Genomic DNA, 72,089 nt, shown 5'->3' with positions numbered 1-72,089 from the left:
TAGACCCTGTGAGCCTCTTTGATGGCCTCTAAGTAACAAAATAGGGCTGAACAGTTTTCTGGAGCTTTTTCCCCATCACGCTAGCAAAAATCGCAAACGCCTGTAACCAGTTTGCAAACGTCAGAGGAATAAGCCGATACATCCTCTTCTCCTCCTCATTTTTGCTTTCATCCAGTTTAACGTGATTTGAATGAAATTGTTCTAGTGGGAGCAGAGACATTTTTCCACATACTTGACCTTACAGATTTTTTTTGGGTACTTCTGCTTTATGGTGTGCACCGAGAGGTCCCTTGAACCATACATATAATTTGCATTTTGCCGAGTCAGCTAACTGCACATTTGCCATGTCCTTGTCCCCCTCTTTTGCTGTCACAGCGAAATCGCTCCTGTGGTGTCCTTTTGCGTGCCCGTGACGACCACCGACGGCGCTCTTGGAGGGGCAGAAATGCCACCAGTAGGCATCTCTGTGTCCTGAGGGGGGCCCACGGCATCACTGGCGGGGTGTCCCTCGACGCCCCTGCTTCCAATTGGCGCAATAAGTCCCTCAGACAGTCCCAGAGAACCCCACGAGCCATCCGGAATCTGACTTCCCTACCTGTTCTTGGGACCCCTGTTCTCCAGCCCCAGCCCCTCCCAGCATAACAGGAAAAGACAAAGCAGGAATAGTACACTCACCAGGCTGCACTGGGCAGGATGCCCCTCAAGCCGCTGTTCCAGACACCCCCGCCACATCCAGGGTCTCTTCTTCCAGCGCCTGCTCTTCAGAGCTGCTGGCCTCCCCCTCCAAGCAGACTGATGCCTGCCGCCATCCTCACCTCCACTCTGGCAGTACTCTGGGCAGCTTTCCCAGACCCCGACATGGGCCTGGGGGCATGCACTCCTGAGTGATGGGCTCCACAGGCCTCGGAGCCTGTAACATGAAGTGACCATGCACCTGCATGATGAGGGCTGCTGGCTGCACCAGTTGACAGGCCATGCCCGCTGTGGAAACTCTCCCCCGCCGGGCTGACATGCCGACCGGCCCATTGCCAGCAGTGCCAGCCACCCGAACCTGTGACCGAATGACAGAGGAGGGGACAGGTGTTGCAGTATGGTGAGTGTCCCCTCCCCTTGTGGGCTCCGCCTTGGACGGGGATTCCTCCCAGGGACACTACTTGCAGAAGCAGTCTTTTATCTAGCAGGTGGGCCTAAAGGGTCCCTACCGGGGCTCCCAATGCAGCAGTGAGCCCTAGGGGTATGTTCTGGGCTGAGGCGCTCCAGGGCTGAGACCTCCGAGCCCATGTGGTAGCAGGCCCTGGCTGAGGGGGGTCCTGCTTCACCCCTTGTAGTGACGCTACTACCTGACTCTGGACCCACTCAGGGCCATGTACTGCAACTGCAGCTCTGTGCTGGTGTAAAATCTGCTCCAACTCAATACTTTTTCCCTCTCTACAGGCAAAATCGCAGAATATGGCCAGACAGACATAACTTCTATGATTTCCAGACTGCAAGTGATGCCCCTTCACTCCTCAACTACTATCTTATCTGCTTCTCCCCATCACCCTGTCTTCTCGTCCAATAAGGTAAGTCCTTACCATTCATCCCCAACCCCTAATTTAACTCACTACTGCCTGGTTTTCCTTCCACCCTGTCATGTATGCTCTTCCCTTATCACTTTATTCAAGCTCCGTGCATGTCTTGAAGAACCATCTTAAGCCATAAATCACAAAACAGAACTGTATTGCAAAGCGGCTGCATTCCAAACAAGAGGCTCAGTCCCGATTCCATTCACTTTTGACACCATATTTCAAGTATAGAAATGAAGACACTGCAAGCTGACTCTGAGGAGTCATGTTGAACTGTATAATTACATCCAGGTCAAAGATAAGAACAGAAAACAGGAAAACACCACTTGCTTATCGGACCAATTCTGTGGTATGATCATTGTTTACATATGCGTGCAGGACTTGCGTATGAGTTTGCATTTTGCATGAAGGGACAGGGCCGCTTTACATTTTTTAAAATTTATTTTATTCCAAACTTTTTTTTTTACACCGCCTTTAATTTTTTTTGTGTAGCAATGTGGACTACAATTGCAAAGTACAGTGATCCTCTGGAATTTCTATGTATCGCATGTCCCTCTAGTGCCCAGTGTTACTAACTGACATCATATTTGTGAGCCAAACCAAAGGGATTGTGGGGATAGTAGTCCCTCAGAATGGCAATTGCTCTGCATGACTATACACCTGACTACATATCCCAGGGATCTTTGCTACCATCAGGGAGATTGCTGGAGGGAGCTATAAAAGAAACCAGAGACCCCACACTCTCTTCCTGCTCGGCCTGCTGCGTGACTGACCTCTCCATGCATGGAGAGCGAGGTCACGGCCTACCACGCAGGGTACAACATTCCAACCTGGATCAGAAGGGCCTAACACTGCTTGCTGTTCATCAGACATCTATCCAGCACCACCTCGGTCAGCCAACAATCCGTGCTTCAAGCCTCGCACTGGGAGATTGTCACAGTGGATCCGCTGCGTCGCTCCGGAAGCTGCTGTCCAGAAGGCATTGAATCGGCCTGGTCATTGTTGAGAGGACAATTGCACACTTTTGGAAACCCTTTCTTACTATTTCATTGGGACACTGTGTACAGACTGCTCCCCCCCCCCCCTCTCTTTCTACACGGATATGAGCCAGCTAGTCGATAGCTTAGTGTAGAATGGGTCTGGAAATGCCAACCAGAGCTATCGAAGACTCAGGTTTTTCTCAGGGCAGTTGCCAACTCCTGTGGGGGAAGATGAATTTGAAACCTGGATGAGTCAGGCCCTTCAGGCCATGGAAGAGTGGATTGTTTCAAAGGCTGTGAAATGGCAACGACTTAGTGAAAGCCTTCAAGGCCCGGCGGCTGATATGATCCATAATCTGAGGCAGTGCATGAAAACTTATGTTGCCATGGACTACATAGATGCTCTGTATGCTGTGTTTGGGAGGGTAGAAACTACCGCAGACCTGATGTACAAATTAAACCACACTCACCAACAAAAGGGAGAGAGTCTGTCCAAATACATATCTCGAGTAGACAGAAAGATGCATCAAATTATCCTCAAGAGGGGTATTGACTAGGAATGAGCTGAACACCCCCCCTGTTCGGTTCGCACCAGAACTTGCAAACAGGCAGAAAATTCTATTTCTACTTGCGAACAGGCAAAATTTCTATTAATGAATTGCCGGTCCGACAATACACATAAAAGTTAATTGATAAAAACGGCATGGGAATTCCCCACAGGGGAACCCCAAACCAAAATTTAAAAAAAAAATGACGTGGGGGTCCCCTAAATTCCATACCAGGCCCTTCTGGTCTGGTATGGATTTTAAGGGGAACCCGGCGCCAACATTTTTTTAAAAAATGGTGTGGGGTCCCCCCAAAAATCCATACCAGACCCTTATCCGAGCACGCAACCTGGCAGGCCGCAGGAAAAGAGGGGGGGACGAGAGAGCACCCCCCCTCCTGAACCATACCAGGCCACATGCCCTCAACATTGGGAGGGTGCTTTGGGGTAGCCCCCCAAAACACCTTGTCCCCATGTTGATGGGGACAAGGGCCTCATCCCCACAACCCTTGGTTGTGGGGGTCTGCGGGCGGGGGGCTTATTGGAATTTGGAAGCCCCCTATAAGAAGGGGACCCCCAGATCCCGGCCCTCCCCCCTGTGTGAAATACAATACTGTGTGAAGGTACAAAAGTGCCCCTACCATTTCACAAAAAAACTGTCAAAAGTGTTAAAAATGACAAGAGACAGTTTTTGACAATTCCTTTATTTAAATGCTCCTTCTTTTTAATTTTGGCGTGGGGTCCCCCTCAAAATCTATACCAGACCCTTCAGGTCTGGTACATAGATGCTCTGTATGCTGTGTTTGGAGGGTAGAAACTACCGCAGACCTGATGTACAAATTAAACCACACTTACCAACAAAAGGGAGAGAGTCTGTCCAAATACATATCTCGAGTAGACAGAAAGATGCATCAAATTATCCTCAAGAGGGGTATTGACTAGGGATGAGCCGAACACCCCCCTGTTCGGTTCGCACCAGAACTTGCGAACAGGCAAAAAATTCGTTCGAACACGCAAACACCGTTAAAGTCTATGGGACACGAACCTGAATAATCAAAAGTGCTAATTTTAAAGGCTTATATGCAAGTTATTGTCATAAAAAGTGTTTGGGGACCTGGGTCCTGCCCCAGGGGACATGGATCAATGCAAAAAAAAGTTTTAAAAACAGTCCTTTTTTTCAGGAGCAGTGATTTTAATAATGCTTAAAGTGAAACAATAAAAGTGTAATATTCCTTTAAATTTCGTACCTGGGGGGTGTCCATAGTATGCCTGTAAAGGGGCGTATGTTTCCCGTGTTTAGAACAGTCTGACAGCAAAATGACATTTCAAAGGAAAAAAAGTCATTTAAAACTACTCGCGGCTATTAATGAATTGCCGGTCCGACAATACACATAAAAGTTCATTGATAAAAACGGCATGGGAATTCCCCACAGGGGAACCCCAAACCAAAATTTAAAAAAAAAATGATGTGAGGTCCCCTAAATTCCATACCAGGCCCTTCAGGTCTGGTATGGATATTAAGGGGAACCCTGGCCAAAATTTAAAAAAAAAATGGCGTGGGGTCCCCCTCAAAATCTATACCAGACCCTTCAGGTCTGGTATGGATTTTAAGGGGGACCCCGCGCCAAAATTAAAAAGAAGGAGCATTTAAATAAAGGAATTGTCAAAAACTGTCTCTTGTCATTTTTAACATTTTTGACAGTTTTTTTGTGAAATGGTAGGGGTACTTTTGTACCCCCTTACCATTTCACACAGGGGGGAGGGCCGGGATCTGGGGGTCCCCTTCTTAAAGGGGGCTTCCAAATTCCGATAAGCCCCCCGCCCGCAGACCCCCACAACCAAGGGTTGTGGGGATGAGACCCTTGTCCCCATCAACATGGGGACAAGGTGTTTTGGGGGGCTACCCCAAAGCACCCTCCCAATGTTGAGGGCATGTGGCCTGGTATGGTTCAGGAGGGGGGGGTGCTCTCTCGTCCCCCCTCTTTTCCTGCAGCCTGCCAGGTTGCGTGCTCGGATAAGGGTCTGGTATGGATTTTTGGGGGGACCCCACGCCATTTTTAAAAAAAATTTTGGTGCTGGGTTCCCCTTAAAATCCATATCAGACCTGAAGGGTCTGGTATAGATTTTGAGGGGGACCCCACGCAATTTTTTTTTTAAATTTTGGCCGGGGTTCCCCTTAATATCCATACCAGACCTGAAGGGCCTGGTATGAAATTTAGGGGGACCCCCCACAGCATTTTTTTTTTTTAATTTATTTCGGGGTTCCCCTGTGGGGAATTCCCATGCCGTTTTTATTAATGAACTTTTATGTGTATTGTCGGACCGGCAATTCATTAATAGCCGCGAGTAGTTTTAAATGACTTTTTTTCCTTTGAAATGTCATTTTGCTGTCAGACTGTTCTAAACACGGGAAACATGCGCCCCTTTACAGGCATACTATAGACACCCCCCAGGTACGAAATTTAAAGGAATATTACACTTTTATTGTTTCACATTAAGCATTATTAAAATCACTGCTCCCGAAAAAACGTCCGTTTTTAAAACTTTTTTTTTGCATTGATCCTTGTCCCCTGGGGCAGGACCCAGGTCCCCAAACACTTTTTATGACAATAACTTGCATACAAGCCTTTAAAATTAGCACTTCTGATTTCTCCCATAGACTTTTAAAGGGTGTTCCGCGGCTTTCGAATTTGCCGCGAACACCCCAAATTGTTCGCTGTTCGGCAAACATGCGAACAGCCAATGTTCGAGTCGAACATGAGTTCGACTCGAACTCGAAGCTCGTCCCTAGTATTGACCCCAAAGATGTTGACCAAGCTCGCCTAGACTGGGTTTTGCAAGGGGCCTGGCCAAACCATCCTATTGTGTTAAAGTTGCTACTGAAGAGAACCCAGGTGGTGCTCATGTACCCTGCATTGATAGGAGAAGTACATGAGGAGAAGGCTCTATTAGAAGAGAAAAACCAAAGATCGAGAGAATGGGGCCCTATTGCTGGCAACAGAGAGAAAGTGGTGGCTCGAGCTGTTCATGCGAAAATGGGTTTCTCGGATGAGGATAGTGGAACTGAGTCTGAACCGCTGGGATTGGCCATTTTTGACATTACCAAGCCAGTAACTGAACTCGGGGCAACCGAACTGATGGCCCAGGTAGCTCAGGCACAAACCCAGATGTATCATACTCTGATGCGAGTAATGGAGACTCAAGCAAAGGTTCAAGAACAAGGAACTCGTCAATGGGAGCAAAATCTGTATCAAGGGCGAGAAAAGAGATGTTACGGGTGTGGAGAGGTTGAACACTTCTGAGCTGAGTGCCCCAAGACTGGCATCAGCCCTCAATTACTGAAGTTCTGAAAGCCTTACAAAAATTACTCTTCCCAAAGCCGGCGGAAACTTCAGGGGACCTCAGTGAAGGAGCTAGTTATGAGTTCCGAGGGAAGTGCTCCAAAACCAAGAAAAGATATAAGAAGAAAAAGGGACACAAGTCACCTGCTGCCCCTTCCCCTTTCTCACCCAGAAAAACAGAAACAAAATCCTCAGGAAAGGGAAGACAAGGACAGGAAATCACTGCACACCTTACTGAGCGAGTAGTTAGACCAACTCCACTGCCTCCAAAGAGCATGTCATAAACTATAGAGTCACTTGCGGGAAACCTGCCGAAGAACTTAGTGGGGCCCTCCCCTATAGTCTCGGTACAAGTAGAGGGTATCTGTACTCAAGTCCTACTGGATACTGGAGCTCAGGTGATGTTGCTGTATCGAGACTTTTACCACAAGTACTTGAAGCACATCCCTTTGTGCAAACTCAAGGAGTTGGAAATTTGGGGCATAGGGACTCAGAAGTGCCCATATGACGGATACATACCCATCAAGATCACCTTTGATACTGCAGTGGCGGTAAAACCAGAGACTTTCGATACGCTGGATGTTGTTTGCCCTCGACCTCCTGGGGCAGGCCAAAATTCCTTGATAGGCACTAACACCAACCCTGTGAGGAGACTACTCATTCCACTGGTCTTAGAGGGTGCCCCAGTAGGGAAGATTCATCCTCAGCTGAGGCAGGCATTCCAGCGAGTGTTGCAGGAGAATAAGGCATCCGCGGAAGGGGTAGGAAGACTGTGGCGATTGGACACCCATGAAAGGGTGTTGCAGCCTGGGGAAAGGGCCTGTCTGAAAGCCATGGTCAAGCTGTCATGGGACCAGCCGGGTCCTTACGTGGTGGTGTAAGCTGACTCAACAGAGGAGGAGGTTGGAATAGAACTTGTCCCGGATATCATACCCACTAGGCATTACTGAGAAGTGGGGGGGAGGGGGCGAATTCCTGTCAGTGTAAGGAATGTCACCGGTCACCCAATCAGCCTAGAGCCCTGGATTGTGATTGGAAAAGGAAGTGCTGCCACCACAGTGGCGGGGGATGAGCTAGTTCAGAAGGAGGATGGAAGAGGGACTACTGTCCACTGCCCAAATCTGCCCTCCAGATGGGAGGAGAGGATCAAAAAAATGGACTTTGTAGACACCAATCGTAAAATTAGATAAGAATATTTTATTATACAAAGAAATACAAAAATCAAACAACATAAACATTTAAAAAAGCATTGCAATACAACGCAAAATAGTAACTATTGCCCTCTCACATTTGAATAAGGGATATATAGGGATCCCCCCTCCTCCCTGTTTTCCCCCTTTCTTTCCCTTCTTTTTCCTTGTTCCTTTCTCCTGTCTTCTTCTTATTCTCTTTTGGTAATTGGGACTTTTCACTCCATTATGGATCCAGGCTTTACACATTTAAAAAAGGCCTTACCAGACACGTCCCCGCATGTGATTGTTTGTCACCATATGCTTGTTGGTTGACTGATCCACCGGTTGGCTCCCCTATGCTGTTCATTAATACTAACTGAAACGCGATTAACAAGACTCTAAGTGAATATTAATATTATGTATTATCTTGGTGTGTGTCGTTTTTCTCTCTCTCCCTAATATAGGTGACTTAAATTGCTCCTGAAGAAGCATTCATTTGCGAAACATGTAGAGCTCTTTTAGTATGTCGTCTCTCATATTGAACAGAGGGTTATGATTTCCCTCCCTGGTTTGAGAGTTATCCCTTTATATCCCTTATTCAAATGTGAGAGAGCAATAGTTACTATTTTGCGTTGTATTGCAATGCTTTTTTAAATGTTTGTGTTGTTTAATTTTTGTATTTCTTTGTATAATAAAATATTCTTATCTAATTTTACGATTGGTGCCTACAAAGTCCATTTTTTCACTCTCTTGGGTACAGTTTTGACATTTGTAGATTTAGGACGTTGGCACTGCTCTACCTATTGAGTCTCCACAGTCCATCCTGTGGTGAGACTTGGTACTCCTGTTCATGCTTTAGGAGAGGATCAAAGTTCATATAGCCCGATGGGAGAAGTTGTTTTCCAAGAATGGCTTTGATGTGGGCTGTGCCAGGAGTGTTCAGCATCAGTTCGGCTAACTGAAGATAAGCCTTTTTGTGAAAGGGCCTGGTGAATTCCCTTGTGTGATCTAGAGGATCTTTGAGAAAAGCTGGCTGAACTGAAGAGGTCAGGGGTCATTAAGGAGTCCAGAAGCCCTTATGCGTCCCCGATTGTGGTAGTGAGAAAGAAGAATGGGTCCCTTCGGATGTGCACTAACTACCGAACCTTGAACCGAAGGACTATCCCAGATCAGTACACAAAACCCCCGCAAATAAGAGGCCCTGCAATGCTTATCAGGGGCTAAATGGTTCAGTGTGCTGGATCTAAAGAGTGGATACTACCAGATATCCATGCATCCAGATGACTGAGAGAAGAGGGCTTTCATCAGCCCTCTAGGGTTTTTCGAGTTTGACCAAATGCCACAAGGATTAACAGGGGCTCCTGCCACTTTCCAGAGATTGATGGAGAACACTGTTGGTTATATGAACTTGGTAGAAGTGCTAGTGTATCTTGATCTCGTGTTCGGCAAAACGTTGGAGGAGCACGAAACACAAAGCTCGGTTGGAGAAAGTTTTCCGACTACACACAGAGGGGCTGAAGCTGTCGCTAGTGAAGTGCCAGTTCTACCAGAAGGGGGCATGTAGTGTCAGCTGAGGGAATAGCTACTGACCCTCAGAAGTTGGAGGCTGTTACTTCCTGGCCTTGCCTGAACACCGTCACTGAGATGAGGTCATTTTTGGGTTTTCTTACTTTAGAAGATTTGTGAAGAACTTCTCACAGATTGCCCGGCCATTGAACGAGCTGCTTCCTGAAGAGGAGAGCGATGATGAAGAATTAACTCTTGATTGGTTGTGGGTTTCTCCTTTGGAAGACAATCCCATCACCACTGGGACCGAGGAAAAAGACAGTCAGGAGACACTCTTTAGGAGGAAGACATGTCCCCCATTATAGGAAATTGAAACACCAGAACTTCACTTACCAAGGGGAGACGAGGAAGTCAAGATGGAATCCAATGAAGTATCTAGTGTGATAGAGACTCCCACTCCCCCTACTAGTACAGCAGAGAGAGAGACTGTTCCTGAACTAGAGCCTGAACCAGAACCTGATCCAGAGCCTGATTCAGAGTCTGAACCTGGATCCAGATGTAGTTTCTGGGGGAACAGAACGGGGACCAGAGCCACTGGAAAAGATCTACTCCAGGTTGAGACGGAAGCTATGCCCTCCAAAAAGACTGACGTATGATACATTTGGAGAAAATTCTGACAAACTTATACCACTCAATGTTCCAGTCAAGCACTTGCCTCCTTTATTGAACCTTTAGTAAAGGATGACCTTGATCCACCTCCTGACACTACTGGGTGGGCCACTAACTTGTTATTGGCCTGTCACAAAATGAATATGACTTCGCTTGATAATGTATATAATTTACTGTTAGAAGATCCTTCTTTGGGTCAGTTGTTGACTGTTGCAACTTCTGTTTTGTCAGATGATTAATCCTCCATTTGCTTATGATACACTAAGGTGATCCCACAGGTTGTGTTCTGTCTTCAGGGACCAAAGTGGGGGGAGGATGTAGCAGTATGGACTACAGTTGCAAAGTACAGTGATCCTCCAGGATTTCTATGTATCGCATGTCCCTCTAGTGGCCATCGTTACTGACATCATATTTGTGAGCCAAACCAAAGGGATTGTGGGGATAGTAGTCCCTCAGAATGGCAATTGCTCTGAATGACTATACACCTGACTACATATCCCAGGAATCTTTGCTATCATCAGGGAGATTGCTGGGGGAGCTATAAAAGAAGTCAGAGACCCGCCCCACTCTCTCTTACTCCTGGGCGATGGACCTCTCCATGCATAGAGAGCGAGGTCGCGGCCTGCCACACGCTGTTCAACATTCCAACCCGTATCAGAAGGGCCTAACATTGCATGCTGTTCGTCAGACATACATCCAGCACCACCGCGGTCATCCGACAATCCGTGCTTCAAGCCTCGCGCCGGGAGATCATCACAGTGGATCCACTGCACGAGCGTCGCTCTGGAAGCTGCTCTCCAGAAGGCATTGAATTGGCCTGGTTGTTGGTGAGAGGGCAATTGCCCACTTTTGCAAACCCTTCCTTACTATTTCATTGGAACATTGTGTACAGACAGCTTTACCTTGGCAATACGTTACTGCAAAAAAATGAGAGAAAATATTCAGCGCTGACACACAAGGACACAGCTAAAAGTAAACTGTTAGCTGGCACTCAAGGTTAATTCAAACAATACCTCAAATAGACAGCATAATAAAACAGTACTGCACAATTCATAAATGTCCATTAAAATGCATAAATATGTAAATATCAAAAAAAGTCACAACTGGTACATGTGGAGACAGCGTAAATCACTAATGAGTGCGGTGACACACAAAATTGATGAAAGATCCGGTGACTGTGATCCTTCCACCACAAATACAGATGGCCTCTCACCTCCAAAATTCAACCTGAAACAGGTCACAAAGCAAGACACAGATCACCAGGCAAACACATCCCAAATCTCAACTCCGGTTGCCATCCTCAGATCCACACTCACTGAGATAGTCAATCATGTATATATAAAATAGAACAAAGCGATCTATAGCTCTCCGTTTAACATGTTTATTAATAATAAAAGAAATAACAAATGTGCACTTACATTACCACTTCAGCCCCGGAAGAATTTACCCCCTTCCTGACCAGAGCACTTTTTGCGATTCGGCACTGCGTCGCTTTAACGGACAATTGCACGGTCGTGCGACATGGCTCTCAAACAAAATTGACGTCCTTTTTTTCCCACAAATAGAGCTTTCTTTTGGTGGTATTTGATCATCTCTGCGATTTTTATTTTTTGCGCTATAAACAAAATAAGAGCGACAATTTTGAAAAAAAAACGCATTATTTTTTACTTTTTGCTATAATAAATATCCCCCAAAAATATATAAAAAAACATTTTTTTTCCTCAGTTTAGGCCGATACGTATTCTTCTACATATTTTTGGTAAAAAAAAAAAATAGCAATAAGCGTTTATTGATTGGTTTGCGCAAAAGTTATAGCATTTACAAAATAGGGGATAGTTTTATGGCATTTTTATTAATAATTTTTTTTTTACTAGTTTTGGCGGCGATCATCGATTTTTATTGTGACTGCGACATTATAGTGGACACATCGGACATTTTTGACACATTTTTGGGACCATTGTCATTTATACAGCGATCAGTGCTATAAAAATGCATTGATTCCTGTGTAAATGACACTGGCAGTGAAGGGGTTAACCACTAGGGGGCGGGGAGGGGATAAATCAGTACTAGGGAGGTGTTTCTAACTGTAGGGGGGTTGGGCTGTGTGTGTCAGTACACTGATCTCTGCTCCCGATGACAGGGAGCAGAGATCGAGTGACACTGTCACTAGGCAGAACGGGGAGATGCTGTTTACATCAGCATCTCCCCATCCCTGCTCTCCGTGAGATGATCGCGGGTATCCCAGCGGCGATCGAGCGGCGCGCACGCAATGACATGGCGGGAAATTCAAATGGACGTACCTGTACGCCCATTTGCCCAGCTGTGCCATTCTTCCGACGTACATTGGCGTGCGCTGGTCGGGAAGCGGTTAAGCTGCACTCAGATCCAAGTGCGGGCACATAAGCATGTAGTATTATCTAACCACCGAGATGGCCGCGGGTGACGTCATGCATGACACCTGACCCCCGTACGCGTTACGTCCGTAGGCGGGACTTCCTCAGCGCGAGGCAGGAATTGGCCTGGTCATTGGTGAGAGGGCAATTGCCCACTTTTGCAAACCCTTCCTTACTATTTCATTGGGACACTGTGTACAGACAGCTTTACCTTGGCAATACGTTACTGCACCTAATTTTGAACACTGTACCTAGACATCTTTAGCTTCTGCAATTTTTCAAGAAATTCCTTTGCTTGTTACTACACCTTATTGGATATAGTTAATGAGCTCTGACTGCCAGTGAAGACCATCAGGCCTGAAACGGGGACATTGATGTCATTACGGCCTAAAGGCCCTTCATACCATTTCTATTAGGCATGATCTCTCATTAGGATTAAAGGTTAATAGGCCGGCCTGGGTTCCACCTTTAGAAGTTTGCCAGTATAAATACTTAAAGCAGAGTTCCACCCAATTTTGAGAGGTGGTCTTAAACAAAAGACCACATGTGCTTGTCCCAGAAGACAAGCTGGCCATTCACAAAGCGCCGCGCGACTCGCGCATGCGCAGTCAGAAACCAGCAGTGAAGCCGCAAGGCTCCACTGCCGGTTTCCCTTAGTTGGAATGGCGGTGCCATCCCAATCCGATGAACGTATCGGCCTCTGGGGGGCCGACATCGCGGGCTCCCTGGACAGGTAAGTGTCTTTATTAAAAGTCAACAGCTACAGTGTTTGCAGCTGCTGACTTTAAAAAAAAAAAAAACATTTTGGCTGGAACACCGCTCTTAACCTTTGCTTATCCTTTCAGGTTCAAGAAGTATTCTACTGTACATATGTGTATATAATATAATGTTTATCTACAAATTATCTTGCCTTGTGTTATTCTAGAGGGATTCCTCTGCTGAGCTAGGACGGTTAACCAAAGCTCAGTAGATCTGTGAATTGTTCCAGTAAAAGTTAATAGAATATATGAATAGGAAGAGGATGATGGGATTTTTAGGGTGCCAGGAATGAACCAAGAACAAACCGACATCAGGATATCACCATACAGTAACCATATTGTAGATGAACAGCAGTATTTTCTTGCTCTACATGTTTCACCATACAATGGCTTCCTCAAGAGATAAGTACTGCAAGTATGGTCACTATGAATTAAAAACAGTATATTAGAGATATACAAAATTGATGTATATAAATATAACATCTCAATACAAACAGTATACAGATCAGAAAATACTCAAAAAGCAAGGTGGAACCAAAAAGCCAAATTCCGCATAACCCTACCTGATATAATAAATATCCTATCAATAAAGGTTAGCGGCTAGAGGAGATATCTGGTACACCACAGAGTACCATCTGGTACACCACAGAGGGGGAAATAGGAACTCCGATGGCAATAGGCCTGTGAACATGGGAAGATATCATTTAATAGACTATAAAAACACTTTTTGCTTTATTAACTTAAGGTGGTGCAAAGATGTCTTAACCCAGAGTGTCAGATGGGTTGGAATGTTCACAAGGTCATGAGGGTGCAAATGAGCAGGTAAATCCAAGCAGTCCTCAAGGGGGTCGTGCTATATTTGTATTAACTTGTATTAACTCGGGTATATCAGCTGGGGTTTGACCGGGAAATCACTCTTCAATCCTTCACCATGAGAGAGACACTGCATCACTGGTTTCACATTGTTCTTTAAACATGTAAGGTAGGCAGGAGTGCTTTGTGAATCAACTCACACTTTTTTCTCATTTCCTGTTTAGGGTAATTTTATTTATTTTTATAATATATATACAGTGGGGCAAAAAAGTATTTAGTCAGCCACCAATTGTGCAAGTTCTCCCACTTAAAAAGATGAGAGAAGCCTGTAATTGTCATCATAGGTATACCTCAACTATGAGAGACAAAATGTGGAAACAAATCCAGACAATCACATTGTCTGATTTTTGAAAGAATTTATTTGCAAATTATGGTAAAAAATAAGTATTTGGTCAATATCAAAAGTTCATCTCAATACTTTGTTATATATCCTTTGCTGGCAATGACAGAGGTCAAACATTTTCTGTAAGTCTTCACAAGGTTGTCACACACTGTTGCTGCTATGTTGGCCCATTCCTCCATGCAGATCTCCTCTAGAGCAGTGAGGTTTTGGGGCTGTCGCTGTCCCTTTGCAGAAAAACAGCCCCAAAGCATGATGTTGCCACCCCCATGCTTCACAGTAGGTATGGTGTTCTTTGGTTGCAACTCAGCACTCTCTCTCCTCCAAACACGACGAGTTATGTTTCCACCAAACAGTTTTGGTTTCATCTGAGCATACGACATTCTCCCAATCCTCTTCTGGATCATCCAAATGCTCTCTCTAGCAAACCACAGACGGGCCCGGATATGTACTGGCTTAAGCAGGGGGACACGTCTGGCACTGCAGGATCTGAGTCCCTGGGAGCGTAGTGTGTTACTGATGGTAGCCTTTGTTACGTTGGTCCCAGCTCTCTGCAGTTCATTCACTAGGTCCCCCCGTGTGGTTCTGTTTTTTTGCTCACCGTTCTTGTGATCATTTTGACCCCACGGGGTGAGATCTTGCGTGGAGCCCCAGATCGAGGGAGATTATCAGTGGTCTTGTATGTCTTCCATTTTCTAATTATTGCTCCCACAGTTGATTTCTTCACACCAAGCTGCTTGCCTATTGCAGATTCAGTCTTCCCAGCCTGGTGCAGGTCTACAATATTGTTTCTGGTGTCCTTCGACAGCTCTTTGGTCTTCACCATAGTGGAGTTTGGAGTGTGACTGTTTGAGGTTGTGGACAGGTGTCTTTTATACTGATAACATGTTCAAACAGGTGCCATTAATACAGGTAATGAGTGGAGGACAGAGGAGCCTCTTAAAGAAGAAGATACAGGTCTGGGAGAGCCAGAAATCTTGCTTGTTTGTAGCTGACCAAATACTTATTTTCCACCATAATTTGCAAATAATATTTCAAAAATCAGACAATGTGATTGGATGTGTTTCCACATTTTGTCTCTCATAGTTGAGGTATACCTATGATGACAATTACAGGCCTCTCTCATCTTTTTAAGTGGGAGAACTTGCACAATTGGTGGCTGACTAAATACTTTTTTTCCCCACTGTATATATATGTTCACACCAACACAACACACATCTTTACGATAACCTTTTTTAATTTTTTCATTCACATACACTTTTGTTCAATTTTTTTTCCACTTTTTCACTATTTATTAATTTCACACCCCACTCACCATACAATCATTATCTTCCAGATTGGTGGGGATTGTTATTAGATCATCTATCCTCTCTGGGATTGCATTGGGATGACCTGGCCTGCCTACGAGCTGACCCCCTGACTTGGTTTGGGTTTCCTACCTCAGCCCTGGGCCGGGCATTTGATGGGGACCCCCTCTCCCACACCCTCCGTCCTCACATGAGCCAGTTCAGTTCTTGGGCTGATCTGTAAGTATTAGTATTAGTATATCTAAACACTCTACTACTAGGGAATTTTTTTGTATTGTTCAGAAAGTTTTCCCTCCCTCATTTTTATGAAGGGTTTATTATATTTATATATCTGATTTTTCTGTACTTACAGTGAATGAATGTTTGAATCCATACTCCTGATGAGTGAACGTGATTCATGAAACGCGTAGAGTTTTTCTATTCATGTGATGCCAAGACAGTTTGGCTTTTATACAGCATGTACAGTACTCATCTATGTATATGTACAATATGGATCATCATTGTATACAGTGTATGTGTTCATGGTATATTTTTACCAATATGTCAGCCTTTGTATATGGTAATGCTTATGTTTTGAAAACATTATCATGTATTTCTAGACCACGGAATTGCCTTTGATAAAATAAAGGCTTTATCATATATTTACTCCATACACTCATTTTTGCAGCAATAAGCCTCATTTAAAGTCCCATTCTTTTCTTTTGTTTCTACTTCATATAGCCAGGGATGGAGGCCTTTTACTGTGGACAGGTCAGGTCACACTTTTCTCTTTATACATTTGTATTAACTTTATTGCTATCACAAGGGATGAACAACATCTATTGTAATAGCATGGGCCGTGACAGGTCCTCTTTATGGAGAGATCTGGGGTCTATTAGACCCCAAATCTCTCCTCTGACCTCCAAAATCGGTCTGATCGGCTGTTTTCCTGGCTGCTAATGGACAGGTGAATAAAGATCCAAAACCAGAAGTGACAAAATCCTTGCCCCTACAGTTTCCGGGGTCACAGAGAGGAAGGAACAGCATCAGTTCCTCTCTCTCTGTGTAATGCCGCCATTCCTGCATCGCTCCCAGGCTCTGCTGTAGGCGGGATCCCCTTCCGTCACCCGCAGAAGTGATTGAGTGGCTGTTCAGCTATTGGAATCACTCCTATCTTAACCGCTTCAGCCCTGGAAGATTTTACCCCCTTCCTGACCAGAGCACTTTTTGCGATTCGGCACGGCGTCACTTTAACTGACAATTGCGTGGTCGTTTGATGTTGCACCTGAACAAAATTGACATCCTTTTTTTCCTACAAATAGAGCTTTCTTTTGGTGGTATTTGATCACCTCTGCGGTTTTTATTTTTTGTGCTATAAACAAAAAAAGAGCGACAATTTTGAAGAAAACTCAATATTTTTTACTGTTTGCTATAATAAATATCCCCCAAAAATATATAAAAAAAACAATTTTTTTCCTCAGTTTAGGCTGATATGTATTCTTCTACATATTTTTGGTAAAAAAAATCGCAATAAGCATATATTGATTGGTATGTGCAAAAGTTATAGCGTCTACAAAATAGGGGATAGTTTTATGGCATTTTTATTATTATTTTTTTTTTTTTTTACTAGCAATGGCGGTGATATGCGATTTTTATCGGGACTGCGGCATTATGGCGGACACATCAGACAATTTTGACACATTTTTGGGACCGTTGGCATTTTTACAGCGATCAGTGCTAAAAAAATGCATTGATTACTGTAAAAATGTCACTGGCAGTGAAGGGGTTAACCACTAAAGGGCGATCAAGGGGTTAATGTGTTCCCTATTGTGTGTTCTAATTGAAGGGGGGAGTGGACTGTGTAGGGGAGATGACAGATCGCTGTTCATACTCTGTATGAACAGACGATCTTTCTGTTCTCCAGTCAGAGAACCGGGATCTGTGTGTTTACACACACAGATCCCGGTTCTCCGTGTGCCCCGAGTGATTGCGGGAGCCCGGCAGTGATCATGACCGCCGGGCACTTGCATCGGCTCCGTGGGCGAGCGAGGGGTGCGCGCGCGCCCCGCCGGAGGCCAAATATAAAAGCAATGTAACATGACGGCGATTTGCGCAGCCCGGCCATGTTGCCGCAGTACAACTGCGGCGGCTGGTCGGCAAGCGGTTAAAGGGAAACGCCGGCTGCAAATTTTGATACCAGGATGATGCCTATGGTCGGCAAGTCGTTAGGCTGGCCAACTGGGTCTCTTTGCCCCATATGGGCACTGTATTCAGAATTTTGAGATGTCACGTGTGGTGACATGAATGATAAAGTGTAGAAATGGCTCTATTCTACTCTTAATATAGGGTGATGAAAAAGAAGTGCCTAACAGTTTACTGTACTTTTGGTTTGATTCTAGTCCTGTACAGAAGTATTAAGATGTCAAAAATAAAATAAGAGTTGTCACATGCAGGAGAGAGGAATGCCCATAGCGTGATATTGTTTTATAAAAGCCTTTATTTATGATAAAAATATATAGATATATACTCACATTGAGTCAGAATTTAACATGCAGCAGTGAGATAGGCTAAAAACGGAGCCGGCGCTGTATACAAACAATCGCCGCTCTGACCGGCAGTGATGCAACGACGTACGGTACCCTCTACGCGTTTCGCCATCAAGACGTCATCTGGTACGTTGTTGCATCACTTCCGGTCAGAGCGGCGATTGTTTGTATACAGCACCGGCTCCATTTTTATCCTATCTCACTGCTGCATGTTAAATTCTGACTCAATGTGAGTATATATCTATATATTTTTATCATAAATAAAGGCTTTTATAAAACAATATCACGCTATGGGCATTCCTCTCTCCTGCATGTGACAACTTGGGAGAAAGCCAGCTTTTGATGTGCAGACCATCCAGCACGTCACAGTGAGCTACACAGTGGCTAAAACTGTGAATGTCTAATACCCCTGGAGGGTAATGCTATCTGGTGAGTGCAATATATTATCAGCACGGAAAAGTCACCTGGCACTATTGTCACCTGAGAGAAAATAACCAGCACTAAACCCAAACAGTCACTGAACACAGTTTGAAGCACAAAGTCACTTTAATCAATGATACTGTATATCTTTTAAAACAGTCGGACTATTTTTTCACAATCAATATTCAATCATTTACTATGGAATATTCACTATTTGTGGTTATATGTTTATGGTTTGAATGCCGACACAGAGGATCAAACACACTTATCATTTTGCTTGTAAAAGGTTTCTCTTTAAACATCCTCTATTTCCCAGAGGGTGTAACACCTTCAGTTTATTGCTATTTTTTATTTTTATTTTATTTATTTTTATTTTTATTTTATTTATTTTATTTCACTATATCTCTGTCGCATGATTTTTTCAATTTTCAATCCATCACTCTGACACCCACCAGAGGGTGTAACACACCTACCCATTTTAGTGGTTTTTGGCATAAGTTTTATCAGTCTAACACATAATCTTATATTGCTAGGAATATTAAATTGTACCACTTGTGTTAGGCAGGGGGTATAACACATTTTACACCAAATCTTCTAAGTTTATAGTTGGTCTAAAATCCGAACTCCACCATAACACCACTACATTAATACCTTTAACCTAGGTGCCTGACCCATTAAGGCAGAGGGTATAACACAGGTTTTCACAGTTCAAATTTTTTCTTTTTATGAAAAAATTCTGGTTTACTCTTATTTTATTTTTGACATCCTAATACTTCTGTACAGGACTAGCGTCAAACCAAAAGTACAGTAAACTGTTAGGCAATGCTTTTTCATCACACTATATTAAGAGTAGAATAGCGCCATTTCTACACTTTATCATTCATTTGTGTACTCCAACTAGGTGGTAGTCAATTCTCCTCTTTCTTTCCTACACATTTCTATACACAAACATTTCTTTATATATTTCCTACTCCTCTATATTCCCCTTTTTTTTTATTATTGTAGCACCCATTTGCTGGACCTTATTATTGTAGCACCAATTTACTGGACCTTATTATTAGGGCCACTTTCTTTTCTCTTGACAGATGCCGTAGCGCAGGGTCGCCTATTATTTCTCACATGTGGTGACATCTCAATGGATTATATACAGCGCCTTGAAAAAGTATTCATACCCCTTGAAATGTTCCACATTTTGTCATGTTACCGCCAAAAATGTAAATGTATTCTATTGGAATTTTATGTGATAGACAAACACAAAGTGGCACATAATTGTGAAGTGGAAGGAAAATGATAAATGTTTTTCAAAATTTTTACAAATAAATATGTGAAAAGTGTGGTGTGCATTTGTATTCAGCCCCCCTGAGTCCATACTTTGTAGAAGCACCTTTCGCTGCAATTACAGCTGCAAGTCTTTTTGGGTATGTCTCTACCAGCTTTGCACATCTAGAGAGTGAAATTTTTGCCCATTTTTCTCTGCAAAATAGCTCAAGCTCTGTCAGATTGGAAGGAGAGCGTCTGTGAACAGCAAATTTCAAGTCTTGCCAAAGATTCTCAATTGGATTTGGGTCTGGACTTTGACTGGGCCATTTTAACACATGAATATGCTTTGACCTAAACCATGGGTCTCAAACTGGTGGCCCTCCAGCTGTTGCAAAATTACAAGTCCCATGAGGCATTGCAATGCTGACAATTACAAGCATGACTCCCACAGGTAAAGGCATAATGGGACTTGTAGTTTCGCAACAGCTGGAGGGCCGCCATTTTGAGACCCCTGATCTAAACCATTCCATTGTAGCTCTGGCTGTATGTTTAGGGTTGTTGTCCTGCTGGAAGGTGAACCTCTGCCCCAGTCTCAAGTCTTTTGCAGACTCTAACAGGTTTTCTTCTATGATTGCCCTATATTTGGCTCCATCCATCTTCCCATCAACTCTGACCAGATTCCCTGTCCCTGCTGAAGAAAATAATCATGGTGTGTGTTCAGGGTGATGTGCAGTGTTAGTTTTCTACCACACATAGAATTTTGCTTTTAGGTCAAAAAGTTCAATTTGGGTCTCGTCCTACCAGAGCACCTTCTTCCACATGTTTGCTGTGTCCCCCACATGGCTTCTCGCAAACCACAAACGGGACTTCTTGTGGCTTTCTTTTGACAATGGCTTTCTTCTTGCCACACTTCCATAAAGACCAGATTTGTGGAGTGCATGACTAATAGTTGTCCTGTGGACAGATTCTCCCACCTGAGCTGTAGATCTCTGCAGCTCCTTAAGAGTTACCATGGGCCTCTTGGCTGCTTCTCTGATTAATGCTTTCCTTGCCCGGCCTGTCAATTTAGGTGGATGGCCATGTCTTAGTAGGTTTGCAGTTGTGCCATGCTCTTTCCATTTTCAGATGATGGATTGAACAGCACTCTGTGAGATGTTCAAAGCTTGGGATATTTTTTTATAACCTAACCCTGCTTTAACATTCTCCATGACTTTATACCTGACCTGTCTGGTGTGCTCCTTGGTTGGCCTTCATGATGCTTTTTGTTCACTAAGGTTCTCTAACAAACTTTGAAGGGTTTCACAGAACAGCTGTATTTATACCGAGATTAAATTACACACAGGTGGACTCTATTAACTAATAAGATGACTTCTGAAGGCATTTGGTTTCACTAGATTTCAGTTAGGGGTATCAGAGTAAAGGGGGCTGAATACAAATGCACACCACACTTTTCACATATTGATGTAGCACCCTGGAGTTTAGGCAGGGTTGCTCCTCACAAATTTACTTGTCAGGAGTAGTTATCCTGGTTGATTGATAGAGATCCATTGATTTCCCCCGAAAGTTTGGCCTTGTTGCACTTTTCTCTTCTACCACTAGGTGGCAAGTAACCTTTACACGTCTAATGGACTATGTTGTGTGTACTATCAATGTGGGGAAGAACCAACAAGTCTCACTGCTCAGGGGAGAGGATCAGCCTGGTCTTTTGACACTTTTCCGCCAGCGCTGTGAGGGTTAATACAGACTCCAAAATGGACTCCAGCACAGTTTTGGGCCACAGCATGAAGAAGGTGGGCGCCACAGTTCCCAGAGAATAATTGCACAAATCCGTTGGCAGGGGGAGGAGCTCTCGCTCTGCAGAGGAGGATAAGGAAGTGCTGCCATGTGTGTCTGATTGTGGGTTGGAGAGGAAGATGGTGCAAAAGGTATGCTCAGGGTGTTTGTTTCGGTGCGAAACCTGTCCTGACTGACACCAGAGCGTGGTATACACTGAAGGGTGAGCTTGCCCTAGATACTGCTGGAGGCTTCGAGGCTCTGGGACTGATTTGTGGGAAATGTTCCGGCCTGACCACGCAGTTGAGGCCTTGTATCGTCTCTGGACGCTGCGGAGAGCAATTGTTTGAGGTTAACTCCCCAACTCTACCTCCGCTGATCCTACAAGTGGATTGGGACAGGAACGTCGCTATCCCATCTGGGAGTGATATCCAGAGCCCACCGGCCATCACCTGAGTTGTACAGGAAGCTGTTGTCCCTGCTGCAGTGATTATCCTAGGACCCAGTGCACCGATCGCTCACTGAGGCCGCGGTTGGGCCCAGCTGCTGGCTCTGATGTGCGAGCCACCCAGGAAGAAAATACCAAAGCTGAGTAGGCCAACAAGGAGTGAGAGTGGTGTACCTGTGGGGGAAGTGATGCCAGTGGCTGTCAAAGGGGATGCTCTACCGTTTCAGATTCAGATATTTCGACTGATGGTCTATCGGAACTCTTTTCTGACACATTGTCTTACACTGGAAAGTGGGGTGAGAGTGATAAAGAGCTAATAAGCAATGTGCAGGAGGATGAAACACCTGTTACTACTACTGCTAGTGTGCATATTACGCTGTCAGCCAATGCAGCTCCGCTGATCAGCATCGCCAGGTCCGTTGAGGAGGACCATGGGGTTCAATGGGTCCCCAAAGTCCGCCCTAGCACGCCCATGCCCAATGCTAAACCAGACCATAAGCCTGATGTGGTCGCTGGGTGCTCGGTTCAGCGTGCTCCAGATGCCTGGGTTTGGGGATTCCAAGACCCTGCCTCGGCTGTCCAAGATACAGAGGGTAATAATCAAAAATGTGGCAGAAGACTACGGGTACTTATACCCCTATATTTCCCCTCATCTGGAAGAGATCTCAGAAAAAGAAATTTAATGGGTGGATGAAGCCGTGCGCGGGTTCCTTCAGATCCCTCTCAAGACAGATTTTCTGAAGCTGTCACCTAAGATGTCCGGGAAGTACCTGTCAGTGTTGGATACCTGGGATTTACGGCAGGAAGATCAACCTAGATGATGTTATCCGACGACCAGACAAAAAGGAGCTCAAGCGATTTGTCACCATGTTGAATAAGAAGGGAGAGTCTACAAATTTGCCCGACCCCAGGTACTACTGGTAAAGTGTTGATAGAAATGGTATCATTACCACTTGGATTACAAATATGTGTTGTGTGATGTCAAGGACGCTATGCTGACAGCCATTTCACACATACATTTAAATTGTTGCTAGTGGAGAACATTTCAGAGAGCTGTACTGCTTGGACTATGCTGGACTGAATGCTGCTGGCAGATACATGGAGTGCCCATCTGAGCAATGTTGGCTAAAGTTTGAAGTTGTTGGGGTGATTCACCCCGAAGGGCAACCTGTGATCTTCAGCAGGTTGTTGCTCCTAAGTGAAAGAAAAAAATCTTCAAAGTCCCCAGCTGTCATATGGACAGACTGAGGATGTCTTTGCAAGGGGACCTATGTTCTAAAGTGTGGTCCCTTGCACTAAGGCCTGGCTGCTTGATGTCTGGAATGTTTGGCCTAATAAGGTGACTTCTGAAGGCATTTGGTTTCACTAGATTTTAATTAGGGGTATCAGAGTAAAGGGGGCTGAATACAAATGCACGCCACATTTTTGACATATTGATGTAGCACCCTGGAGTTTGGGCAGGGTTGCTCCTCACAAATTTACTTGCCAGGAGTAGTTATCCTGGTTGATTGATAGAGATCTATTGATTTCTCCCTAAGTTTGGCCTTGTTGCACTTTTCTCTTCTACCACTAGGTGGCCGGGTACTTGGTGATACTAGATATGAGAAGGGCAATGCAAGGTCAGGTTATGGGTATATGGGGTATCTCAGCCAATGGGCAGAGTTTTCTTGAATCCCTTGGCCTGCTGGGAGAGCCTATATATTCGGGTGGAGTCAGGTGATCTACGTTCTGTGCCACCTGGATGGCTGTCTGGGTAGACGTGTGTTGTATTGCCTGGGCTGCTAGGCCGGAGATGGGGCCTATTCCGGGCACATCTGGCTGCTACGCTGTCTGAGGGCCTATTCAGAAGCAAGAGAGTAGCACAGGGTTGGGACTGCGGCTTGCAGTCCAACCAGAAGTGACGGTTCTGCCGGCCAGAGTACCTGTCGCGGTCGGAGGTAGAGGGGAAGCTGTCGCCAGTAAGAGACTGTCCGCATTATTACCAGGGACCACAGTGAGTAACTGAAGCAAGTACCGAAGCACCATTCTCACCAACCGGGGACGGGGAAGAATCGGGAAACTTCAGTTGGAGTCAAGCCAGGGACCAAGCAGGCCAGCGGGGGTGAAGCTTGAGAGGTATCTAGAGTGCCAAGCTAGGGACCCAGCATAGAAGCGGGGGTGAGGCTTGAGGAAGATACCACCGTGAAGATTGGAGGAGCTCAAGGGATTCAGTGCCAGTGAATCAGTGGGTCTAGTGAAAAACCGGGAGCTCGGTGGGCTGAAGAACTACAAGGAGTGATTGTAGTGAAAAAGAAAGGAACTGTTAACGTTTGTGTTAGGAACTTTTAAAGACTGTTGCCATAGGAGACAGCATTCCTATACATGGAGATGTGGCGTCTTGCTGGGTGCCTTTCCCTGCATGGCTATCCTCCTATCCAAGTCTCGGAGTCTGCCAAATAATCTTGCAACTACCTAAGGGTGTCCTGACCCTAACCCTCTTTCCCCCCAAAAGATTGTTAAGAGAAATAAACTTTCTTTTGCATTCAAGAAGTGTCTGGCGCCCAATAACTTTAACTACTCTGCACCCACCATGCCTCACAACCCACCACATACAGAAGGATGTTGGCTATCTCTGGCCCTGGAGGTTCTCATTAGACCAAAGGAGGCCCAGGACCTTGTTACATTTATTTGTAAAAAAAATTAGGAAAACCATTCATCATGTTCCTTTCACTTCACAATTATGTGCCACTTTGTGTTGGTCTATCACAGAAAATCCCAATAAAATACATTTACGACTATAGTTGTAACATGACAAAATGTGCAAAATTTCACCAGTATATGAATACTTTTTCAAGGCACTGTATATGTACAAGCTATTGGGTATTGAGCACAGGTATATCTTATTTCTATTGCATAGTCCAGGTCAGTTACCATACCTGCACCTTTAGCACCCCTACAACGTGTGTGTATCTGCCCCATATTGGCACTATATCCACTACTGCATTAGAATTTTGAAGAGTAGAGTAGGGACTGGCCAGTGAGGGAACACTGACGCAGTTAGCCAGCTTAAACATGTACAGTATTACAATGTACTGTATGTGAACTAAAAATCCCTGTTTTTGTACAAATTTTGCCAGGAAGACTGCATAGCAGTGTGCAGAAGGTTCATCCAGAATTTTTTGTGACAATAGGACAGGTTACCAGGACACCCATCCAGTTTGATTCACCTATCTCTTCTGTCATGAACCTTTCAAACAGGGTCTTCTTAGGACACCTCCCCCTCCCCCCAACCCCAGTAATAATTATTATTATACAGGATTTATATAGCGCCAACAGTTTGCACAGCGCTTTACAACATGAGGGCAGACGGTACAGTTACAATACAATACAGGATAGGGTTGTATTCTTTGCAGTTCCTCCTGAGCCTAAACAGACACACTTTTGCCAGTCGGCAGCGTGGTGCTATGTTTTATCTAAAAACGCTGCAAGTACCTGTTGATCCTGTCATGAATCCAGTGATTGCCTAACTTCCTGTACATTCTGCTGCACTGAAATCTCAAGCAGTGCTATCAGCCATGCCCCTGTCGACTAAAGCTTACCCTGCTAACCACTGTTATGAAAATGAGCAGAGAGGGAGGTGTTCTGTAGTCCAACTCAGGAGTAAACAGTTTAGAATGACAATTCTGATAATTCATAGATACAGTACAGTGAGTAAACATTTTTACGCTAGGACAGAAAGTGTGTTATTTGTATGATCAACATGTAAAAATAATGATAAAAAAGCTTAAAAAAAAAGAAAAGAAAACTAATGCAGCCACCACATCTAAGTACTGGTAGACTGCAAAATATTATAGTTGTGAAGTCTACCATTTAGATATGCTTTAAATTGGTTGTAAAGGCTGAATGCATTCAGCTGTAAATCAAACTCTGTGAGCAAGTGGCTGGGCCGAGCTGGCCTATCTGTGTCAATAGACTCCATGAGTGCCCCCGTAGAAAGTGACTTTCTATGGGGGCACTCACCAAGGAGGAGGAGCCAGGAACACCAGAGAGGAACCCAAGAAGAGGAGGATCAAGGCTGCTCTGTGCAAAAACCATTTCATAGAACAGGTTCAATATTACTTTAAAGAGTATTTCCATTTTTGCATTTTGAGAAACCCCAGCATAAGTTAGTAATGTACATTTGTAATGTACAGCATTCCTTAAATTAATTTGAAAGATATTTCTTCTTATTCTAGTTGTTTTTACACGTGACTCTATAGGCACCTTATATTATTTATTCATACCTTATATACAGTGCATTAACACTATATTGCCAAAAGTATTGGGACGTCTGCCTTTACTTGCACGTGAACTTTCCCAGTCTTATGCCCCGTACACACGGTCGGACTTTGTTCGGACATCCCGACAACAAAATCCTAGGATTTTTTCCGACGGATGTTGGCTCAAACTTGTCTTGCATACACACGGTCACACAAAGTTGTCGGAAAATCCGATCATTCTGAACGCGGTGACGTAAAACACGTACGTCGGGACTATAAACGGGGCAGTGGCCAATAGCTTTCATCTCTTTATTTATTCTGAGCATGTGTGGCGCTTTGTGCATCGGATTTGTGTACACACGATCGGAATTTCCGACAACGGATTTTGTTGTTGGAAAATTTTATAGCCTGCTCTCAAACTTTGTGTGTCGGAAAATCCGATGGAAAATGTCCGATGGAACCTACACACGGTCGGAATTTCCGACAACACGCTCCGATCGGACATTTTCCATTGGGAAATCCGACCATGTGTATGGGGCATTAGTCCGTAGGGTTCAATATTCAGTTGGCCCACCCTTTGCAGCTATAACAGCTTCAACTCTTCCGAGAAGGCTGTCCACAAGGTTTAGGAGTGTGTCTATGGGAATGTTTGACCATTCTTCTAGAATCACATTTGTGAGGTCAGGCACTGATGTTGGATGAGAAGGCCTGGCCTGCAGTCTCCACTCCAATTCATCCCAGAGGTGTTCTAACGGGTTGAGGTTGGCACTGTGCAGGCCAGTCAAGTTTCTCCACCCCAAACTTGCTCATCCACACCATATTGCCAAAAGTATTGGGCCACTCCCCCCCCCCCAATCAATTTGCTGGAGGGGGGAATATGATGTTGGGTTATTTTTCAGGAGTTGGGCTGGGCCCCTTAGTTCCAGTGAAGGGAACTCTTAAGGTATCAGCATATCATGACATTTTGGACAATTTCATGCTCCCAAGTTTGTGGGAACAGTTTGGGGATGGCCCCTTCCTACACAGATGAGTGAGTTTGGGGTGGAGGAATTTGACTTTCCTGCAGTCCTGAGTCCTGACATGTTGAAACAGGAAGGGACCATCCACAAACTGTTCCCACAAAGTTGGGAGCATGAAATTGTCCAAAATGTCTTGGTATGCTGACCCCTTAAGAGTTCCCTTCACTGGAACCAAGGGGCCAAGCCCAAGCCCTGAAAAACAACCCCACACCATAACCCCCCCTCCACCAAATGATTTGGACCAGTGCACAAAGCAAGGTCCATAAGCGAGTCTGGGGTGGAGGAACTTGTCCTGACCTCAATCTGATAGAACACCTTTGGGATGAATTAGAGCGGAGACTGTGAGCCAGGCCTTCTCATCCCAACATCAGCGCCTGACCTCAGAAATTTGCTTCTGGAAGAATGGTCAAACATTCCCATAGACACACTCCTAAACCTTGTGGACGGCCTTCCTAGAAGAGTTGAAGCAGTTATAGCTGCAAAGGGTGGGCCAACTCAATATTGAACCCTATGGACTAAGACTGGGAAAGTTCACGTGCGTGTAAAGGCAGGCATCCTGATACTTTTGACAATATAGTGTACAATGTACCACCCAAACCTTGAGATCTTTAACACTTTGTTAAGACAGACAGTGTGCACATATAGTAAACAATTGATGTTGAGGGTCTGCCAGCACAGTTAGGACAAAGTTAATTAAACGTTAAAGTAGGACCCCATTCACACTTGTGCAACTTGTCATGTGACTTTGGACATCAAAATCGCATGACAAGTCCTACCCCATGTTTTCCAATGATAACCATTCATATATGTGTGACTTAAAGTTGCAGCGACTTCAAAGTAGTTTGTGCACTACTGTGGTCCGACTTTCATGAAACTTGAGGGTCATAGGCTTCAATTTTAACCCTCAAAAGTTGCATGAACGTTGTACCTGAATGTTTTACATGCAACAGTGGGTCCAACAAGTCACATCCAAGCCGCACCTATCCAAGGTTGCATCAAAGTTATACTCGGAAGTCATAAGATTTTGTGTTGTACAAGTGTGAATGGAGCCTAAAAGGCTGAGCGGCATTTTTTTTTTTAATTATGCTATGTGAATAGGAACATGTAAGAAATATAAAGTAATTTTTTATCCCAATTGGGCTGTCAAACTGGTGCTCAGCTTGAAATAAAAGAGCCTCGGTGATACTAGTAGCCCTTGTCCTTACACCAAGAATTAAAGAGAATTCTACATGAACTTATATAAAAACATTAATGGGGCTTCTGACTAAAGTTTAGTGTGGGCAGGCTAATAAACAGTATGTCTCATAGAGATAGAATACCAGAGATAAAAGTAAGACTGCATTGAAAAATTGTGTATTTTTAATTAAAGGTCAAACAAAAAATATATTTTTAAAGTTATTTAATATAAAAATATCTCATACACATATTACTTGAGATTCCAACATATAAATTACATTCTCAAAGCGATGAGGCACAGTGGACTTTATCTACATTAACAAAGAAAACAACTTCCGGAACTATTTGGGTCTGTTGATTCAACCAATGTTTTGGTGTTGGGTGGTTGTTGGCAGACTGAATCACCCACCACCTTATTTCACCCTTTGAAGAGATCTCTTGACTTTGCAGTACCACCTATGTGCCAGGTTAGCTAAGAGGAAGCCTTACAACTTATTTTGGAACTTTTTTTTACAGTATGGATAATAAAAATGGAGGAGTGCAATTTTGGGGAGCAAAGTAGGTTTTATATATTGCTGGGACCCCCAATAGGTTTGTGGGGAATCACACCAACCAATAGGTCAATATATTATTACTGAGGAACAGCTGAAACCCTTAGAAAGCAATCACTGGCATGGCAAATATGTGTATATTTGGCTATAGACATTAGACCTTCCTCACAAACTGGTCTAATAACACAGTATTTTACAACAGTCTGGGTTTGACAAAGAAAAAAAAACCCTACCCTACCCTACCATGGTGTGACATAAATTTACACCAATCCTCTTTCTCTCCACAGCATTCCCTTTAAGACCCAAAACTTATGAAGGACAGACAGCTTTGAATAAGCATGCAGTTGTGTTTGACTGCATTGTGCCTTTCTTGCTCTACAAAACTAGAATCATTCCAGGGCGCTCTCTTGCCTGTCCCATAGGTCAAGTGAAACACAAAACGTTCAGGCAGCCATAATGCACTACCCTCTAATCGAACACACGTGAACCGAGCTAATTAGTGTACCACTTCAGCTCCATTTTTGAGAGAGTGCTTGGTATGGATCAAAACCCCCCTACCAAGTGCTGACCAGGTCTGTCCCACAGTTGGGTGTAAATATAAGAGGACAACATAAACAAAATAATTTAAAATGCATGTACTTAAATCGGAACTCCCCGCAAAAGGAGAAGTTCCTCTTTAAGTCCTCCTCCTGCCACAGGAGGATGTGGATGGCACTGTATCCCAGGATTTGTGGCTGCTGAATTTTTTTTTTTTTCCAAAGTAAACAACCTCTTTAAATAACAGCCTTAAATCTTATATCTTATCAATCATTCACAGCAATCTCTCTCTCTCGCTCTCTCTATATAAAAATCATCTCATACACCCCTCACATTTTTGTAAATATTTTATTATATCTTTTCATGTGACAACACTGAAGAAATTACAATTTGCTACAACGTAAAGTAATGAGTGTACAGCTTGTATAACAGTGTAAATTTGCTGTACCCTCAAAATGTTAACAAAAGTGAGTACACCCCTAAGTGAAAATGTCCAAGTTGGGCCCAAAGTGTCAATATTTTGTGTGGCCACCATTATTTTCCAGCACTGCCTAAACCCTCTTGGGCATGGAGTTTATCAGAGCTTCACAAATCAGAGTTGCCACTGGAGTCCTCTTCCACTCCTCCATGATGACATTACAGAGCTGGGGGATGTTAGAGACCTTGCGCTCCTCCACCTTCTGTTTGAGGATGCCCCACAGATGCTCAATCACCTTTACCCTCAGATTCTTTAGCAAGGCAGTGGTCATCTTGGAGGTGTGTTTGGGATCGTTATCACGTTGGAATACTGCCCTGCGGCCCTGTCACCAAAGCAAAGAGATCATGCTCGGCTTCTGTATGTCACAGTACATGTTGGCATTCATGGTTCCCTCAATGAACTGTAGCTCCCCAGTGCTGGTAGCACTCATACAGCCCCAGACCACCACCATGGTTGACTGTAGGCAAGATACACTCGTCTTTGTACTCCTCACCTGGTTACCCCCACACTCTTGACACAATCTGAACCAAATATGTTTATCTTGGTCTCATCAGACCACAGGACATGGTTCCAGTAATCCATGTCCTTAGTCTGCTTGTCTTCAGCAAACTGTTTGCGGGCTTTCTTGTGCATCATCTTTAGAAGAGCCTTCTTTCTGGGAAGACAACCATACAGACCAATTTGATGCAGTGTGCGGCATATGGTCTGAGCACTTACAAGCTGACACCCCACCCCTTCAACCTCTGCAGCAATGCTGACAGCATTCATACGTGTATTTTCCAAAGATACCCTCTGGATATGCCGCTGAGCACGTACACTCAACTTCTTTGGTTGACCATGGAGAGGCCTGTTCTGAGTGGAACCTGTCCTGTTAAACCACTGTATGGTCTTGGCCACCGTGCTGCAGCTCAGTTTCAGGGTCTGGGCAATCTTCTTATAGCGTAGGCCATCTTCACGTAGAGCAACAATTCTTTTTTTCAGATCCTCAGAAAGTTCTTTGCCATGAGGTGCCATGTTGAACTTCCAGTGACCAGTATGAAAGAGTGAGAGCAATAACACCAAATTTAACACACCTGCTCCCCATTCACGCCTGAGACCTTGTAACCTTAACGAGTCACATGACACCGGGGAGGGAAAATGGCTAATTGGGCCCAATTTGGACATTTTTACTCAGGGGTGTACTCACTTTTGTTGCCAGTGGTTTAGACATTAATGGCTGTGTGTTGAGTTATTCTGAGGGGACAGCAAATTTACACTGTTATACAAGCTGTACACTCACTACTTTACATTGTAGCAAAGTGTAATTTCTTCAGTGTTCTCACATGAAAAGATATAATAAAATATTTACAAAAATGTGAGGGGTGTACTCACTTTTGTGAGATACTGCGTATATATATATATATATATATATATATATATATATATATATATATATATACACACACACACACATATACATATACACACACACACATGCACACAAGACCTTTTATACACTCTGATTGAAGCTTCTGGGAGTCACTGCTCTGACTCGTTCATTTTCAGGTGTAAATTTCTGCTTGAGCTATTAAACACTGTTAACAATGGGATTTTAACAACAGAATGTAAGGAGACACAAGTGTGACAATATATAATATTAATATATATAATTTTTATATGCAGCATTTCAGATTTACCTAACTGGAAGAGGAAAAAAGTTTTTTTCAAATATTTTTTTATTTCAGACCATAATAAATAAAGAACGTTTGTACAAAAGCTCTAATTCCTTTTAAGGGGGTGCTGGAAGGAAAAATAAGGATTGCTATGAGATTTATTTTACAAAGTAGAGGGGTTTATCTTAATAATTTGAATGTCTATACATTTAATAACCTTACTGGAAGTTTTCATAAAAGTCAATTAGGCAGTTCTGAAAATTTTATACGACCATTAGTGTTACAAAGATAAAAATCTGATATTATGTTGATATTATAAAATGGCAAAGATCGGCACATGGAAAGAAAGAAACACGTTCAAATAAACACATTATTTCCAAACTTTTTTTGTAATTGTCAACCAACATTGCCAAATATATCTTGACAATTTTATCAATTGTGGTTAAGTGGCAGTCTGAATACTCTACAGTCATCTTCTTGTCCATGATTACTCTGTTTGTTCTAAAATTATATTAATGTCATCAAAGTCTAATAATGCTGTGACTTGTAGCATTCATTCTGCACATTTACTCAATTACCTCCTCCTCTGCATGAATTATGGGTATAGGATAGTGTATATGGAGGTTTTAAGAAAAATGTTTCTATTGGTTGAACCAGATGGACTTGTGCCTTTTTTTCCCCAACTATGTAACTATCTGCCAGGCTGTGCAGCAGGCACCCCAAATTGGCAATGCTTACCACCAGTGTTCCCTCACCATTCCAATAATCCCTGTAATTCTTATTAATGTTTTGACTTTTTTTGAAACTAAGTCAGTTAAAGTGAACCTGTACTTTGCCTGTACTTTACTTCCAGTTTAAATCAGCTAAGTGAATTCAAAGTGCTTTAAAGAGATGTGAAAAGGCTTATAGTTGGTGACACCTCCCACAGAGTCAGAGCTATAGCTTTGCAATCAGAAGAAAGCATGAGCTATACTGATTACAGGACTATTGTTCCAACTGAGCAGGAGGTGTGGCAGACCTCTGCAGAGAGACCACTTCTTCAGCAGAGGACAAGAGTTTTTTCTCTCCAACATCTTGGCAGAGGACAGGCTAATTATTCATGCTGTGGCTGCATTTAGAAAAAAAAATGTACAGCTTTTGTTTTGATTTACCTGGAATGTATTTAACTGATCTAAAGTTAAAGTTCAGTTGGGCTTCAATAGCTAACTCCAGCCAAAGCGTTTTTTTGAGACCTGTCACCTAAACAGGAAATGAAGGAAAAATTCACCAGTGGAAAAACAGACAGCAGAAAATAAAATAAAAATCCTAAACACTTTAGCAGTCTGGGACACCTATGGGTGCCCCAAGGAGAGTAGTAATGCGGTGTGCATAGAATGCTGCAGCGAACAGTGGGTGTGACCAAATTGCTTTTGCATCCCCCTGCCCCCCCTGTGATGCCGGACCTACCCCCAGACAGCCGTCCACAGCTGCTTTTTTGTGTGACTATCTGGGTTACTTGGGGAGCCAACCCCTGGTCTAAATAATGTGTCTGGGATTCAGTCCGCCTGAAACCCAGGCACAAGATTCAAAACCCTGTCCTTTGCTGGTGTAAGAATTAAAGTGTTTGCTATCCAAACACATCATATTCCTGATATGTGCCTGCTGTACCATGTACTTGTTTGAGAAAGTATCCTTTTCTTTTTGTATGGTTTCTTTTATGTGAAATCCCTGGTGCCAGTCCCCTTCCTATTAAAAACTGACCACACTAAGCAGTAGAACAAACTGTGGTCAGTTCTCTAGCTATGCTGGGAACTTAGTGTGCTCTCCTCCAATGACCAGACTTGTCCTGACATGCACCGCTGCACAGCCATTCACTGTGAAGCTCAGTGTGCTGCTGCTTCTCCTCCCCCCAGCTCTTATGCAAATGAGAACAGAGAGAATGTGATCAATCATAAAAAAAGGGGAAAAGGGTATTTATTATGTTTTGTTTTATAATTATACAAAAATGTTTTGCCTTTCATTTCTATTTTAAACTGAATGTGCCGTTTTACAAGGTGATAGTTTACAATCACTTTAATATCAGCTGCTGCTACTGAGAAAAGCTGCGCTACTTGCCCACCCTCTTCTGCCCTCTCTGCCATTCATATTGCTCATATTACTATTGTCACACAATGCATCCCATTCAGTGAATGGGCACTGGAGATCTTGTCATTCAACCGCTCCTCCTCTATTCACAGAACGCATTGTGGGAGTGTAGTAACACATGCAACATAAATAGTGGATAAGGCAGAAGGGCATGGGAGAGCAGTGCAACTTTTCTCAGCAGCAGTCGCGGCTGTTAAGCCATACAGCATTGGAAGATAGCTTCTCAGGGCAGTATTCAGCGGCTATGAAGGTGACACTGCATGGAAATTTTTTACCAGAAGCGGCCACCTGCAGGTAATGGGGTACACACCATTTTACATAACTAATGTGTTGGGTGCTGTATTCAGAAAAAAAGTGAAGTGAACCTGTACTGAACACAGGTTTACTTTAAATTGGAATGTCATGCCATACCAAACAAATTTTTAGTATGCTCCCTCCCCCTCCTATGCTGACTAACCTGTGTAAGTAAGATATCCTGTATATACTTACCTATTTTCAGCTTTCTTCAGTCCAAACATATGATCCTGCTTCCATGTGTCAGTCAGTAGGGGAGAGGAGGGATCGCCAACAACTGACAATGTCGCCGCTCCCAGGTATTCTCAGTCATTGTCCTCTCCCCTGCAGCCACCACTGGCTGACACAGGGAGATCATATGCCTAAACCAGAGCGGCATTAAAATAGGTAAGTATGCACATCTTTCTTACACAGATTAGTAAGCATAGGGGGATTTTTAAGATTTAGGTATAGCCTGGAATTCCAGTTTAAAGATAAATTCCAGGCTAAATACAATTTAATATATTATTTAAAAAAGAAAATATTAATGTAATTGACCCATTTGTATTCAAATTAACTAACAGGTTTTTCTACTTTTTTTGCACAATAGGAAGACGCTAACATGCTCTCTAGTCACAGTCGCACATTATAACACTGTCGGTCACCTTTAACAACCATTTCGATTTGGCTAGTTGATGGCTGCTGTGGGTAACTGCGCTTTCAATGTCACTTATAGATTTACTAAATAAGTCCAAATAAGCTCAATAACTATTAAATTTCAATTGAAAAAAAAAATTATTCTAAAGTGCCTTGTATTGTTTGGTACTGCCTATCACGCAGTTTCTGAGACTATGTAACCTGACAAAATGTATATATTTTACAGATAGGAAGATCAGAAGCTCTATTTTAATATGCTAGGCAACATATGTATTAATATTGATATCTGTGAAAGCTATCCTGTAAACAGTAAAAAAAAAAAAAAAAAAAGGAGACTACATATATTTAAGACTATGAATTATTTTTCTAATTAAATAAAATGACATTCATTTAATATTTTATCTAATAGATTTAAATACTAAGTTTAATAATGGTAAAAAAAATGGTCTAAATTCCATAGTTAATAATAGAAAAATTGTTTCCCTTTTATCAATACTTTAATCAAAATTTTCCTACAATTTTATATATATATATATATATATATATATATATATATATATATATATAACATCAATGCAGCAAAATATTAAACCTTTAGTTCTGCACTTAGACAGAAAAAAATGGTAAATAGGTTTATTTTCCAAGTTAATTCTCCTTTAATTTAATTGTTGAGTGTTCTATTATTGCTGGGAAAGGGTCGATTTATTTTTATTAAAACCGCCTGAAGTTAGGCTTTAAGAGTTAAAGAAGCTGTGTGATATTAACTGTAAATTTATTTTGACATTTTTGCAAAGCCAAATGTTTTAATGACTTCTATATTCTGCATTGTACAAATGTCAAACACTTAATAATAAGCAAGCAACATAATCTGACAATAAAGGATTCTCTTCTTCTCACTAGCTATTAGGTGGCTTTCTGGCAAGTACTTCTCTACAGGGTCCACCTTGTCTGTTGTTAGACCCCCTCTTTTTTACCCCAATGTTTATGTTACGCTGTAAAACTGTCAGCTTCAGAGCTGTCCAAAATGGACACTACGGAGGACACCTTGCAGCTCTGATTGCATCATCACTCCCCTTGCAACCAACTATGCATTATTTCACAACTCTTCTAAGCTATGTATACTTGATTTGAATTTCCACTTTTATGGTGAGAAGTACACATAAATGATAATGATACTAAAAAATAAAATAAAAGTAACTGCGATGTGCAGTTACATGCAGTTTATTGTACTTTTATTATTTTTTTTAGCTTTCATAATCACTTACAATCATAAATCTCAATGACCTAACACAATTAAATGATTTGAAACCAGTCAAGAAAAATCCACATCCAGATACATGCTTCTTCAGTGAGAATGGACTAGTCTCTGCTCTTATACCACAAAATTACTGACCAAGAACTTTGTGTCCAGTGGCACATGAATGTATTTAAATGTTTTTGCCTGGAATGTTCCTGTAATTGTTTATCCCCTAGCAATCCTTGTTCAGAAGGGTTGATGTAGGGCAGCCAATGACTAGAATACAGGCCCCAACTGTCCATGACCTGCTGGCAATAGAAGATTGTACATAGGTTTCTTGGTTGATTATCTGCAGGAGCAACTCTCTACAGACATGTTGGGGTAGATTTTCAACACCACATTTCGGCTTTCATCCAAGAAAAGAACACTGAGAGAACTCATTTTGTCAGGTGTACAACAGGGCTCTGGGACTCCAGGTATTATCCCTACAGCCTTGACAATGCTCTGAATGGTTGCATGGTTTGAAGGTCGGACAACCTGTTGGGAAAAATAAAACAGAAGGATCAGAGTATATCTGCTAGTGAAATTCCAATGTTCTTGAATAAAAAACTGTCTAACAATAGACTTCACTGAAGTGAGCAGTGAACAAATTGATTAACACATCAGGCACCAAAGGTGTAATAATAAAATACAGTATAGATAAACAGTAACCATTGCAACTGTCAAAAAGATACTGCTACTTTGTCCATTTAATGAAAAATGCAGTGTCTGCTGATAGCAACCCCTTCCCCAAGAAAGTGATACACATCCATCAACACTTCCCACTCAATCAAAACCCAGTTACTCTAATTGTGCGTAGCTCCTGGATATAGGAGATTATGCTAGCAGCCAATCCCCAGGCAGAAACGCTGTCACATGGGAAGGCCTTTCCTCCCCAAACACATTGGCTGTGTATTAGGTACCACTCAATACCCACCCAGAGTTCATTACCTGGGAAAAGGCAGTGATGTCATCCACTCTGATAAGCTTTGACACCATAGGGCATCAAAGCTTACCCAGGGTGGACTCCTGTAGCAGTTAGCAAAGCAATGTGATTGTTTGAGGGGCATGGGCTATTAGCAGCTAGCAACCCTAAAGTAGCAGTGACAAGGTCTCTTTTAAGCATTCAAACCTGATGTTTATTACAATATACATCAATTCAAGAGCTTATGTCCCATTCACCAAACGTGTGCAGATTAACATTCTTTGGCATGGTTCACCAAACTGAGGGAACATTAAAGTATCTATAGATACATTTTTTTTACTTTAGTTTTGATAGAGCAGGGAAACGTAAATCCCCTGTTGTGCAGGGTACCTAAACTAATGTCAGTTCCTTATTAACTGGGTGCCCCCAATGGGTTTTTCTAAACAAACCGTTGTAGCTTTTAGTGTTCTGTCAGCAGTAAGCCTTTTCACTCAGCAGCAGACTAGAGATGAGGTCTGGCTACTACGTACGTTATGGGCCTCAAAATGGGGCTTTATCTCATCCAAATCTCTACAAGCCCTCTGGGCTCCAGGATCAAGGACAGGACTTATCAAGAATAATCTTGATCTTGAGAAAACAAAATGTCTTTACCCATTTCAGACATAAACCCTGGAGCCCCTCACCATGTGTACATAGGTGACAAACCTAGGTAACATGTAAATACCATCACAATTCCTGATATTACTGATATTTCGAAATACCTCAAAATATACTGCATTATGGCCAATGCATGGGGCTGATGATTAGAGGAGATAATCTTATGACAAACATTACAACAGACAGTTGTGGTGCCTGTACGAATGTTTAAGACATACACAAAGCGAACGCTTGATATATAGACTTTTTAGTGTCTATGTTCACACTACTTGAATGAAGGCACATTCTAGCAAGTCAAATACCATTATCATTCTGAGGTTAAAAAGACCTCTTTCTTCCCCAAAAAATACTGCTCCCAAGTTCTGTTGCATGACCTAAACCCTAGAAATGGCAACATGGTTTCTGACTACCAAGACTATATTGGTATGCACATTATTTATTATGCAGCCAATTGTACAAGCCCTGTCTGATAGAAATAATCACTGCACAGCACTAATAAACAGGAAATAGAGCCTCACCATGAACAAACATAGAAACAAGATAAATAGGAACAAGCTGTTCTCTCTAACCTGCATATACTGTATAAAAGCATATAAAACTATAGTTCCTCTTCTTTCGAAAGACCTGGTGCTACTGGCATCAATTTAGATTCTCGTCTGCGTACAAAAACATTGTAGCAATTCATATTCTGGAATTTGGGGCGAAGGGCCTGAGCTTATTCAACCGCCTGTTACACTTGGTTTTACTTTTCTCTGACACTGTTTTCTAGCTCTTCACTAACTCTTTCTTCCTCTTCTTTAGTCTTCTTTATTTACCTAATCAGTGCACTCTTTTTTTTTCCCCCAACTTTCCTATCCCTGTCAAGCTGGCCAAAATTTGCTGTGTGGGTGGCTCTGTCTTCCCCCTCCAACATCCTTAGATAAAAAAATAAAAGGAGCTGACGGGAAAAGTGGTCATCACAACAGCACCTGCAGTCAATCAGATGCAGATGCTGTTTTGGTATCCTGACAGCCACCAGTGGCTGGGGACAAAGAGAAGGCAATGTATTACGGTAACTACATTCTTCAGCATGGAGGAGCTCATGTCTATAATGGGGATGAAATTGATACAGCCTCAAATGAACCACTATGGCTCAAAATTTATATGGTCCAGAAATATTTAGACAGAATAAAGGTGAATAAAGCACCTGGACCAGATGGCATACACCCACAGATCCTAAAAGAATTGAGCTCTGTCATTTCAATGCCATTGTTTCAAATTTTTAGGGACTCTTTAATGACTGGCATAGTACCACTGGATTGGGGTAGGGCCAATGTGGTGCCTATATTTAAAAAGGGATCAAAGTCTTTGCCAAGTAACTATAGACCTGTTAGTTTACCTTCTATAGTTGGGAAGATGCTGGAGAGTTTAATAAAAGACCACATAGATAAGTTCTTGCTGGAAAAAAAATATTTTAAGAACAGACAGCATGGATTCATGAAAGACAGAAGTTGTCAAACAAATCTGATTTCTTTTTATTAAGAGGTGAGCAAAACCTTGAACAAAGGAGTGGCTGTGGACATAGTATATTTAGATTTTGCCAAAGCGTTTAGCTGTGTGTGGGGAACTGTGTCAATGTGTAAGGTAACGTCTACAAGCTTGGAAAATCAGTTTGTAAATGGATAGAAAATTGGCTAAAAGACCAAATCCAGAGAGCAGTGGTTAATTATACTCTGGTTATTAGTGGTGTACCCTAAGGTTCAGTGCTAGGACCCTTACGTTTTAATATATTTATAAATTATATACGGTAGTCTGGGATTAAAAGTACCATTTCAGTGTTTGCAGATGACACTAAGCTATGCAGTGAAATAACATCCTTACAGGATGTCTCCAATTTACAAGGTGACCTCAATGCACTGTTCATTGAGCAACTGTGTGGCAAATGAGGTTTAATGTTGATAAATGTAAAGTTATGTGTTTGGGGGCTAGAAACATGCATGCATCTTACAAACTAGGAAGAGAACAGCTGGGGGAGTCAGTGGTGGAGGAGGATTTGGTGTTCTGGTAGATCATAAGCTTAATAATGGCATGCAATGCCAAGTTGCAGTTTCCAAAGCAAGCAAAATCCTTTCTTGTATTAAAAATTCCCTGACCAGTTGGCCTAACATCAATTGTATGCAAGCTCTTGGAGGGATGATAAGGGAATATATACAAGATTTTAGTAATGACAACGGTAACATTAGCAGTAATCAGCATGGATTCATGAAGAATCATTCTTGTCAAAACCAATCTATTACCTTCTATGAGGAGGTGAGTTGCCATCTAGATAAAGGAAGGTCCGTAGACGTGGTGTATCTTGATTTTGCAAAAGCATTCAATACAGTTCCCAATAAAGGTTTAATGTACAAAGTAAGGTTAGTTGGCATGGACCATAGGGTGAGTACATGGATTGAAAACTGCCTGCAGGGACGGGTTTAGAGGGTAGTGATAAATGGGGAGTACTCAGAATCGTCAGAGGTGAAAAGTGAGGTCCCCCAGGGTTTTGTCCTGGGACCAATCCTATTTAATTTATTCATAAACGACCTGGAGGATGGGATAAACAGTTAAATTTCTGTATTTGCGGACGATATTAAGCAGGGCAATAATTTCTCTGCAGGATGTGGAAACCTCGCAAGAATATCTGAACAAATTAATGGGGTGGACAATTGCATGGCAAATTTTTTTATTTTATTTTTTTGTTTATTTCAGTTACTTATATAGCGCCGTCAATTTATGCAACGCTTTACATATACAGTGTACATTCACATCAGTCCCTACCCTCAAGGAGCTTACAATCTAAGGTCCCTAACTCACATTCATACATACTAGGGACAATTTAGACAGGATCCAATTAACCTACCAGCATGTCTTTGGAGTGTGGGAGGAAACCGGAGTACCCGGTGGAAACCCACGCAGGCACAGGGAGAACATGCAAACTCCAGGCAGGTAGTGTCATGGTTGAGATTTAAACCAGCGACCCTTCTTACTGCTAGGCAAAAGTGCTACTCACTACACCACTGTGCCGCCAATGAGGTTTAACAAATGCAATCTACACGCTAGGGGGAGATCCTCTGGGGGAATCTAGGATGGAAAAGGACCTAGGGGTCCTAGTAGATGACAGGCTAAGCAATGGCATTCAATGCCAAGTTGCTGCAAGCAAAGCAAACTGAATATTGGCATGCAATAAAAAGGGGACTGACTCCAGAGATAAAAAGATAATTCTCCCACTCTACAAGACTCTGGTCAGGCCGCACCTGGAGTATGCTGTCCAGTCCTCAATGTGCTGGAACTGGAGAGAGTCCAACAAAACTAATAAAAGGGACTGGAGGACATTAGTTATGAGGAAAGGTTACGAGCACTGAACTTTTTCTCTCTGGATAAGAGATGCTTGAGAGGGGATATGATTTCAAATGTACAAATACCGTACTGGTGACCCCACAATAGGGATAAAACTTGTCTGCATAAGGGAATTTAATAAGACACGCGGCCATTAACTAAAATTACAAGAAAAGCGGTTTAACCTTAATCTGCGTAGAGGGTTCTTTACTGTAATGCCTGTACACACGGTCGGACATTGATCGGACATTCCAACCACAAAATCCTAGGATTTTTTCGGACGGATGTTAGCTCAAACTTGTCTTGCATACACAAGGTCGCACAAAGTTGTCGGAAAATCCGATCGTTCTGAACGTGGTGACGTAAAACACGTATGTCGGGACTATAAATGGGGCAGTGGCCAATAGCTTTCGTCTCTTAATTTATTCTGAGCATGCGTGGCACTTTGTGCGTCGGATTTGTGTACACACGATCGGAATTTCCGACAACGGATTTTGTTGTCGGAAAATTTTATGGCCTGCTCTCAAACTTTGTGTGTCGGAAATTCCTATGGAAAATGTGTGATGGAGCCCACACACGGTCGGAATTTCCGACGACAAAGTCCTATCACATTTTCCATCGGAAAATCCCATCGTGTGTACAGGGCATTAGAGTGGTAAGGAATTCCCTTCCACAGGCATTAGCACCTGAACGACCACAACATAGAGAGATATAAAATGTAATACTGACATAAAATCACACACCTAGGTTGGACTATGTAAGAGAAGTATAGACTCCAGAGACAGAGATATCATTTTGCCCCTGTACAAATCATTAGCAAGACCTCAACTGGAATAGGCAGTTCAGTTCTGGGCACCAGTTCATAAAAACGGATATCGAGGAACTGGAGAAACTGTAGAGAAGGGCAACCAAACTGATAAGGTGCATGGAGGATCTCAGCTATGAGTAAAGATTAGGGGAACTGAATGTATTCTCTCTTGAGAAGAGGAGATTAAGGGGGATATGATCAACATGTATAAATACATTAGTGGTCCATTTAGTGAACTTGGTGTTGAGTTATTATTATTCACGATTTATATAGCGTCAACAGTTTATGCAGCGCTTTACAATGTATAGGGGGGACAACACAATTACAGTACAGTTTAATACAAAAGGTACAGGAGGGCCCTGCTCATAGAGCTTACATTCTAAAGGGAGGGGTGGTGGTACAAAAGGTAATAGCTGCAGAGAATCATTTGATGGGGGTGGGAGTTATTCACTTTAAGGTCATCCTAAATGCATATAATATAATTGGATACTAATATTTCAAGGTAGAGTTTATCCAGGGAATATCTGATTGCCTCAGGAAGGAATCCCCCATGTATATAATAGCTGGCAATGCAGATTCGTCTATCTGCACTGCATTGCATGGATGGAGGAATCTGTTAGATTCTGTTTTTTTAATTTTTGTAAACAGAATAGGAAAATTCAATCAGTGTATGGCCAGTTTTATATTCCCCCTGTCCTTCCTTCCTCTACGTTGTTCTTAACCCCTCTCCGCTCCATGTAATATCAATAAAATAGGGGACTCTCTGAGCCGCATATAAATGAACACTAACCATAACCACTCTCAGGGCTCGGACAGTCTTTCTGATCTTGTTTACCAAACGTACTATGTTGGCAAATTACATCTGTTTGGCCGATTAAGCTACACTTACAATTTTTTAATGTAACTGAACTGTGTCGATATTTGATGTTTGCTGCTGTATGCTCAGTTGTATGCTCTCAGTTGTGTGTTGCTCAGACCTCAACTTCAAACCTATGAGTTGGTCCCTTGGACCGGTTAACAGTACCTACTGTGCTCAACTTCAGTCCATGCACCTTTTTCATGCATCCTCTGTGTACCACTCCATAGCTCCCTGCTGCATTGACCCACACCCTCACCTCTCAATTGGGGAATCTCCCGGCATCTGTATGAAGCCCTTCTGTGTCCTAGCCTGAGACCTCTTGGTTATTGGGTGGAGCACACCTGTCCCCTGAATGGAGCACACCTGTCTCCTAATGTGAGCCCTGAACTATGCCAATGCCTATGATACAAATGTTATAAATTGAGTTGCAGTTCAGTGAGTAAAATAAGTATTTAATCCCCAAGCAAAACATGACTTAGTACTTGGTGGAGAAACCCTTGTTGGCAAGCACAGAGGTAAGACATTTCTTGTTGGTTACGAGGTTTGCATACATCTCAGGAGGGATTTTGGTCCATGCTTCTTTACAGATCTTCTCTAAATCCTTAAGGTTTCTTGGCTGTCGCTTGAGAACTCAAAGTGTTATTAAGGTCTGGAGACTTCATTACCTTAATGTACATCTTCTTGAGCCACTCCTTTGTTGCCTTGGCAGTATGTTTTGGGTCACTGTCATGCTGGAAGACCCATCCACGACCCATCTCCAATGTTCTGGCTGAGGGAAAAAGGTTCTTATCCAAGATTTTACAATACATGCCTCCGTCCATTGGCCCCTCAATGCGACAAAGTTGGTCTGTACCTTTAGCAGAGAAACAGCCTCAAAGCATAATGTTTCCACCTCTGTGCTTGACTGTAGGGATGGTGTTCTTAGGGTCATAGTCAGCATTTTTCCTCCTCCAAACACGACGAGTCGAGTTCATGCCAAAGAGCTCAATTTAGGTCTCATCTGACCACAGCACTTTCTCCCAATCCTTCTCTGAATCATTTAGATGTTCATTGGCAAACTTCAGATGGGGCTGTGCATGTGCTTTCTTGGGGAGGGGGACCTTGCGGGTGCTGCAGGATTTGAATCCATTATTGTGTTACCAATGTTTTTTTAGGGCGATTGTGGTCCCAACTGCTTTGACATAATTCACAAGCTCCTCCCGTGTAGTTCTGGGTTGATCCCTCACTTTTCTCATGATCATCCTTACCCCATGAAACAAAATCTTGCATGGAGCTCCAGACCGAGGGTGATTGATGGTTATTTTGTATTTCTTTCATTTCATTTCATCAAGCTTCTTGCTGATGTAGCCCATTCCAGCCTTGTGCAGGTCTACAATCTTGTCCCTGACATCCTTTGACAGCTCCTTGGTCTTGCCCATGATCGTGGTTTGAATGGAAGAAAGAGTTGCCGTTAGGAGCATCTTCTTAAATTGACAGGACTAATCTGTGTACCACATGAGCACATACTGTAGCCAGTCTGTGGGAGCCAGAATTATTGTTAGTTGGTAGGGGATAAAATACTTATTTTATCCAATGACCTGCAACTCAATTTATAACATTTGCCTCATGTGTTTTTTCTGGATTTTTGGTTTATATTCTGTCTCTGTCATTGTAAATACATCTATGATAACAATGATAGGCCCTTCATTTTATTTTGTACATAATCTGTAGGGGATTAAATATCCCCCCCCCCCCCCCCCCCCGTATATGGCTTTTTTCAGCCGGAATGTGGCTTTGTCCAGCCACTTCCGGATGTAGCCCTCTGCTCCACACTCTCACTTCACAAGTCACAGCTAACCTCTTCTAGAAGCTCAAACACATCTATCCCTGCCCTGCACTTGTAAATGCACATGCCCTGGGTGCAGTGCGGATGGTCATGGGCAGGAGGGGGGCGTTGTATGGCAGGCTGACCCTCCATGATCACCATCTTTCACCTGGTGGCTAGATGCCGATGCCCTTGGTGGATGATGACTGCAAGTGCAAGAGGCTGAGCCACTCACAGTATGCTGGAAAATACAAGAGCAAGTGGTTCAGCCTTATATATCAACAAAGATGAGGCACATGGAAGATGGGGTAGATTTTAATTGGGGAGGGGCAATTTGTGCAGAGGTCAGGAGGAGGGATAGAAGGGAGATGTGGATGGGGGATGCAGAGGTAAAGAGCTGTGAAATAGACCTGGACTCTGCAACCTTTTCATAGCGCACCCCTGAACTCTGAAATTTGTATGTAGTGCACTATTGAAATCTGCATTATATGCGCAGCATAACCCTGAACTCTGCACTCTGTATGTAAAGCTTTCCTGGTATTTAATGCCCCTTTAAGGCCCTGCCAGTCCAGTTTAGCCATACCCACCATACATGCAGTTCGGGGGGGGGGGTCATGGTTGAGTTCCAGCACATATTCTCTAAGAGAGAAAGCCCTGTAAATGCAGTATCTCACAAGTGAGTACACCCCTCACATTTTTGTAAATATTTTATTACCGTATATACTCGGGTACACATTTTTTTGTGCTGAAAGTGCCTCCCTCGACTTATACTCGAGTCAAGCACTTTTCTGCAGCAAAAAAATTCATTTTCCGAACCGAATTTGGGGCCCCGTATCTCAGGGCCACTTTGTGCTAGGAACCCCAAATTTGGTGTGCAAACCCAGTGGAACCATAACATATCCAAAGCTGGGTTCCTAATACCAAGTGGTCCTGAGATACGGGGCCCCAAATCCGGTTCGGAAAATGTCATTCTCTGCTGCAGAAAAGTGCTTGACATTTTCTGAACCGATTTTTGGGGGCCTGTATCTCGGGGCCACTTGATGCTAGAAACCCCAGCTTTGGATATTTTATGGTGCTAGTTCCACTGGGTTTGCACACCAAATTTGGAGTTCCTAGAACTAAGTGGCCTCGACATACGGGGCCCCAAATTCAGTCAACTGTGTCCATCTGCAGAAATGTCATTTCGGGACCCTTTGGGTTCAGAGACCCCAAATTTTGGCTGCAGCTAAGGGGCATCTAGGAACCCTTAACTACCGAGTTTGAAGTTCGGGGACCTACGACTGCAAATGGGCACAGTGAGGCATGCAAATGGGCACAGTTAGGCATGCAGATGGGCATTGTTGACCCTCTTTTCCACTTACAGTAGCTGTGCACTTCTCACCCTCGTCTTATACTCGGGTCACTAAGTTTTTCCCATTTTTTTGTAGTAAATTAGAGCCTCGACTTATACTTGGATCGACTTATACTGGAGTATATACGGTATATCTTTTCATGTGACAACACTGAAGAAATTACACTTTGCTACAATGTAAAGTAGTGAGTGTACAGCTTGTATAACAGTGTAAATTTGCTGTCCCCTCAAAATAACTCAACACACAGCCATTAATGTCTAAGCCGCTGACAACAAAAGTGAGATACTGTGTGTGTGTGTGTGTGTGGGTGTGGGTGTGGGTGGATATATATATATATATCCACCCACACCCACACCCACACACACACACACACACACACACACATACATACATACAGTCATGGGCAAAAATATTGGCCAAATCGGGCACACTCCATGCAAAACTCCAAACATTTACAAAATTATTGGCACCCTCAATTTAATATTTGGTAGCACTAACCATCACTGATTTTTTTACATGTCTCTACTAGAATTTTGGACCTTTCTTCTTCGCCAACTGCTCCAGGTCTCAGATTGGAAGGGTTCCTTTTCCCAACTGCTGTTTTGAGATCTCTCCACAGGTGCTCTATGGGATTTAGATCTGGATTCATTGCTGGCCAGTTCAGTACTCTCCAGCGCTTTGTCTTAAGCCATTACTGGGTGCTTTTTGCCATGTGTATTGGGTCATTGTCCTGCTGTAAGACCCACAACCTCTAAAGGAGACCCAACTTTTTGACACTGGGTCCTACATTGCACCCCAGAATTCTTTGGTAGTCTTCAGATTTCATAATGCCATGTACATTGTCAAGACATCCAGGGTCTGAAGCAGCAAAGCAACACCAAAACATCAGTGAACCTCCACCATGTTTGACTGTAGGGACTATATTCTTTTTTTTAAAAGCCTCATTTATTTTTCTGAAAATAGGTGGCAGTCCATTTTTGGAATTTTGCATGGAATGTGTCAGATTTGGCTTTTTGTTTCTCCACTTTTTTGCATCATACCAATACAAACAAAAGAAATAAACATGAGAATGCCTAAACATTTGTAATTGCAACAATTTTCTGGGTGAAGTTGTGCATTATCTGACAGAAATGCAGGGGTGCCATGACTGTGATATATTATATATATATATATATATATATATATATATATATATATATATTATCAAAAGTATTGGGATGCCTGCCTTTACATGAATTTTAATGGCATTGCAGTCTTAGTCTGGGTTGGGAGTAGGGCTGGGAGATTTTCTTAAAAAAAAAAATCTTCGATTCTCTTAAAAAAAACTCGATTCACGATTCGAATCGAGTTTTTTTTTTTTTTTTTTTTTGGAAACCGCGCCGGTCCCGAGCTTTTAGGCGAGGCCGCGGCTTCGGCCTAGTCCGCGGCATCCGGCCTAGCGGACTAGGCCGAAGCCGCGGCCTCACCTAAAAACTCCTTGCCTGCAGCTCTTCAGGCCCGGCGCGGTGTCCGCGCCGGTCCGGAGGCTCTGCGGGCATGAGTTTTTAGGCGAGGCCGCAGCTTCGGCCTAGTCCGCGGCGTCCGGCCGTAGCCGCGGACTAGGCCGAAGCCGCGGCCTCGCCTAAAAACTCATGCCCGCAGCGCCTCGGGATTGGCGCGGTAAAAAAAAAAAAAAAAATCTAAAAAAATCGATTTGCTTAAATTTTGAATCGATTTGACCTCTCAACTCGATTCAAGATTTAAATCGATTTTTTTCCCAGCCCTAGTTGGGAGCATTCAATTTTCCAAAATGGCTTGGTATGCTGACAGCTTAACAGTTCCCTTCACTGGAACTAAAGGGCCAAGCCCAACCCCTGAAAAACAACCTCACACCATAATACCCCCTCCACCAAATTATTTGGACCAGTGTACAAAGCAAGGTCCATAAAGACATGGATGAGTTTGGGGTGGAAGAACTTGACTGGTCTGCACAGTCCTGACCTCAACCAGATAGAACATCTTTGGGATGAATTCGAGCGGAGACTGTGAGCCAGGCCTTCTTGTCCAACATCAGTGCCTGACCTCACAAATGCGCTCTGGAAAAATGGTCAAACATTTCCATAGACACACTCCTAAACCTTGTGGACAGCCTTCCCAGAAGAGTTGAAGCTGCAAGGGGTGGGCCAACTCAATATTGAACCCTACGGACTAAGACCCCAAACACACCATTAGATTTTCTGCAGATTTTTGTCTTCAGATTTACCAAAACCATATGATATGAGGTCAAACCTTAAAAGTTTCAACTTGTATGCAATCAGGCAGGCCCTTGCACTACATGGTTTTGGTAAATCTGAAGACAAAAATCTGCAGAAAATCTAACAGTGCATATGGGGTCTAAGACTGGGATTTCATTAAGTTCATGTGCGTGTAAAGGCAGGCGCCCCAATACTTTTGGTAATATAGTGTATATACAGTTCCTCTTAACTTTAAGAACAAAGGGACTCAGTGGTAGCTAAACTATTCCTGGGTCCCTATCCATCTCCAGCACCGACAGCTGCAAAACAATGAGACGGGGAGGGTAGCCTTAAATTTATTTTGTCATGTTTATGACTGTTAGAGACACAGAGACCCCATGACATGTTTTTGTTTCTTCACAGAAGGAGGTTATTGAATTTCCACAATTTTACAGAGGACATGTTATATGGCCAGCTATCTGGACAGAGTTCTTAAAGTTCACTGATCTTCCGAATCTCATGAAATTGAACAATACAGAATTTCCATGAAACTGGTTTTATAAATGGGAAGTCTCAGGCCTCTTTCACACATCTAGATGCAGAATGATTGCGTCCATAGGCGGACATCTGTCCCTAATCACAGGTAACCACTGGATGTGAGCATACATGCAATAACATGGAATAACCTGGTATCCCAGCTGCAGGTAAACTTGTCGCACCATGGTCGCTTAGGACGTGTGAATGAGCCCTTAATATTGGCCCACTTGAGTCATGTATTCTATTCATTTCTATTGTTTCAGTGGGAGAGTCACACAGTACCAGTCAGTGAACAATGCCTAGTAGCAGTTAGGCAGTTGAAGCAGAAACGCGGTGAAGGCACAATCATAGGTCTGCACTATGATGTCATTTTTATTCCCAGGGAAGCGATTGTCAGCCAGTCTTTTAAAATTATTGTTATCCTTCAACAGTTTTTGAAAGCTGCCAGTTAATAAAATCTCCTTTTAAATTCCATTAAGAATACAAGTCCCTCAAGCAGTCTAAGCCTTGTGTATAAACGTCTTCTATAAATACAGAAGAAGCCCCCTGAGACATACATGAATCTACTTACAAGAACAAAGCACATCTTGTGCCAAAGAATGACACCAACGCACAAAACGTCTGTTATGTGTTAAAGTAGCAAAAGCCTGATGGCGGGTCATTTGTGACCTATGGACAGTTCGGCTGAAATCTGTAAGTACATGACATTTATTTTCATTGCCAAATCTACATCTATGTCTCAACATCCTATTCAAAAATAGTTATATTTGTAATTACATTTGTATGTAATTTATATACAATACATATTATAATAGGATAAGGAAAATCATACTTTAGAAATAAAGAAAAAAATAAGATTTCATACCAATGCTATGCATGCAAATTTGTATTTTAATATTATTAAAAATGACTTTTCCATTAGATACTGTATGTTTAACACTGCCAGAAAAATCCAAATGCCGCTTCCTTGCAACTGAGTCATTTGATTTCTTGCTTGTGTCTCTCTAAAAGCAAAATCTTTTTAATTTTCAAATAGCGTAGGAGTTTAAAATTCAATAGTAATTTTAGTAACATTAAATTGCTAAATGGCATATGTAGCAGTTATATACGTTGCAATTTTTTTTTTTTTTAGCAAGTGTAAAGCTTCCCTTCAAAACTGATGAGATAAACAAAACTTGGATGCTTTTATCTTTTCCTAGGTAATGTCTAATAGAAAATAGCCACTAGGAGGTGCTGTTCTACATCCAGAAAAGCTTCCAAACATTATTTTACAGATGCTCCGATAGCAGATATGCTCTAAATCAGGGGTCTGCAGCCCACTAGGAGATTTTAGCCAGGCCGCAGGTAGGGTCAGACAGTGCACAGACTGAATATTAAGATATAGCCGCATTTCATGTTTCCAGCCACTTTAACCACTTAAGGACCGGAAGGATTTTCCCCCTTAATGACCGGGCCAGTTTTTGCGATACAGCACTGCATCGCTTTAACTGACAATTGTGCGGCCGCGTGACGCTGTACCCAAACAAAATAGACATCCTTTTTTTCCCACAAATAGAGCTTTCTTTTGGCGGTATTTGATCACCTCTGTGGTTTTTATTTTTTTTTTATAAACAAAGAGCGACAATTTTGAAAAAGAAGAATCATTTTTTTACCTTTTTGCTATAATACATATTGAAAAAAAAAAAAATCTAAAAAAAAAAAACAACATTTAGGCCGATATATATTCTTCTACATATTTTTGGTTAAAAAAAAAAAAATATCGCAATAGGCATATACTGATTGGTTTGCACAAAAGTTATTGCGTCTACAAACTATGGAATAGATTTAGGTACTTTTATTTATTTTTTATTGTTTTTACTAGTAATGGCGGCGATCTGCGATTTTTAGCGGGATTGCGGCAGTCAAATCTGACCCCAAATGACACTTTTTGGGGACCAGTGACATTATTACATTGATCAGTGCTATAAAAATCACTGATCAAAGTAAAAATGACACTGGCAGGGAAGGGGTTAACACTAGGGGGCGAACAAGGGGTTAAGTGTGTTCCCTAGGTGTGTTCTAACTGTAGGGGGGGATGGGCTTCCAGGAACATGACAGAGATCACTGTTCCCAATCACTGGGAACAGAAGATCTCAGACATGTCCCCTGTCAGAACGGGGATCCGCCTTGTTTAAATAGGCAGATCCCCGTCCTGCCTCTGTACTAGGTGATCATGGGTCGCTGGTGGACATCCAGTCCGCTCGACCCTGGGCACGCTCCCGCAGTGTGAGCGAGCCTGAAACTGTATGAGCCGCCGTACAGGCACGGCAATTCACGCAGTGCTGCCAACCTGCCGCAGTAAAAGTATGTGAGCTGGACGGCAAGTGGTCCATAGGATCTTTTTAAAGTGACAGGAAACATTTCACTTTTAAAGTGGAACTAAACCCTCCTATCCTTTTCAGCCATGGAAGCTGCCATCTTAGCCTCTGTTTGATCTGCTGTTGCCATGGTGCTGCACACATGATCAGTTATGGCATTTGATGGGTTGGACGTTCCGTTACAAGCACATTTTCAGGACTTTTGTTTGCTTTTCTAGTTGTTAGTGGGGTCAAATCAATATACGAGCGAAAGACATTCAAGATTTGAATGTGGTTTTTGTTCAGGAAAAATCCTACATTTTTGTAACGGGCATGACCTAGGTGCAAAAGAAACGTTTTATTACATCTGGGATTACATTCAAGTATCAGATTTGAAAAAGATTTAGACCCCTTTTATACTGTGGTGCTTTTCAGACGGTTTCACGCTAAAAAAAAGCACCTGAAAAGCTCCTGAAAACTGCTTTCCATTAATATCAATGGATCCTTTCACACTGGGGCGGTGAAAAAAGTCCTGCAAGTAGCATCTTTGGAGAGCTTCAAAAGCACCTGAAAAGCACACGAAAAGTGGCGCAATATGGCTCTTTTGAGTCACGTGACATTAAAGAAAGCGCCCCGCTAGCGCCGCAAAAGCACCGCAAAAATGCCAGACGTTCCTATGACAACGTCCAATAGGACGAAACGTACGTCGGAAGGCAGACGCGCTGACGTCATAGTTTCTATTCCATTGTGAGCGGGTGTATGCAGGCCGGCCGGCTGATTTTTATTATATGCTGTTTTATTCGTTCTTTTTGCTGAGGTATTTGGCCTTGTTGTCGGTGAGTCTCGGGTGATCTTCCCTCTATGCTGAGACAGATGGTGGTGTCCCCACTGAGTGGAATTCTGGCATAAGCTTCATTACAGCTTACCTCTGGTAAACATATATTTACATAGGTGGTGGATTCTTCTCACAAGATGTTTTTACTCACTAAAGTTTTCAATCACCAATGGTGGAACTAATTACAATAAGGACTATTGATATCAGAAGTCACTCTTAATGTCACAGACTTTATTTATTAATTTTTGTCACTCTTCATATTTATTTGTATTTAGTTTTATAGCACATTTCTTTGATTTTTTCACATATATATGGTGTTGATATTTGAGTTTAGAACTTAATATATTATACTGACCACATCACATCAATTGAAATATCTGAAGATTCACTGAATGCTTAATTTTTAGCGCGGTTCTTTATAAACTGTACCTATTTGATTCTTCTGCCTAAGAATTAGAACTGCAGCTTGGGGGTGTAGGGAAGCGCGGTAATTTTTCATTTTCTTTGGTTTTATGAGCAGTTTTGGAGCACCTCAGTGTGAAAAGGGTCTTAAGGGCTTTTGAGCAAAATTAGTATTGACTCAATGATGCCAAGATCTGATGCTCTGGCGAATGATTTTTGAAGGTTTGAATGAAAATTCTGCTGGAGTATGGTCAGCTTAAAGGGTAAGTTCACCTTTACTAAAAAATGCCTGTGCATGTAAGGGGCACCTGTAGAGGAAAACAAAGTGTGCCGTTGTAATCAAAGTTGAATAATGTCAGTGCTATAGGTGAAGGCCATTTACGTTCCTCCCGAAGCCTGATTGTAAAATTAAGATGGCATCATCCCATCCTGCCTTGTTGCGAGGACATTGCAAAGACACTGCCAGCCAATTCAAACCTCCGCTTATGTGCTCTCTCTCCACTGTCATAGTAGATCCACATGTGTTTTTGTGGGTTTGTGAGCTTGCTCCTGTGATGGTGGCGGTGAGCAGTAATGGCTGAGATTGTCCTAGCAACATTCCAGCAACAAGGCAGGATGGGGGAGATGCCATTTTTGGGAGACTTTTGGCTAGCCTTCTGGAGGAACATAAATGGCCTACAATGATAGCAGGGTGTATTATACAACTTCGGTCAAAGCTGCCCCTTACCTATATTGACAGTTTTTGGTAGGTGAACTAACCCTTTAACACAAAGGTACTTATCGCTATCTGTCTCCTATTAATCGGATTTTAAACTTTAATTAAGTGTGGGGCAGGTTTATATAGATACAACCTTAGAGTAATTATATTAGCTGAATTTAACTTCTGAAAGAACCCATGAATTTGCTACATGTTGTTTTCACATATAGGTGCATGGCTAGAGATCCTCTAGGAGGAAAGCTGATCTCTGTGGCTAAATCAGACATCAAAGACAACATCTCACACCATTCAGTTCCGGTCAGTATAACTGTCATCTCTTGTAACCATCCCAGTTCTTACTTGAATTTTATAGGTTTCCCACTGTTTATTAGGCCTCATGCTCACTGACGCCAAGAGGCTCCAAACCCCTCTAGCATAAAATCCTAGGCACTTTCCCGCGCCAGGGGAGCCATAGGTGGCATGTACAGCCACCCATACAAGTGAATGGCTGCACGTGGTCACATTTCTGTAAACATTCATGGCTTCACACATGCAGGTACAGGGTATTTCCCTAAATGTGAAAGCATCACAATTGGGTAAATATGCCATATGGGCCTATGTTGGTAAATGCTAATGCCATTTGTGTTTACACTAGTATGACCACACACAGCCATTCACTAAGGGCAGCTGTATGTTACATCTACAGCTTTCCTAAAGTATCAGGGATTTTACACTAGAGGATTTTGCAGCCTCTAGATGTCCGTGTGCATGGGGCCTCCTATGCTAGCATGTAGAAAAAAATGTATTGATGTCAGTGCGTTGCTTTTTCCCCTAAAAGCATGAAAATTAACCTATACAAATGGGTTCTGGAGGCTCCATTCACACTTCTGTGACATTCACCATTTGCATGTTCACCGGAATGAGTCACATTCTTTGGCATTCGCCTTCAAATCTAGTTTTCCTTTTCTTAATTAGGAAATCCAGGTCTTCATAACATTTTTCATGTTACTACAGTCACAGCCAGTGTTTGTCAACCTTCTATCATTTAAGGCACCTTTTAATATCATGGACAATCTCGAGACACCCCATTCTAAAATGGAAAAAACTAAAATAATAGTTTTACATATGCAGCAACATGACAGGTAGGACACCCAACATTAGAGGTGCTTAATTCTTCTAAAACAAATATACCTTTGCACACTGGTACTGACTAGAATTCTAGCGTGTCTCTTCTCCCTCACTCTGCTAATCTGACCCCAGTGCTGATGGAGAGGGGCAAGGGGGGGCAAACAAGGATGTGGTGTCCTCCCTATCAACCTATGACATGATTGGTTATTGGAACTTCAATGGCTGGAAGGTTATAAAGATGCACAATGAAAACCGGTGGCTTTGTGTAAGTAAAAGTCAGGCTTTATCCACCCACTGGCTTGTATACAATTTTGGGGCAATTTTTAGGCATTTTACCAAGGCACCCCTGAAGAAAACTGAAGGCACCCCAGGCACCCTGGTTGAAAAAGGCTGGTCTAAGCTACAGTCTAGGTTGTTTAAATGTTTATATATGTTTATATGTCAGATTATTGCTGTAAGACTTCTGACACTGAATGGCTACCTACTTGGCCTGGCACCAGTCCCCCATTTTGATGTACAAAAAAATGTTGCACTTGAACGTTTTGCACTTGATCAAAAGAATTTTACTATGTGGGATGCCACATAATTTTTGTTACCTTGTTACATTCCTTTCCCTGTCCTTGTAACCCCCCCCCCCCCGGTGGAGTGACACTAGCACATCTGCCAGATAACCCCCCCCCCACACAGAACGGCACTAACATCCTCCCCCACCACCCGCTGTCCTTACCGTGGATGCAGGTGGTGAGAGCAGCGGTCGGAGCTGCTGTGGCCATCTTCCAGCATGGCCAGCTCCGGTGTTCTCTCTTGGAGTCCACTCTGCAGTGCGTCTCCAGGTGCTAGGCGTCCGATAGGATCGCCTGATGTTTTGGCCAATCGGGAAACAGGTTTGATACCTGCTTCCCGATTGGCCAGGAGGAGGATCAGTGTTGCAACAGCGAATATTCATTCACTGTTGTAACACACCTGGGTGGGCTTCAGACGCATCCTCTGCGACCCGAGCCCATGCTATTTTGAAGCCTATTAGAGCTTATGCTTAAAAAAAAACCCTGGCCACTGTAATTCATGTGCCCAGTGCCCTAAAAGTAGCCGGACACATGAATAGGGGGCAGCCGCAGTGGCCGTGGATATATTCATGCTATTCATGAATCTATCCACTGCATATAGGGGGCGAGAGGAGAGAGGGGACAGCGCCCGGGGCGCCCCTAATGGACAGGCCGCCACTGGTTGCCAACAAGAGCTATTTTTGTTCTGGCCCATGAGGACAGGGCCTATTTTTGGCAGGGGTGGATGCAGCACCCTCCTAGTTAGGTTGCTAGTTGGACATGTGCAGAACGGGAAAAAATGTTTTGTTTTCGTTTTGTATAGATTCATTATGCTACTAATTTTGTTTCTTTGATTAGTTTTGGAATTCGTTTGGTTTGGTTTAATTTTATTTTGTTTATTTATTTTCTAAGGGATTCTAAATTTTCGGAATTCTGTGTGAAGAATAGCTGGTTGTTTAGCAGCAGACCAGGAAGCTGGCCGCGGCATCCTAACAACTGTTGACTCATCAGCTGTCAGCGGGCTTCCCCTCTGAGAGGTGAAATGTATACCAAAGAATGCCGGTAATAGAAAAGTCTGAAAAAAAAAAAAACAGTGTGGGGTCACTCCCCAATCCATACCAGGCCCTTCGGGTCTGGTGTTGTTTCTAAGGGGAACCCCACGCCAAAGTGAAAAAAAAAAATGGTGTGGGTCCCCTACAAGATCCATATCAGACCCTTGTCTGAGCATGCAGCCCAGAAGGTCAGGAAAGCCCATGTGTAAATAGAAAACTTCACTGAGCATGTTTTTTTTTTTTTTTTTACAAAGAACAGCAGCTAGCATAAACTGTGGGTAACAATCAACAGAACATTCAAAAAAGATGCAGTGCTTATTAAAAGTCCATTCAGATAAAGTCCACAATTGTTAGGGAGCACCCAGGGTGTGTAACAGAGGCAAATCTACAGGTGAAATGACAATCCTTAACCAACACCCCAGCAAACCAGGTCTCTTACTCTTAGAAATGGACCACTAGATTATAGGTGGTCTGACAGCGGTCAAACACTCATCAGGCTTGCTCCTGTTCACCATAGACTGCACAAAAGGCTCAAATCCTGCTGTCCCCTCTGAGAACATCTCTCCATAGGTTAGATTCCTATATATGTGCCAGAATGAGAATAAAGGTCGCCTCATAGTGTAGTATGTAAAAGCACCCAGGTATTTATTACCCCCCTCTATGTGAATGAGAATGACCCAGCATGCCCTGGTCGGTGACTTCACAAGGGGCTGGGTTGCCCACTGACGTCATTAGGTGACTCTGCCCCTTACCTGTTTAAGAAATGTCAGACAAAGGAGCAGGCAGTCGGCGGGGAGCTTTCGATGAGGTTGGAGGGTTTTTGTTTTTTTCGGGTCTGGCAGTGCAGCGGGCGCCATGATTGAAGATTGTTCTACATCAGGGGACATTGTTCTTTATTTTTTAATAAAGGAATTGTCAAAATAGTACCCTTACTCATTTACATTGGGGGGGGGGGGATCTGGGGGCCCTCAGATGCTATGCCATTTTTTTTTTTGTGGTGCGGGGTTCCCCTTAGAATCCATACCAGACCCGAAGGGCCTGGTATGGATTGGGGGGACCCCACACTGGGTTTTTTTTTCAGACTTTTGCATTGCCGGCATTCTTTTGTTTACATTTCAGCTCTCAGCGGGGAAGCCCACTGACAGCTGATGAGTTGTCGGTTGTTAAAGCGGAGTTCCACCCACTTTAAAGTCAGCAGTTACAAAAAGTGTAGCTGCTGACTTTTAATAAACAAACACTTACCTGTCCCATGGTCCAGCGATGCGGGCACCCAAAGCCTTGCTTCTCTCCCCCTCCTCTCTGCGACGTTGGCATCGATGTGGGCGCCCGGCTGCGAGCTGCGCTGCGCGATATGAATGTCCGGGTGATCTTCTGGGATCTGTGACGTGTCCCAGAAGATTGCAGGGAGGAGGGGCGGAGAGGTGAACTTCCACTCGGTGCCAGGAGATGAAGTGGGAGCTGGGTACCTGTGAAAACTAGGTACACAATCCCCCCACAAAAAAATGACATGCCAAATGTGGCATGTCAGGGGGTCACAACTACTTAAAGCGGAAGTTCCACTTTTGGGTGGAACTCTGTTTTAAGGACTCGGCGGCCAGCTTCTCGGCCCGCTCCTAAACAACCAGCTATTCTCCACACAGAATTCGAATGAGTCTATAATTGTTCAAGCAATCCGAATTGTTCCAAAAATTTGAAATCTGTTAGAAAACGAATCAACTAAACGAATTTCAACTAAATTCCTTAATATTTTATTTGGAGATTCGAATACATCCGAATCTCCAAGTAAGCAAAAATGTGTCCGAATTTGCATTCGGACCAAAGCAGACTGCATATGTCTATTGCTAGGATTAGGCACATTAGTTCCTTTTGGCTCCTCTGTATTCAGTGGATTATAGTGTGACATTCAAAAACCAGAGATCTTACACATTCATCTTCAACATGAAGCAAATGACACCTGAGCATTTTGGATCTTGAAGCTCCAAAACACACAGAGAGAAAAAAAAAAAAAATTCTCTATAGCGGTGGTTCACCTCTCCACTCCAAAATGCCTGAAGCTTAAATAAGTTTTGGAGCTATTTTTTGTAGCTCGATTCGGGCAGATTGCTGAGTTTCTGAAAGCAGAAACGCATGACAAAATGCACAAAAATGCAACACACATGTGTGAATGCAGCCTTAAGCCTAATATCCTCATTTATTTGTTCCCACCATTGGGGAAGTGTATAAGGGCTCTTTCACACGCCGGGGGGGGGGGGGCGGGGTGTTGGGGGGGCTGTGGTAAAAACAGGCAGTTGAGCCATAGTTTTACCCCACTCTGGCCACGGGGCTGTACATATGCAGCAGCCACAGCAATTTTAACAATGCAGCCCAACTGCAAGGGATAATTTTTTGTTTGTCCCGAGGCCTTAAGAGTACATACTTAAATACAATTTTTTTAAACCAGAGTTTAATATCAATAATTAAGTCTTGCACAGACTCTTGATGTATATGTTGCACCAATATGGGAAATGTTTACATTGCTTGTTGACATTTATGCTTTAACCAGCTGCATCTACAGCATCCCAGGCAAAAAGCAAATCATTTGGAAGGTAAACGGTTAACAGGTATGTATTTGACCTGTCTATTAAGCAGCTTACCTGGATTTCATAATTATATATTTTACAAATATATCCTTCACATACCTTTGGCATGGGGAACTCACAAATTCCAGAGCAGTAGTAAGCATCAAAAGATTTTGGAGATATAATCCATTCACTCCACCCAATGTCAGCAAAGTCTACTTTTAAGTATCGTCGAGAGCACACTCTGGGTTCATCCCACTGGCGCCTTCGTGCTTTTTTCATGGTTCTTTCATCAAAGTGCAGCACTGGAGACTTTAAAACCTTGTCCAAACTTTCGGGACCCTTCTTTTTCTTCTCTTTCTTTGGGGTTTTTTGCTTAAGGGCTTTGTACGTGCCCTCCCACAAGTCCTGTTTGCTGTAACGTACATACTTGACATCCGGCAGTTCATTATCATGGGTGGAAGTCACATATGGGATTTCCCTCTTCACTCTGCTCTCTGAAGATGCATTGGACCCTTGCTTTGGGTCTCCACCATTGGAATGAAATGGGTCATATCTCTGCAAGGTCAAAGCCACACTATTGGGTTCTGAAATTGCTCTATCATTAGCAAATACCAGGATATATGGAACATCACTAGGGTTAGTCTCAAAGATTGTAGAAAGTTTATGTCCAAAGTCAATCTCAGCAGAAATAAACAAGTCTTGTTGATGTTGGGCCTCCTTGATGATGCTCGTTATGTCTTTGGTGTGCCAGACCCCCTTTTTATAGGGCACGGTGCTGCTGACATTCCATTTCACCATACCCAAGTCTGTGTGGTGAAGAAGGCTTCGAAAGGTGACGCTGATCTTCTGGGATGGAGATGGCAGCAAGAGGCGACAAGAAGCATTTTTGGAACGTTTGCAGAAGGAGTCTCTAGGAGGTCTCGGGCTTTTGTCAGGTCCAAAATGGAGAGTGGCAGCCAAGACAACTTCAGATGACTGGAGAGAAGTTAAATTGAAGCGGTACGCGGGACGAGAAGCCAAAAAATCTGGAAGAGAAAGCAGCTTTACGTTAATGAAGACCCGTTTACTGTCAATCTATTTTTTATGGCTGGATTAACCGCTAGACATCATGGGTAGATGCATTCAAGTTCTTCAATGAGTTTGCATAATTGAGCTATGCATAGAAGTATTTGTCATTCAAATTTCTAAATTGTAGCACATATCTTAATAAATTACAGAAAAGCTCTGTCGCTGTCATAAAAACAGATGAACTCCAAAACAACCTACTCAAAGACTCCCTGGGAACTTTTAGACTTGCAAGTATAGTCAGATGAAGGAAAACTTCAAACAAGCTCAATGGCTCTGACGAGGCGGCTTTCACACAGCAAGGCTTCTCTTGATGGGCACCCAGTAGTAGTTCAAACCACAGAAATGCAGAAAGGAGCGCCAGAGAAAACCACATAAAAGAGTACAAGATATTATTAATTGCTGATAAAAATACAGCCTACGCATTTTGGGGACAACACCATTCCCCCTTCATCAGGGCTCAACACAGGATGACATTTCGAGGGACTCAGAGAAAACTGTGACTTCACAGGTCTATAGTAGAACTAGGCAAGTTTCTTCAGCTACAGCGGCAGCACCTTAGTAGGTGTAAAGTACCAGGGACTTTTTGAGATAACCGCATTAGGGGTTTGGTTCTGCAGGATTAGCTTTTTCTTTTCTTTGTTTTTTGGTCTATAGTAGAACTAGTACTGGACTTGCCACATGGAGGAACAGCTTGATTGAGCAGCAATTGAAATCATGAAAACCGTTAACATTTATTTAAGTGCAAGTCCCTGAACTTCACAATTGTCAATAGTACCTGTACATTGACAGGCACTTGTATTAAAAAAAATAGGCAGGATCTAGTGACACAAAGTTAAAAGCAGAGGTCTCCAAACTTTTGAAACAAAGGGCCAATTTAAACATAAGGTTGCCGGACTGTGGCCAGTGGGAGTAGAAAATGCTAGTGTCACTCCTATGCCAGGCTAAAGAAACCGGCAGTAAACACCCTTAACTTGCTCCACAGCCTCTGGCAGGGAAATGAAGGGGATCCTATGGAAGGAAGTAGATTTAACAGTGAATAGTATTCTGGAATAATGACTTCTCAGAGTTCCCTGCTTACATCATAAGTCTATGACTGTATTAGATATATTTCTAATGACTGCTTTCCCAGGCAGTGAGGTGACTTGACAGATGGATGTAATTAGTCCCCAATTTCTCAGGCATGGTTCACAGACCAGGAGCAGGCAGTAAGGACTTTTATTGCAGGATTCCTCCGAACAGAAATAACAATGATTCGGTTACATACAGCTCCGTGGCAATACAAGTCCATGCCACTCTCACGCCTATTCTGAAGACTCTCTAAACTATGACACACGACACTTATGGAGTATGACGGATCCAACAACTGCCCAACTATTAGATTATAGACTGATAAACTGCTGTTTGCATGCAATTATTATTAAGCAAACCTATACTTAGGACTAGAGTGGTATTAAACCCGATAAAATGTATTACCGGTATATTGCCACTTACCCATATTTAGATTTGGTGGCTGCATCCGTTTTTTTTTTTTTAAGTTTTTTTTTTTTATATATATAATATTCACCTGGTGATCTAGACAGCAATTCTGTTATTTTTCAACTTCCTTTAACAGACCAAGCTGTCCAGCAAAAGTGGCAGTTAGAGGGTTGAGACAAACCATTTAACACTGACAGGGGTGCCTACAATGGTCAGTTTTTTGTTTATTTGTCAAAAAAGAAAAAAAAAAAGTTCCTGTAACTAATTAAAAAGTGTTAAATGGAGTTCGGCTTTTAATTGTTAGTCAAGTCCATATACAGGGGGTCCCCTAGTTACAAACATCCGACTTACAAACGACTCCTACTTACAAATGGAGGGAGACAACAGGAAGTGAGAGGAAATCTACCCCTAGGAAGGGAAATTCTCTCCTGTAAGATCTATTATGGGGAAAAGGTACCTCCGCTGATGCTTTATCACCAAGGCTTGTTTCCACAGCAACCCAAAATTTTCAAAATCCAATTGTCATTGGGACAGAAAGTGAGGTGAAATCTTCTGAAGAGGAGCACAGACAGCAAAACAAATGTTAAAGGGGTGATAACCCTTCCCTATGCTATCCAAAAAGCTTAAAAATATTTTTTTTGGCTGGCGCTACACTTAAAAAATGTACCTGTTCCGACTTACAAACAGATTAAACTTAAGAACAAACCTACAGTCCCTAACTTGTTTGTAACCCGGGGACTGCCTGTAAAGCCTCATACACACAATGAGAATATCAGACGAATGATTGGCCATTTTTTTTTTGCATGCTAGTCTCATATCGAAAACCAATAGATTGCTAAAGTTACAAAAATTCTCGTACGACAGAATACAACTTTGGAAGTGATGTAATGTATTGTACTGTAATTTACTCTTTTACTTCTGAGTATGAATGGCCTTGGTCACACAATTGTTTTTGTACAAATACCATACTGATTACACGAAAATCGTTTGCTCTGTTATTGAATAATTTTAATGCTTGTCCCTTCTGATAATTTCGCATGAACTGTTGTGATCAGCTCTCAAAAAGCCGCGTACTAATCAGATTAGCAGACGATCGCTCCGAAAGTGGTATTTTTCTTCTGATTTTCTCATCGTGTGTACTGGGCATAACTCAGCTAGTGCATTTACTATTACCCTTTCTACAGGGTGACAATGCTGCTGTCCAAATGTGTCTCCCACAGGCGTGCACAGCCTATTGCATTGGGGTGCGCACCTCAAAGCTCCAACATATATGTGTGACATATGTACCGGCCTCTTCCCCTCTCTCCATCCTGAACCAATGGGGGGAGCAAGGGAGCACACAGGGGGACACGGGCAGCAGAAAAAAGAGGAACATGGACAGGAGGGGTGGCATATATTGGTACTGACCCCCTGTATTTTCCTCAGCTGAATGTCGATGAGAGGGAAAGGAGGAGAAGCCTACTTTCAGCTGCTGCAGGAGGAAAGTACTGATCTGTTCCACTAAATTCTTTCCTGTCCAGGTTGTGGAAGTCAGCAAGGAAGGATCGCGGTTTACCTGCCAGCTGCCCGCAATTGACAGGTTGCCAACCTCAGCATTAAGGTGTGCCCAGGCCCATATTGCACACCCCTTGCGAATGCCAATGGTGTCTCCATTGCTCCTCCATGCAGAATGGGGACCCCTTAATGCAGCCACCACATATCTAAGGACTGGTACGCTGCAATACATATAATACATTTTTGTTCTCAGGTTTAGAAATACTTTCAATCCCTCAGTAGAAGTTGCCTTTAGAATACATTTAATGGACTTTTTAAGCTCCGGCACAGTTGTGAAGTTTAAAAAAATGTAAATAAAAAGCAGACCCATGAGGGAAGATCATGGATTATCTGTGAAATAGACAAAACAGTACAGAAAGAAAATATAATCAACTGCCAACTAAACATAGACGTAAACAACCCTGCTATCAGCAGAGGAGCTCCACTAAGGTGGAGGGGGTATGTACACATCAGGACACATAGAGTAATGTAGGAGGTTCGGCCTCTTGTCTGATTTCCATCTCCTACAGACATCGTGCCAACCAATATCTAGAACACAAAGCGGAGAGGGTTCATCTAAAATACATCACTACAAGACAGATCAGCTCGATTCACCCACCTAAGAAAGTGTCCGTATTCTGCATACAGTGTACCGGTACTACAGCTGCTGATGGTGGTGGCAGACATCTCTCCTTAAAGTTAAAAAATGTGACGGCACTAAGGCTAAAATAAATAAATACAATTCATCTACATATCACAAATAAATATTCATGTGAAAAATTGATGTGAATAAATGATTTATCACATGGATGTTCATTTGCGATACATAGATAAATTGTATTTATTTTATTTTATTTTCATTTGCACCTCGGCATTCTTTAAGCCTTTTTTTTATCAAAAAAAAAGGTTTTATTTTACAAGAAAATATAAAAGTACAAACATTAAAGCATAGAATCCATCTGCAGTAAGTAGACAATCAAAGATTCGTTTTACACTACATAAAAGTATGAGCTTGTTTGCAAAGAGTCCATACTATTCAAACAGTGGTATTTTCAGCTCAGGCAAAGTAACAATAAAAACCAAATAAACAGAAAAAAAAAAAAAAAACAGAACTCTTGCCGTGTACATATCTCATCCATACATAGGTATACAGTTCACCGAATCTGCCCTCTTCTATCTGACACAGCATGCATAGGGACATATGGCATTCTCAAGTTTGAAGTAGTCTGGTAAATATGAGCTGAGAGGGAGCCACCCCAGGAGTCTCCAGCCACTCCTGACAAATATTTTGAAATTTATGAGGGATTTTCCTGTGATGGTAAGTATTAGTAGACGGGGGATATAGTTACATTGTTACATAGTAGGTGAGGTTGAAAAAAGACATGACTCCATCAAGTCCAACCTATGTGTGTGATTATATGTCAGTATTACATTGTATATCCCTGTATGTTGAGGTCATTCAGATGCTTATCTAATAGTTTTTTGAAACCATTGATGCTCCCTGCTGAGACCACCGCCTGTGGAAGGGAATTCCACATCCTTGCCACTCTTATGCCCTGTACACATGACCGGTTTTGCCGTCGGAGTAAACTCCGAAGGTTTCTCTGACGGAACTCCGACGGAATTCCGCTCAAGTGGTCTTGCCTACACACAGTCACACCAAAGTCCGACTGTCCAGAACGCGGTGACGTACAACACGTATGACGGGACTAGAAAAGAGAAGTGCAATACCCGGTAGCCAATAGCTTCCATCTCGTACTTGCTTCAGAGCATGCGTCACTTTTGGTCCGTCGGAACAGCATACAGACGAGCGGGTTTCCCGATAGGAATTGGTTCTGTCGTAAATATTTAGAACATGTTCCATTTCTAGGTCCGTCAGAATTTTCGACAAAAAAAAAGTCCGATGAGGCCTACACACGATCGGAACAGACGATGAAAAGTTTCCGTCTGACTTTTTCTGTCGGACATTACGCTAGTGTGTACACGGCTTAACAGTAAAGAACTCTCTACGCAGTTTAAGGTTAAACCTCTTTTCTTCTCATTTTAATGAGTGGCCACATGTCTTGTTAAACTCCCTTCTGCGAAAAAGTTTTATCCCTATTGTGGGGTCACCAGTACGGTATTTGTATATTGAAATCATATCCCCTCTCAAGCGTCTCTTCTCCAGAGAGAATAAGTTCAGTGCTCGCAACCTTTCCTCATAACTAAGATCCTCCAGACCCTTTATTAGCTAAGTTGCCCTTCTTTGTACTCGCTCCATTTCCAGTACATCCTTCCTGAGGACTGGTGCCCAGAACTGGACAGCATACTCTAGGTGCGGCTGGACCAGAGTCTTGTAGAGCGGGAGAATTATCGTTTTATCCCTGGAATTAATCCCTTTTTAATGCTAATATTCTGTTTGCTTTGTTAGCAGCAGCTTGGCATTGCATGCCATTGCTGAGCCTATCATCTACTAGGACCCCCAGGTCCTTTTCCATCCTAGATTCCCCCAGAGGTTCTCCCCCCCCCCCCAGTGTATAGATTGCATTCATATTTTTGCCACCCAAATGCATTATTTTATATTTTTCTACATTGAACCTCATCTGCCATGTAGTTGCCCACCCCATTAATTTGATCAGATCTTTTTGTAAGGTTTCGACATCCTGCGGAGAAGTTATTTCCCTGCTTAACTTAGTATCGTCCGCAAATACAGAGATTGAACTGTTTATCCCATCCTCCAGGTGGTTTATAAAAAAATTAAATAGGATTGGTCCCAGCACAGAACCCTGGGGAACCCCAATACCCACCCCTGACCATTCCGAGTATTCCCCATTTATCACCACCCTCTGAACTCACCCTTGTAGCCAGTTTTCAATCCATGTACTCACCCTATGGTCCATGCCAATGGACCTTATATTGCACAGTAAACGTTTATGGGGAACTGTATCAAATGCTTTTGCAATAGTTCCTCTACCAAGCCACCCAAAATACACGTAACTGGATTAAAGTCAAGTTGAACCTGATATATATCATTAATTTATTTATTTATTTCAGGTACTTATATAGCGCCGTCAATTTACGCAGCGCTTTACATATTCATTGTACATTCACATCAGTCCCTACCCTCAAGGAGCTTACAATCTAAGATCCCTAACTCACATTCATACATACTAGGGACAATTTAGACAGGATCCAATTAACCTTCCAGCATGTCTTTGGAGTGTGGGAGGAAACCGGAGTACCTGGAGGAAACCCACACAGGCACAGGGAGAACATGCAAACTCCAGGCAGGTAGTGTCGTGGTTGGGATTCGAACCAGCGACCCTTCTTACTGCTAGGTGAGAGTGCTACCCACTAGACCACTGTGCCACCCCATTAATAAACTTGATAACATCCTGCCAGTATCTCACCAGTTTGGGACATTTCCAGAACATTTGAATTCGATTCTTTAAGCCTTTTAGTGACCGCAGTTGGGGAATGAATGTAGAAGGATATTGAGGTCCATTTGCCTTTTTTACTAGATGTCTCTCCTTGGCTACTAGACAGCTTATTCTGCTGACATCTCTACCACCGTGGTCAGCACCATGGAGTCCTGTAGGTGATTCAAATGATGGAGTCTTGTAGGTGATTTAAATGCCGACAGCACAAGAGTGCCTTGGCACTGCAAAAGTGATGTAGCTGTAATAAGCAATTAGGGGGGATTCAATAAATCCCTACAGACACTTTTCTGGCTATGGCCTATTTTAGATTCAAAAATCTCTGCCACCTGTATCCATAACTTTACTGACACTACAAATTCAGGTAGTTCTGACACACCAATTTCAAAAAGAATTACCTCCAGTTCATAGATAACAAAATTGGAGGTAATTAAGACCTACTCTAAGTTGGTGTACAGGGACAGGCAGAGTGCCCGTCTCTGTCCGCGTTGTAGCAGAGCGGCATATTTGCCACTGCTACCCTCTCCCTGTCACTGGTTGTTAAAGCGGACCTTCAGTCATGTTTTCATCTTTCCATCTATTAAATCTTCTGCTCTTGTTGTTTTAACTTTGGATAGTAAAACATTTTTTTCTGCCAGTAATTACCTTAGACAGCCCACTTCCTGTTTCTTGTAAGGAAAAAAGCCTAGGCGTATGACATTATGCACAGCTCTCTCTTGTGAGAGTTTGCCAGGAAGGGAGGGGGGGGGGGGGTGAGTGATAAGAGGGCCAATGAGAGCTGCAGGGCTGGAGGTGTGCCTCTCTGTGTGTGTAAATCCAGGAAGTGAACAGGCAGCAGCTTCAGCTGCCCACAGTTAAAATGGCTGCCGCCAGACTTAGTTGAGGGAGATTTCTGCAGCATATTTGGCAAGTACAGAATCACAGTATATATAAAATAATATGCAAAGTGGTTGGAGGGAAGCTTCAGAATGGCAAAGAGGTTTTTATTACAAATTATGTGTGCAGTTCTGCTTTAAGGACGCTGTCGGCTTCACAGCATGTTCATTCACTAATATGGGCTGCCTGACAGCAGCTCAGTGGTATGAAAGAAAAGTAAACGTAGGGCTCTTCACGCTGTGTGAATGAGCCCTAAGGCTTGGTTCACACTACAGCGGATGCAGGCTTTCTGCACTTTTCAGTGTGTTTCCCACATTACCTGTAGTCCAGTCTATTCATTTCAATGGGCTGCCCTACCCATAAGAAACACAGGGAGAAAAGTCCCCCACCCCTTTTGTAAATCTGCTGCCGTACCATGCGATTTGAACACAAATGCGGGGGGCATTAATAATTATTGGCACCACCACCAATACTTTTTCTAAAGAGCAGCATGTTCCTGTGCGTGTCGGGAATGGCTGACAAGCTCCGATATGATACAATTTTGTTTTAGGGGTTTATCTGCATTAGAAAGACAAATCAGGTCTCCTGCCCTGTCAGACTGGACTGTGCTGTGGAGCAAAGCTGTGTAAATCATAGAACTGGATGGCCAGAAATACAATGTTGACCATTCACTTAACCTGGCCATAGACAAAATTTGCACGGTTCAGCAGGACCAGCCACATTTTGATCAGTGTGGGGCCAACCCTGTTAGACAAAAGTTGACTGTTAATTAATATTCGCTATTGTCTTCCTGATTCTCCTCCCAGCCATTCAGGAAGCGGGTCCTGAGACCCATTACCTGATAGGCCGAGATAGGCCAATCCTATTGGCGGCCGAGGAGGAGGAGGAGGGAGGAGACGCAGGGGACGCTGCCGTGAGGCACCAGAAGAAGGATGTGTCGACCGTTGCCCGTCGCCCGGGGGGAAGCGCAACCTAGAAGTAGGATAATTTGCAGTGTTCAAGCATCATCCAGCATCAGGAGCTCCTGACTCCATACCAATTTCTCTTGTAGTATCAGAGAGGTCAAAAACCACTCATTTTCCACTGCAGACTACTCAACAATGACAGACTGGCTATAAAAAAGAAAAATAATCTGTACATAGTAGTTTGAAGCTGACCATACACTATTCAACTGATTGAATAATCTCCTTTAGATCTGCTAACAACTATATATCATAAAGGCCATGGGCTTCACGTAAAGTGCGTTAAAATCTACTGTATTTTGCTAGCTCAAATCAAAGGTAATCAAAACCCATTTTATATAGATAATAGAGTTCAATGGCAATGCAACAAAAACGCCATAAATGTTTTCCATGACTGATGTCAGCTGATCATATATTATTCATTCTGATTGTACAATCTCCTCAATGGTGGCCATACATAAATGATAAATGATTGATTTCTTTTTTTGATCAATCTTTTCTAATAGGAATAATCAATCTATAGTTGACAACCCATCCAATCAATATACACCACACAGAAGAAAACTGTAATCAATATTTGATTAATCAATTTGATTTTAATCAATATATCAAATCTTGCCATACACTAGTAGAATGTGGTCCTTGTTCAGGAAACGTCCATTCATTCCAAAACCGAATGCTAAAAGCAAATTCCATTTTTAAATACTTTTGAACGACATTCTTCAAGTCATCGAATGTACTGGGAATATTCGCACCAACAATTGTTTGAAAACCTGTGTGTATGGTCAGCTTTACAATCGTAAGTTAGCGATTGATTCTCTGTTTCCGACATGTAAAGCCATTATCTGATCAATCGAACTGTGATTGTATTCATGAACAAAGCATCTATGACCTGTTGATCAATGCAAAACTAGCAATTACTTCCAGTCCTGACCCAAAAGGTCAGTTTGATCGAATACAATCTAAATCAATCACAAGGGAAGTTAGGGGCAAATCAATTGTTTACAGATTTGATCTTCTTGATTGAATTGCACATTGATCCAATAATAAAACCAAAAGTGTGGCCCCATTAGATCTATACAGTGCAAGGATCTGCCTGACTGGATACAAATTGATTGGATAGTCTATAGGTCCTCTCAGATGACATCGTTTCAGTAAATCTAAGGTTGGTTTTACAGAGATTGTACGGTTACCTAGTAATGCTTATGATGCTCCCTTGTACGATATCCTTTAGATCTACCAATAACTTGACAACAATAAATTGATTGGCTAGGAGAGGTAGGTCCTCATATAACATAGTTTTGGTAAATCTAAACATGATTGTACAGAAATTGTATGGTTAGGTTGTAATATGGTGACCTTAAGCTGGCCATACACTACTCAATTGGATTGTACAATTTCCTTTAGATCTAACAACTATGTAATATAAGTACCTGTGTGATTTAATAGATATGGATTGGATAGCTTTGTTCTTATATTACATTGTTTTGATCAGTCTTGTATAATCAAATTGTACTGTGTATTGTCACCCCAAGTCTGGTACCCTGATGGATTTGGGATATGATGATAATGTACAGAGCGCAGGACCTACTGACAACTGTCACACGATCGCTCTGATTTCTATAAGGTGCTGCACATATTTATAATCCATAAACAAGGCTCATCTTTCCATTGATTCCCTGTATCCGGAATCAGGACCCCATCCACACACCGACCTGGGACTTACCTGGCTGTGCTCTGTAGCTCCTCACCGTGTTCCCATCCTGAGCTCTGCTGCCTTCCCGGCTGTACTTCTCATAGAGTCTCATCATGTGCATGGATAGGGGGTCTGTGGCTGGGTTCAGCATCCCTGCAGGAGAAGAGTCAGCAGCCTGGATCAGCTCCATAGACAGGAAGATCAGCATCATCCAGTGCAGGGACATGGCTTCAGATGTCACAGGAGGTCCTTCTCAAGTCCCTTTAAATATGTTCTATGACATAAATAGTAATCGCTTGTTGGATAAAGTCCCCCTGTGTCCCTCTCCTACCTGATCTCCTTCCTCCTGTGTGTCTCTCTATCTCCCTGGTGTCCTTGTCCTACCTGATCTCCCCCCTGATCTCCCCCCTGATCTCCCTATATCCCTATAGATCTCCTGTGTCTCTCCTGATATCTCTGTGTCCCCCTTGATATTCCTGTGCTGTGTCCCTCCTGCGTCCCTGTTGATCTCCAGTGACCCTCCTGTCTCCCTATTGATCTCCTGTGTCCCTATTGATCTCCTGTGTCCCTATGGATCTCCTGTGGTCCTGTAGATCTCCTGTGTCCCTATGGATCTCCTGTGGTCCTGTAGATCTCCTGTGTCCCTATGGATCTCCTGTGGTCCTGTAGATCCCCTGTGGTCCTATTGATCTCCCTGTGTCCCTATGGATCTCCTGTGGTCCTGTAGATCTCCTGTGTCCCTATGGATCTCCTGTGTCCCTATGGATCTCCTGTGGTCCTGTAGATCTCCAGTGTCCCTATTGATCTCCCTGTGTCCCTATGGATCTCCTGTGGTCCTGTAGATCTCCTGTGTCCCTATGGATCTCCTGTGGTCCTGTAGATCCCCTGTGGTCCTATTGATCTCCAGTGTCCCTGTGGATCTCCCTGAGTCCCTCCTGTCTCCTGTGTGTCTCTCTGACTCCCGGGTGTCACATTCAAAGCTCACTTTTCAGCTAAAACTCTAGACTTCCAGGGGGCGGGGCTCTAGTGAATTTTCCCAAGCCTAGCCCAATCACAACTGGCTTCTGGCTGACTGTGGCCAATCAGAGGGAGGCAGTGTTACAACTAGTTCACACATTCTAATACTGGATGCTTGAGCTAAACAGTGTGCTGGAAACCAAAATGTTATTAGAAATGATCCATGTTTGTATTGATACATCCAATATTAGGAGAATGTTTTTAATGTTACTACAAATGATCTGTGTTTATATAGAGAGAGAGAGAGAGAGAGAGAGAGAGAGAGATACATCAAATCTTATGAGAATGTTTTAACCTGCATTCACAGCAAAGCATATTCCTGGGGATTTCCAAGCCAACCCCGCTTCAATAATTGATCTACTTCTTTTCTGATCGCTCTCTTCTGAAAATCATTCTATAGTTGATAACCAATACAATCAATATACCACACATGGGGAAGTGGGTTTTGATCAATAGATGTGATCATACGTTACGATTACAGCTGGGGTGGGCTCTATCACACGGGTGTTGGTGGTGGGGGGGGGGGTGTTTTGGTAAAAATAGGCAACTAAGCTGTAGTTTTACCACCCACCTGAATCCTAACAATACACCCGGACAGGGCTGTGCACATGCTGTGGCATTTGTAACTTGGGCTGCAGAGCTTGACAGGCGTCACCACCTGTCAAACCTGACCATTGAGTTTATTGAGGATGCTCTGGAACCATGAACCAAACGCTTGGCTCGCAGTCGTGGCGCAGTCCCGCAATGTGCAACTGCCATTTGGCAATAAAGCAAAAAAATTAACAAAGAAATAGATATCAGGAGATGGTAATAACACCTCCTGAATGCCTGTCACCTGTTGCAATATCATCCTCTGAAAAGTGTTCAGCCGCAGATCACTCTTCAGAGGGCAGTAAGCATTACCGCTAATGTGAAAGAGACCTTACAGGTGTTTTTGCATGTGTATTATGTATGTATAATAATAATAATAATAATAATAAAGTGTATCAAGCTTCAGGAGTTTAAAGAAAAAATATATTATTGATGCGCTTAAACTAAATTAACAATTGGTGCACAGCTCTCCTTACACAGATATAATGAGTTGGTTCAGTAAGTAAGACCAACAAACCATAATCTTGCATGAAATCGCATAAAAAATAGCATGTGAAAGGACACATTAAAGATATGTGTATAAATATGCGTATATGGACTCAATGAATAATACCATCAAAAACATACATGCATAAATTTGCATGTGATAGCATGTGATTCAACTAATAAAAATTCAAGTGTTAAAACATGCACAAACCATAAAACAATATGTGTAGAATTATCCGTGTGCAAGTGTTGCCACTCATGAGCTAATATTCCAATGGACAATTCATATTAAGGGTATGTTGGAAAAATACTACCAATAATATAAATAGAGAAATATTCTTAAACACAAATACTAAAGTTTGACCCAATAGTTCATTAATAAGACAAGATGCAGGGGTTAAATATGTGATGATAATCATCGGTGCCTCCAGAATTACATTTCCTAAATATATGTAATAACTTGCGCTTTGTTTCAATTGTAGCGATCTCAGCAGCCAGATGAATCATGCAAAGTAAACAAAAATTATCATTGCGCAATGAACATAAGTGAACAACAGAGGGTGGTAATCACAGTAATGCACTCACATAGACCCAGTGTTATTCTGCATAATGGATGCAATCAGCTGCTTATGAGTGAGACTAGAAAAGCCGCTGCTGCCGTACTCGTATCTCGTAACAGCAGTGCTCGTCACTGGCTCCACCCACGCGTTACGTCACAGACCACGTGACTTTCCTTAGGCACAGTTAAGGCGGCACTGATAGGCACAGATAAGGCTGCAATGATGGGGACAGATAAGGTAGTACTGATGGGCACAGATAAGGCGGCACTGATGGCCACTGATAAGATGGCACTGATGGGCCCTGATGGGCACTGATAGGTACCACTGATAGATGGCACTGATGGGCACTGGTAGGTGACACTGATGGCCACTGGTAGGTGACACTGATGGGCAGCACTGTTGATGAGGCACTGATAGGTGTCACTGTGGGCACTGATGGGTGGCACTGTGGGCACTGGTAGTTGCCACTGGTGGGCACTGGTAGGTGACAC

General features: G+C 42.8%; 1 protein-coding gene across 1 annotated transcript; it reads right to left on the bottom strand.

The window, feature by feature from the left end:
* Positions 1 to 31,504: 31,504 nt before the first annotated feature.
* Positions 31,505 to 69,932, bottom strand: GDF10 (growth differentiation factor 10). Its single transcript, XM_073597281.1, has 3 exons — positions 68,975 to 69,932; positions 58,035 to 58,942; positions 31,505 to 36,353 (listed from the first exon to the last, which is right to left on the bottom strand). The coding sequence occupies exons 1-3, from the start codon at positions 69,168 to 69,170 to the stop codon at positions 36,162 to 36,164; spliced, it is 1,296 nt and encodes a 431-aa protein (XP_073453382.1). The 5' UTR covers positions 69,171 to 69,932; the 3' UTR covers positions 31,505 to 36,161.
* Positions 69,933 to 72,089: the final 2,157 nt, after the last annotated feature.

This window comes from Aquarana catesbeiana, linkage group LG08 (assembly GCF_042186555.1).
Source record: "Aquarana catesbeiana isolate 2022-GZ linkage group LG08, ASM4218655v1, whole genome shotgun sequence".
Classification (NCBI taxonomy): Eukaryota; Metazoa; Chordata; class Amphibia; order Anura; family Ranidae; genus Aquarana; species Aquarana catesbeiana.
This window is presented reverse-complemented; position numbering and strand designations above follow the sequence as displayed.

Bases quoted from the DNA above. Each gene is read 5' to 3' on its own strand.
- GDF10 (XM_073597281.1), bottom strand. From the start codon at position 69,170: ATGTCCCTGCACTGGATGATGCTGATCTTCCTGTCTATGGAGCTGATC. The intron at 58,943-68,974 runs GTAAGTCCCAGG...TTTCTCTTCCAG, and splicing joins GAGCTACAGAGCACAGCCAG to ATTTTTTGGCTTCTCGTCCC. The intron at 36,354-58,034 runs GTATGTGAAGGA...TTTTCCCAACAG, and splicing joins GTGAGTTCCCCATGCCAAAG to GTTGTCCGACCTTCAAACCA.